The sequence below is a fragment of the Salvelinus alpinus genome, chromosome 4 (assembly GCF_045679555.1).
Source record: "Salvelinus alpinus chromosome 4, SLU_Salpinus.1, whole genome shotgun sequence".
NCBI lineage: Eukaryota > Metazoa > Chordata > Actinopteri > Salmoniformes > Salmonidae > Salvelinus > Salvelinus alpinus.
Genome location: NC_092089.1, coordinates 45,451,976 through 45,524,064, shown reverse-complemented (window position 1 = coordinate 45,524,064; position 72,089 = coordinate 45,451,976). Strand labels below are relative to the sequence as shown.

Genomic DNA, 72,089 nt, shown 5'->3' with positions numbered 1-72,089 from the left:
ACATCTAAGGCATTCGACGCCTTATATCACAAATCCATGCTTTGCAGGATACCTCTATAGCCCATATAGCCTATATCCTGTTTCATTGCATTATCTGCATGTCCGAAGCCTCCCACAGGGGCTCAGAATGACCACTGGCCCCAGTGACCCTCAGCTCTGCTGTCACCCTTCATCATCCCGTGCTCCATCTTGGATGGTGTGGTCACCTAGCAACGGAGGCCAGGGTTCGCGGCTCATGGACCAGAGGCTATTGGGATATTAATCGATACTCCTCGGCCAAACTCGGCTCATCCCCTTCCCCCCCTTATTATGGCCAAATGAGACGAGGCATTTCTCACTTTTCTACACCTCTGTTTGTGAGGATATCCTGTTACAGGACAAAAAATGTCTCTGCTTGCCAGCAGCCTTCAACGAGGATGCTTATCTATGTCTCTGTCCCTTCATCCACCATCCATTTCACCAATGAATGGTGGAAGGGACAAATAAAGCAAATTTGTAAGGATTTTAGTATCTTTGAATTGAGTATGGCTTTCAGTCATATAATGCTGACCGGAGATTGTTTTGGTGCAAGATCCTCTGCTATGTACAGTATGGTCAGCACAATGTTTCTGATGGCATTTAGTGCCTGGACTCCATTTTAGAGCTTTTGGATTTTCAGTTCGATTCATGAAATCGTATTAAACAACTCTCTGAAATGAACACAACGATCATTTCCAATAAAGCAGAATTAATAAATGCTAATAGGATATTGGATTCAGAAATAAAGGTGAAGCTGAGGTTTAGGCATATAGCTAGTGCTATCTAGCAATCCAGATCTGTTTAGCAGGATCCCTGTTTATTATGAAGGTCCCCAACCTTTATAATCAGGCAAGGGTCAGTCACCTTTGATCCCCTCCGACCATACTGGGAGGATGGGCAAAATTCGATCACCTTAAACAGTTTAAGACAGAAGGGCAGAGAAGGGGAGGACGATGAAAGGTTGGGGGGAGGGAGTAGGAGGAGGAGAGGGAGGTGGTGTAACAAACCAGTGCTAATCTGTTCCCTGATCAGAGCCATCAGACTGAATGGGGAGACTAAAGTAGATCTGGTAGTCCATCTGTGCTGATTTACCTCCATTGTCTTCCACACTAAAAGGAGGAGCACCATTTTTTGCCATTCCCGTACAAATGATTTCCCAAGGATTCAGAGATTTCACCCTAAAATCACTGCAGCCGATTTTGAACATTTTGATATGGTTCTGATCATATTTATGTCTTACATGTGGGATACATGTGTGACAGAACAGAAACTATCTTCGCATAGTAATAGTTGTAGTACTGAAAGCACCAAAGCATTTTATTAGACTGCAGAGGCACACACCGAGGCAGCTGTGGCGGTAGCCATCTTTTGGAAATTCTCCACAGATCAGGCAAACAGCTTTCGTAACTTTTGTTGGTCATCCCGATAAGAGGATGCCGCGTACACACAGATGGCTGTCCAGCGCGTGGCTGGAGGTGGGCCGTGAAATGACCCCCCCCCAGCTGGACACTGTGGACAGGTCACTGATCTCCAATCCCTTCCTTTTGAGCCAGCTGCCAGCAGGCCATGCTAATGGTGAACCCCTCCCCCTCAGAGGCCAGGCCACAGGGAGTGTCCAGCTGCACCCCACTCCCCGGCCTTTCACTGGACACCATAGAGCCTGGGGGGGTGGGGGCAGGGGTGGAGGCCCACAGGAGAGGCAGATGAGTGCAACAGCCACAAGGATGAAGCATGGAGGCATGACAAGAGAAGAGAAAATAACATTTTAACCATAAAACTGAGTCGCCGCCTCTGGAAACTGGTGAGACAGTATGTGTTTGTGTGAGAGTGCGGCTCCCATTGTCCCTGTTCAATGTCCAGTTGAGGATAGAATGGTGGATGATACAGAATGGATGGAGGAGCTCTGGAGAAGGCATTGGCTCAGCAACACATTACATTTGGATGTGTCTGATGCTAATGTGATGCTCTTACGGACAGTACTGTTTCCAGTTCGATGACTTGGCATGGGCCCATCCTGCACAGGGGGTGGTAGCTCTACTGAGCTGGAGCCTGGCTGCCTACTGAGAGAAGGCTTTTGGGTTTGGTTGCCTGGAGTAATGTCGATAAATCAATAGGACACACGTCACTGCGGGCCTGAGAAGCCACATGAAACTGCCATTGATCGGCATAAAGTGTAGCGGTGGGGAGGAGGGTTGGGGGGGCTGAACCAAGGTGTTGGGATGGGAGGTACGAGGAGTCGAGAACCCGACCTCCACAATGAAGGCCCGGGTCAAATGTCAGGGCAGTGGCCAGTAGCCCTTGAACAACACTGCAGAGCCACGTGCCCATCAACACCACTATGTCACAGCTTACAAAACAGGAACAGCCTCCATCTCAGCAATACACTGCAATGGTGCACTCTGACACATTACTTGACTGACTGGCCCTGTACAATACAAATATAGCTTATAATGTCACATTGTAGCTGTTTTCACTGAAATAGATCCTGTAATAGTGTTAGGAAATACTTAATCATGTAGGAATTTTCATGTGATTTAATTGTGTTTAATTTTAGTGAATGGAAAGCTTCATCAACTTAAACCAAACTAGATTGAAGGAAAATCTTAAAAAAGGCACTCAATATACAGAACATGGTTTTCCATAACCACTGTTTCCTACGACTCAATGTCCATGACCGCAGCATTGTACACCAGATCCACTGTAGCAAGTCCCCACAACCACTTCCCTTCTCCTCCTGCATTTTCAGCAGTAGTTTCGATTGCCGATCAATACAACAACACATGATCAACACAGGCCAGATCATGATATCCATCCCCCTCACTTAGGGCGGACCAGTGGAGCACCAGGAGCCAATGAGTCCCTTGTTTAAAGTGTGATAAGTTCAATGCACACTGCAGACAGACAAGAGTATGTCTGGTGTCAAGTTCTCTTGACATTCTGTCTGGCTCTGGTGCAGCGTTGTGATCTTCAGTGCTGACCAAGAGGAAAGCGTAGGCAATCCCTCAACCACTCCCTCTCTCTCTCATCCAATTTCTCTTTGCTCTCTGGCCTTGCCCCTACATTTGCTCACGGTGAGCTAATGGCCAGCACATTGATCATGCTTGTTCGACCTCCAAATTGAGGTCAACCACGAAAGAAGCCCTCTCCAATGTCAGGAAACAACTGCTGATTTCAATAGTAATATGTGCATTATTGGCTTTTCTGAAATAATTTAATGTATTTTCTTTTTTTTCTATTGCCACATGAAACGCCTATTGTTAAATATCTGTCCCATGAATATTTTTTTATTTAGGCCTACTCAAAGTTATTACACATTGTATAATGTCTTTAAAAGTGGAATATATATATCCAACATCGTTGCATTCATTTCCCGGGCACTTTCATTATCACCATAGGTACATGAAATAGGCAGGTGTAAATAAATACATGGCAGCCTCTGTCCTTGCTCTACGAGTTTCCATGGAAACGGCTGATAGAGTATCTTATCGATCGCGGTGTCCAGTCTGAATTGTGTAGCCTCCTGAACCGACTTTTTTTCTGCAGTGATGGGCGTGGATCAATATCCCGATATTGTATGCTTTTTCGCCTTCCGTCCTCCATAATAGCAAAAGATAGAACAAATAATTGGAAAATGTCAGAGATACTATTTCTAGAAAAGTCTAATGATCAACTGAAATGCTTAAATTGACATTAAAACGAGCATTTAAATGTATTTTATCCAAAAATGTGACGGATGCTCTTGTATGGCGCGCGCATGTTTTGGGGGCAGAATAATGGTCGCGCAGCCCTCAACATTCTGTCACAGCCACTCCATAATCACCTATTTCCTTTAGTCTCAATATTTACGCATAGCCTACAGTCAGGGTGCATTCACCCAAATTTGTATCCATTTACCCAAATCGTCTCTCTATAGTCGAATGAGTATATTTAACCAACTGCTAAATAAAAGTCTATTCATCTCTTCTAAACGTAATGGCGTGAGAGGAGCCGCAGCGGACCTGGGGGAGCTCGTTTAAATCTCGCCTGAGGGACCCCCCCAGCCAGGGGTCATGGTTGAAGTCATGGAGCATCGGATTTAAAGGTGGGCGCTCCTCAAGGTGTCTCTGTCGCCCCGAGGCACGGTCATCACAATTCCTAGATAGGTGGAAATGGAAGTGCAGAGTGGACAAAGGCTTTTGAACACTTCTGGAAATGTTAGCCAATGAGCTTGGTGATGGTCAACCACCTTCAATAAAAACACCTTGCCCTTACCAATACACTATAGCCTTGTACTGTTTCACAATTAATCTTGTCTCCAAACCAACATTCTTCCAGGAACTATTGATATGGGGGGCAAATTATTATTGTAGTGTCAGTTTCATTCAGTGCGAGGCTACTAATTATTAACAGACAGATATAATATTAGACTTTGAAAAAGAGCGTAAAATAATATGGCCTGTTTTACTTCCAGCATGTCATGTAGGTCAGTGAGAGTGTGTTATGGATGTCCATGTTTACAAAAAAAGGGAACATGGAATGCATAGAAGCAGACCGAAGGGGGTTTGTAAGTGGACTGGTGTCATGCTGCTTATTTTTTGTAGTCCAGCACCAACCTGATATATATACAGTCTCTCCCCACACAGAGATGTCAATATGTTTGGTCTTCACTGGGTGGAATGCACCCTCAGGCTCCCATATGAAATTTGCTGACCATTCCCATGTTGGTTCCTTTCATGCCCCCTCTTAATGCTGTGTATACTATTGTATCAATAATTCAGCCACAATTTAGTTGTAGTTGTGCCATATGTTTCAGGTCAATTGTAATGGTTAGATTGCACTGTATGCCTGATATACTCTATATAGAACTTTTGTGACCAAGCCATATCTTAGAAAAAAGGAGCTAAGTAGAGCCATACAAGGTTCTTCAGTTTGTCCCCATAGGGGAACCCTTTTTGGTCCTAGGTAGAACCCTTGCAGAGGGTTCTACTTATAACCTTCTATGTAGGGTACTTCATAGAACCCTCTATGAATGGTTCCACCTTTCTTAGTACCCTTTAAAATGAAACAGTTTCTGACAATACCTTACATATATCATAAGGCCTTTCATTGAGGGACTAGTTAAACCCTAACACAGTGGTGTTATGAAACTCATGGTTTACAGGCCACATCTGGACTGCAAGTCACATCACTACATTTTTTACACTTGAGTAATTTAGCAGACACTCTTATCCAGAGAGACTCACCGTAGCGAGTGCATACATTTTCATACTTTAAAACAGATTTAATGCTGGTTACCCAAAGGGTATTGAAGCCACAACCCTGTTTTTTCAAGCACCATGCTCTAACAACTGAGCCACACAGGACCATTGTGCTGGCTTGCAAAGTGATGTCTAATTCCTATTGGAATCCAGCCAGTGAGGATATCCAACAACTTGAACATTTAATCACCCGCAACCTGCATTCAGAATGACTGCCAAGGTAGGGAAGATTGATAAAAGAGACTAATTAAACCATCTCAACTGGAACAACCATCTCAGTAATGGGTGCATTCAATTCAATTACTAACAGATTTGATTAGTTTAGAAAAGTGTATCTTATTTATCTTTGTGTAGCATAAGATCAATCAATCAATCAATGTACATGCAAACAGATATGCACACAGATATTGAAACAAACAATTCTAAAAATCAACCTGCTATAGAGCATGCTGGGAACAGAGTAAAAATTACACAATCACTCTCACCTTTGGTTGTTAACACCAACACTCAGGATATTTAAAACGGAAATATATCTTATTCACATAAGTATTCAGACCCTTTACCATGAGACTCGAAATTGAGCTCTGGTGCATCCTGTTTCCATTGATCATCCTTGATATGTTTCTACAACTTGATTGGAGTCCACCTGTGGTAAATTCAATTGATTGGACATGATTTGGAAAGGCACACAACTGTCTATATACGGTCCCACAGTTGACAGTGCATGTCAGAGCAAAAACCAAGCCATGAGGTCGAAGGAATTGTCTGTAGAGCTTCGAAACATGATTGTGTCGAGACACAAATCTGGGCAGGGGTACCAACAAATGTCTGCAGCATTGAAGATCCCCAAGAAATTGAAGATCCCCAAGAACATAGTGGCCTTCATCTTAAATGGAAGAAGTTTGGAATCACAAAGACTCTTCCTAGAGCTGGCCAAACTGAGCAATCGGGGGAAAAGGGCCTTGGTCAGGGAGGTGACCAAGAACCTGATCGTCACTCTGTCAGAGATCTAGAATTCCTATTTGCAGATGTGACAACCATCTCTGCAGCACTCCACCAATCAGGCCTTTACGGTAGAGTGGCCATACTGAAGCCACTCCTCAGTATAAGGTACATGACAGCCCACTTGGAGATTGCCAAAAGGCACCTAAAGACTCTCAGACCATGAGAAACAAGATTCTCTGGTCTGATGAAACCAAGATTGAACACTTTGGCCTGAATGCCAAGCGTCACATCTGGAGGAAACCTGACACCATCCCTACGGTGAAGCATGGCGGTGGCAGCATCATGCTGTGGGGATGTTTTTTAGCGGCAGGGACTGGAAGACTAGTCAGGATCGAGGCAAAGATGAACGGAGCAAAGTACAGAGAGATCCTTGAAGAAAACCTGCTCCAGAGTACCCAGGACCTCAGACTGGGGCAAAAGTTCACCTTCCAACAGGAGACCAACTCTAAGCACACAGCCAAGACAATGCAGGAAGGGCTTCGGGACAAGTCTCTGAGTGTTCTTGAGTGGCCCAGCCAGACTCCCCATCTAGCCTGACAGAGCTTGAGAGAATCTGCATAGAAGAATGGGAGAAAATCCTAAATATAGGTGTGCTAAGCTTGTAGCATCATACCCAAGAAGACTCGAGGCTGTAATCGCTGCCGAAGGTGCTTCAACAAAGTTCTGAGTAAAGGGTCTGAAAACGTATATATAAATGTGACATTTTTTAAAATATATTTTTTTAAATAAATTAGCAAACATTTCTAAAAACCTGTTTTTGCTTTGTCATTATGTGGTATTGTGTGTAGATTGATGAGAATAAAAAAATAACAATTTAATAAATTTTAGAATAGAGCTGAAACATAACAAAATGTGGAAAAATTCAAAGGGTCTGAAAACTTTCCGAAGGCACTGTAGGTACAGTTTAAAACATTCTCATACCTATCCTTTTCATAAACTTTGAAGCGTTAAAGTTTAAACATTGAGATAAACACTAATGCTTAGGCACTATTTAAAATTAAAAATTAAAAAATACAATGAAAACGTATTCAGATTCAAAAGGGTTCTAGGTGGAACCCTTCTTGCCTTCCAAAGAATCCTTCTTCCAAAGGCGGTTCTTAGGATGAGAAAGGTTCTAGGTTGAACCCTTTGCCTTACAAAGAACCATCCAAAAAGGGTTCTTCAGATGAAAAGGGATCTTGGTAGAACCCTATCCCTCTGCAAATAACCCTTTACAAAACCTTTTTTATAAGTGTATAAGCTTCACGCTAAAGTGGCTTGTCAAATTCATCATATTTTAGGCCTTCTGTGCTTTGTGACACGGTTCTGACACCAAGTAGCTGAGCCTGAGGTCCATGCTCCACCAAGGAACAAAAGTAGGAGTGTGTGTCATATGAACACACTTAACTGGGGATGTATCCACTATCCACAGGACTGGTGGGTCCAGACAGGTCTCAGGGGTTCTTCCTATGCCGTCTCCATTGCTGTGTTGGATACTTGCCGTTATCTGGGTGGCTAGCTCAGCCCCGGGTGGTTACTGTTAGCACCACACACTACAACAGAAATGGAAATCACTGTAGTGTTTGTGCGTGCTGGATGGGAGGAGGGAGCAAGAGGAGGAAAGTGTCTGCCCTCACATCCCGCTGAGATGAAAACCCTTCAGCCTGGAGAGGAGGAAACGCTACCAGGGCAGAAGTCAACCTCCCCGGGCCTCGGCATGTGGGAGAGAAGGAGAATCAAGGAGTCAAACTTTTCTCTCCCTCCAGCAGATTGTGTGTGAGAGCTGTCAAAGTGAGAACCTGGTGCTAAACTTCAGCTGGTCAACTTCATTTGTACATGTAAACGGAACTTCCTGAACATATTACAGTTTACTATAGAATACTACAGTACTTACTAAAGAATTCTGTATTAAACTGTAGTATACTGTACAATACTATACTACACACTACTATCCCTCGATCATGTATAGTACTTAGTATAGAATTTGTAGTATACTGTAGAATACTATAGTAAACACTACAGTATTATCCACAAAAAAACACTGTAATAAATACTGCAGAAATGTCAGCAAAAACACTACAGTCCTCAAAAACGTTTTTTTTTAAACTATAGTAAATACTACAGTATTTCATTTGCATATACCCTGCCCATTCCCCTCGCCCATAACCCAATTTTCACCACCCATATATTGTGTTCCCTACAGGTTATAGAAAAGAGCAGAATCTCTGAACTACCCTTTCAGAACCCAGTCCTACCTACTTACAGGTTATGGAATTTTTCTCCAGTAGGTTTCCTCAAGGAGAAAGCCTCCACTTCTATATCAAAGATAATAAAAAGCAAAAATAGTTTTACAGTAATGTCCCCCAAAACACTACAGTAAATACTACAGTATACCGTACGGAAGTCCACAAAAACACTATAGAAAATACTGCTGTATACTACAGTCCGCAAAAGCACTACAGTCGTTACTTAAGCAATCAGGCCTGAGGGTGTGTGGTATATGGCCAATATAGCACGGCTAAGGGCTGTTCTTAAGCACGACGCAACGTGGAGAGCCTGGACACAGCCCTTAACTGTAGTATATTGGCCATATATCACAAACCCCTGAGGTGCCTTATTGCTATTATAAACTGTTTACCAATGTAATTAGAGCAGTCAAAATTACTGTTTTGTCATACCTGTGGTATAAGCTCTGATATACCACAGCTGTCAGCCAATCAGCATTCAGGGCTCGAACCACCCAGTTTATAATATAGTATATACTACTATTTTTTTCACGATAGTGTTTATACTATAGTAAACTGTAAATACTACAGTATACTACAATAAATACAAAAAAAAGTCAGCAAAAACATTCCTACTATAGCATACACTATAGTTTTTTTTCATGTGGGATGTACTGAAGGTCCATTTTTTCTACTGTTATGCATAAAAGAAGACGTAGCCTACACCTTCAAGGGCTTTACTGTGTGCTAGATCTGTGCTGGCCCTGTTGCCGTGGCTCTATAAAACTTGTATAAGGGATGTCGTCCAAGTCATCTGACCATCAGCATGCGTTCTCCTGCCTAGCCTTGGGTACTGTAGGTACGGCAGTCAGTAGTTATTCATCATCCGTAATGTTAACGATTACAGCATGTCGATAGCAAACCCAGGAGTTAAATGAGTTTGTGCACTCAGCTACGCCTGTGCTTGCAGTTCAAGGTCATTCCCTTGATCCTGACAGAGGGATGATTCTCGGCTATGTTAGAAGCACACACATCTCGCCCAAGGTCAAGTGTGCCACTATTTAGAACAAATAGATACATAAAACACTCAATCTTGTGAGTGGGTAAAGAGTGGGCTCAGACCTTGACCAGGGTGAAGTCACCAGCCCATCATATATTTTGTCCGTTGCTTGTATTTCAAGTTGAAGTTGGTCTCATCAGTTAGCCTTTTAGATTTCCAAGTCGGGTTGAATGTAATTAAATGGAAAAGTTTGCATAGATTTTTGTCACGTTTAAGGACATGCTAGAGTGCAATGTGCAGAGAGATCTCAAAGGCTCCAGGTGACATATAGAGAATTTTTCATGCACCTGCTGACCAAATATACATCCGATTTCCTTAAAGCTTTTCAGCAAAACGTACCATGACCAAGACTGCTTTTTCATAAGGCTTAAAGCATTGTGTTTGACCAAGTTGGACAGGCAGTTCACGTGGCGAGAGGATACACTTGATTTGGAGTTAGTTAGCAGCTCATGCCTATCGTAATGGACAATGGTGAGGGCTAGTGTCTCTCCCTCCCTCCCCTTTCTCTCCTGGCGTGTTCCCCCCAGAGACACGAGCCTGGCCGGGCGCTCTGATGACCAAGCGTGACATTTAAACCCCTGCCCTCCGGTGGCTTTGGGGGAGGGTGAGGTCCATCTGAGCACAGAGAAAAGGGGTACAAGGCAGAAGCTCTCCCTTCAATCTGCCCTCCTCCTCCCTCCCACTCCCTCAGAAATCCTCAGTGTCAGAACTCAGCCATTGTAAGTGTCCTGAACTGAAGAAAGGGCCTTTGGTAAACAATTCAGCTGTCTACTCGGATCACAATGGAAGCACATCCCATTGCTTTGAGCATCTGTTTCAAGTAGGTAACACTACTGCTCAACACTGACCATATACACATACTAAATCTCAGAATCTGTTCTCCCTGGAAACACCTGCTCACATGGAATCTTATTGAACTTATTTTATGCAAATCAAATAGGAATAGGCTATCACTCTGCATACAGTGCTTTCTATAGTACTACAAAGCAAATCATTTTAGAGTTTTATTTGTGATTAAAATGTAGTGCAGTTGGAAGTGAATACAGTAGAGAAAGAAAGAAACCTGTTTATTGGTGCAAGTACATGGAAGTATTTGTCAATAGTCACATAGGTCTACAGATACTGCATCCTTTATCATCTAGGCCTGAGTCTCATCACATTCTGCAGCAACCTATCGCCCCCTTGTGGTCGTTTTCAAAACTACCAAATTGCAAATTACGGTATAGTATGTTTTTTATATACTTGTGTAATACATATTATTTATACTAGTTCAGAGGTATTCAGTGTGTTTTCCTCTAATTTAGTTTACGGCTCCCCTATTGTTTATTTTTGCAGACTTTAATCAATATATATCAGGCTTTCCCTCAAATTGTTGTTATTGTTCATAGTCATGCTTAGATACCATGTCATCTATATTCCGAGGAGACTCCCCCAGATTCCTTTTACCTTACAGCAAAGGGTTAACATCAGCCACGATGCTCTGCTGAAGAACCGCTAATCAGCTAGGAAACATTTGCTGCCCTTCTGGCAAGGTCAAAGGGGTCACAGTCCCTGGCTGAATGTCCAGTCCTCTCCCCCGCTTGCCTCTAAACCCTAACCACCTCTGGAGCCCACAGGCCCTGCAGGCATAATCACAGCACCCCCTACATGCAGCCTGAGTGTCTTTCTAATCTAAGGCTCAGGGATGGGCCAGTCCATCCGTCTATCAGTCCGTCTGTCTTTTTGTCTGACAGGGCTTCCCTCCTCATCACACGAACCGCCTCGGCCGGCTCATATTGACTCAGAGACCTGGGCCTTGGCTCCACATAGGGGGAGAGACGGCCTCTGAAACCAGCCTCATGTTTGACCAGCTGATTGATTTGTTAACACTTGCCATTCGATGTGTGTCCCTGAATTTAATTTCAGAATTCATTTCTTGAGACGTGTGTAGTACAGGCATAATGTTTGAGGGATAGCGGGTGGAGGTAAGTAGCATTGCAATTCAGATGTTGTCTGCTGATGTTGGCGTGTCGTTTTTGATTAATTTGTGCACTTTACCTCATTGGAGTAGGCTAGAAGAGCTTCAATCATACTGTATTTTCTCTGATGTATTACACACCTGATATACACTGCAATTCAGCTTTTAGACACTAATGTGTACAAGAGCAAATACACCTTACTAGAAACTACACATGTTAAAAGTGTAGCTGCATTTTAAGTCCCATCAATGTCGTCAAGTAGCCAGTTGCCAATAATTACTAAGCAGTGGAGGCTGGTGAGGGGATAGTAATGGCTGGAATGGAGTGGCTGGAATGAAACACGTTTCCATGGTACTGTAACTACAATATAGTATAACATGACTAGAGAGATACTTTCTTACTGTCTTTTTATGACAGTGGGCTGTCGATATAATAAAAATGGTTGAAAAATGCTTTTCACAGCTCATAAAGATTGTCAATTCGCTGCTGAGTGGGTATTGTCAAAGGCGCAGAGGGCATTGCACTAGATTTTTCAGTCCATTCCACTTTCCACTTGAATGTTATCTCCAGTGCCTATAAAAAACAAGAGACAATGAAATTAGGTTATTCTCCAGTGTCGAAGACATGCCCTGTTTGGATGTAGGAGCTGATTTGATGGACTCTCCCTCTCCCGCCAGCCGGTGTGGTGGAGAGAAGAGAGAGGGCCTGTTTGGATATGCATCACAAAGGCTTCCTACAGTATTGATCTGCAGTGGGTTAAGGTAGTCTATCAGCAAATGTCCCTCTCTCTGGGAAAAACAACAACTGATTAAAAGCACACAGCAGCCAGGCAGGAGGCTGCTGATGGCCGGTTATCTCAGCCCAAAGGTCAGTGTGTACAGATATAATCCACTTTCACTTAACAGCTTAATTTAAGTCACACCTCATGCTAATGCCGCCATTTGGCAGTCCCTTTGTTAAAGGTTGGCTATTATTTAACAAGAAGATGATACAGTATTGTATAGATTTTTTGGCGCTCATGCTAATAGCATCAGGTCTTGCAGACAGGAAGCTGAAGCTCTTTGATCTTGAATTGTAGCAAGAACTTGCGTTTCCTTTTTCCAACCGCGACACTAAAACAGGTGCACCCAGGTTTGTTTCTGATGGAAGCAGTTATATCTGAGGTTCAGCACTAGCTTGTAGAACTATCTGCTCTTAACCATACAGACCGAAATAAGAAACTGAGATAAGGCACTTTAATATATATTTTAATATCAAATAACTTACAACTGGAGGGTACTGTATATTGATACTTTATTTAACAATATAAAATATAAACACAATTTTGCACAGTATAAAGTTCATGGTAATCATAAGACAAAAAAAGAAGGAATTCTCACAATAAAAATGTCATCCTTTGAAATAAATAAAACTGTGAGTTTCGCACTTCACAGACCCTAATATACAATTGTAGAAAATAAATTTTTCCCAGTCTCCATATCACACACTAGCATGTAACTCAACAATGGAAACAAAAGTATAAACATAAACAAGGTGGACTTGAAATAACCATTTCCTTTATCCTTTCCATTGTAACAACAGAATGCAGAGGTACTATTGTGGTGTTGGCGGTGGGCACTACACCTTTTCCTTTAAAACAACTAAAAAGGCCTAGATGCCATCCAAATTAGAACATCGGTTCTTGTTTTGACAGGTATCTTATAGGTAAGGTGGGGAGGTCAGAGGTCAGTAGCGTTCCTTGGGTTCGCTGAACTTACGTTTTTTCGGCACAGAGGCCTGGACATCCTGACTGCAGGGGAACTGGAACTGCGATATCTGCTAATCAGAGAGTAACAGACAGTTTACTAACTAATGCAAGACTCTAAAATTAATAATGATTGCCAAACAATATTCTGTATACATCTAGATGGGATGGACTGAATGAGTCATATTGACTTGTTAAAAAAACATGTAGGTTTTATCTTTAAAAGACAATTTGCACATTATCACTCCTTCCATGAGTAAGACTGGGGGCTGAAATCTATGATGCTCGAGGGGGCGTGTCTCCCACCATTTTGTCTTCGATGGGAGAGGGCTTCTTCTTGTTGACGCTGTGCACCTCAGTCTCAGCCTTTCTCTCCTGCACACACACACACACACACACGCACACAGAACAAAGACAGTAAATCGCAGACTGCAGGGAAGTGCTTATGAAGCTAGTCAGATACACTAGTCCCATAGATATACATCCTCCGTGGTCATTTTTACATGACGTTATACAAAGATGTCTTCCATTTGAACAGAACCAGTAGGAGTTAGATAGGGTTGTGCGTTTTGAGGGGCACTGACCAGGGTGGACCTGGTGACGCGTCCGCTCCTGGTCCTCTTAATGACCACTTCCAGGTCAGATGTCCTCTTTCCCAAAGTGTCCATCTGAGACAGACAGGTCAATCAAACCACAGACCGTTACCTTCACAACTGGAGCACCCCCTATATTACTTTATATTCCTACAGTACTATCCCACCAATGTATTTGTATTGTTCTGTATTTGCAGTTGGTTGATACAAGGCCTATCTTAGTCGTGACTATGCAGAATGTACATTTTGCTGTTATTTTACCTGAGAGTTCTCTGTGCTCTCCTCACACACCTCCATCTTCTCCTGGCAGTTCACCTGGACCTCTTTGAGCATCAAACACGATGAAAACACAATAAAACAAAACATGGATTTCAGACCGCATTTGACTTCTTAAAAGAGAAAAAATGTTCAGCGAAACTTCTTTGTACTAAGTTTTGAGAGAGGAGGTCCTACCGGAATTGTCCAAGTAAATGTCATTGTCCGGATTTTCCATTACTTTTATCATGCGGGTCTGAAAGTAGAAACCCCATTATTAAAAATGTTATATACTGTAGATATATCCCATGGGATAGAGACAGCAACGCCCCCTACTGGGTTAAAACAATAGCGCCCTGCCATAGGCACCCAGTCAAATTAGCCTACATTTATGTCAGCCTCAGTTCTCACCTGCTGACCGCTGATCTTGGTCACTGTCCCCCCCTCCTCCATCTTCAGCTCCCACTTGTCCCTCACGCAGATGGGCTGCTCGTCATCAACCTACAGAGAAAAGGGGACAGCTGTTAATCAACGTGTCACTCACTAGTCTGGTTGACATTACTCTGACTCTTTAGTTATTTCCCCCCTTTCCTTCATTCCTTCATACCTGCTCCAGCCTTTCTCTCTCTGTGGTCATGTCCACCTTCAGGGTGTGGAAGGGAGTGACCACCTCGCCCATGGTCAGGTTGACGGGCTCCTTCTCAAACTGCATGCTATCGCTGTCCCCCTCCATGAAGCCTGGGGGCTGGTAGTCCTGGGGAGTGACTGAGATATATACACACACACACACTCTTTATGTGGTAAAAAAAAAAAAACATATACTTGTTATACCCTATGAAAGTTCAATTTTAATTCCGTACTCCGTCCGGGTTTAGTAGGCTAAGAATGGGCTTCAAATATTGATGTCAAATTCATAAAAACTGGGTAATTTAAGATATATTTATCGTATATATGCCAGTTTTCAACGTATTTGACGCTCAAGAAGCACGAAGCTGAAAAGTTTCATTTGAACTACACACATGAACTACAAATCAAAAGGCAGTGGTTGGCAACGTTCAGTGAAAAACACTCCCAGCCTAATCTAATATAAAACACACCAAACAGCCTGCAACTAACAGGTTGTTACCTTCCTGTAAGTCCTCAGCTCAAGCAGGCATGCTCCAGCATGCTAACAACGCTGCAGGAGATGTAGTTCAAATGAGACTTTTCTAACTTTTGTAATGTCTTACTTATTGAGCGTCAAATATTTTTGATAAAAGGCACCGGGTATGAGCAAATCAATACACAATTATAAACTGTGGGGTTCGAGCCCTGAATGCTGATTGGCTGAAAGCCATAGTATAGCAGACCATATACCATGGGTATGACAACACATTTATTTTTTACTGCTCTAATTAAGTTGGTAACCAGTTTATAATAGCATTAAGGCACCTCTGGGTTGTGCTAGGACACTACCCTTAGCTGTGGTATATTGGCCATATACAGTACCACACCACCTCGGGCCTTATTGCTTAAATATACGCTGAGTATACAAAACACCTGCTCTTTCCATGACATAGACTGACCAGGTGAAAGCTATGATCCCTTATTGATGTCACTTGTTAAATCCACTTCAATCAGTGTAGAAGAAGGGAAGGTGACAGGTTAAAGGATTTTGAAGCCTTGAGACAATTGAGACATGGATTGTGTATGTGTGCGATTCAGAGGGTGAATGGGCAAGACACAAGATTGATGTGCCTTTGAACTGGATATGGTAGTAGATGCCAGGCGCACCGGTTTGAGTGTGTCAAAAACTGAAACGCAGCTGGATTTTACACTCTCAACCGTTTCCCGTGTGTATCAAGAATGGTCCACTACCCAAATGACATCCAGCCAACTTGACACAACTGTGGGAAGCGTTGGAGTCAACATGGGCCAGCATCCCTGTGGAACGCTTTTGACACCTTGTAGAGTCCATGCCCCGACAAACTGAGGCTGTTCTGAGGGCTCCTAATGTTTGGTATACTCAGTGTAATTAAATTAATTTGATCATTCAAAAGACCCGGGACATGACCCCGGAACAGCGTATTGCATCACATCATCCCTTGTCTTTTAGCTTACTCTACATCATTGTGTTGTCTTTACCGTCGTCGTAGTAGGAGAGTTTCATGTTAAGACAGACATTGTCTGGCAGAGGACCCAGGTTCTGCATCAGTGTGTAGAGTTTACGCACCAGGAGGATGCTGGACTTTTTTGTGCTGCTGCAAGCCATCTTTCCCAGATTCTTGCTGTTTTTGCTAAAACAAAAATAAATGTAAACATTTTTAAACAATTAAAAGTTTCTTTCTTCAATGTTTCTCAATTAAATTCTGCCATGTTATCATTATGTTATACACATTAGGGTTGAATATTTTCCCGGAATTTTACAAATGTTCCATCCCGAGAATAAATTACTTTTGTCCCGGGTAAGCCGGTATTTCCCGCCAAGCCTATGTCTGGATTTTATTAGAGCTTTGATCGAAAATTCATGCCTGATGCAACCTAAACCTGATTAAATACATTTTATGAGCCCTACATTAAAGACATTTAATGAGCCCAAGCCCAAATGATTGTACCGTTATCCAATACAGCTACTTCACATTACATAAGACAGAAAAACATAAAAGCACATAGATGTAGCTAGCTATATACTCTCTTGGGTAAATAAATCAAACAAGCTCCAGTAATCTTTTTGAGTGTGAACTGTATTACTGTACTGCATTGTATTATACTGTATTATATGAACTAGAATTACGCAGCTCGTTCAAACCATGATAAAGCAGGGAGAGAACATGCGATCCTGGTGCAGCACATGCGGTCTACAAAGTTACAAGTATAGGCTAGTGAATTTGATTGACATTTTTCATAATATCTCAAAATGTTATTAGCCTACCTCCTCTTTCTCTCTCTAGTGTTGCTTCATTCCTTCCTTGCTTTCAACAGTTAAATGTAATAAGTTTTGTTGTCCTTATCTTTATCATTCTAATGACATGCTTGAATAATATAGTACTAGAATGAGATGCAAAAGGCTTTCACTTCTCTTCATGAGGATTGGATGGTTATGGGTCTGCATAAATAACTGCTATAGCCTACCGCCATCGCACATTCGCTCTTCTTTCAAACTACCCATGAGTTCTATTGGCTGCTGTATTTAACATTCAGCAAACAAGAGCTTGTCCCTCTTCGAATAGTCTATTGGTATAAAAAATGCAAAAAAAATTATGTTCAGCCGCTATTCTAGTCTAGGTTTTCCTGCATGGGATTCCAAGAGCTAAGGAGCATTTTTTACAGAAAGAAGACAGTGGAGTACAGGTGTGTGCGTATTGCACAAGAGACAGAGGCTATAAGTTAGAAGCTTATTTTGCATTACCCATCATCATTTATTACCTAAATATAAGGCTAATACTGCATTGGAAATATTACCTGAAAGAGGTAGGCTAGCACATCTAGAGTGCATTTGGAAAGTATTCAGAGCCCTTGACTTTCTCCCAATTTTTTTTTACATTACAGCCTTATTATAAAATGTATTAAAACATGTTCCTCATTAATCTACACACAATACCCCATAATGACAAAACAATTTGGACAAATTTATGTAAAAAAACAAAAACCTGAAATACCTTATTTACATAAGTATTCAAACCCTTTGCTATGAGACTCGAAATTGATCTCAGGTGCATCCTGTTTCCATTAATCATCCTTGAGATGTTTCTGCAACTTGATTGGAGTCCACCTGTGGTAAATTAAATTGATTGGACATGATTTGGTAAGGCACACACCTGTCTATATAAGGTCCCACAGTTGACAGCGCCTGTCAGAGTAAAAACCAAGCCATGAGGTCGAAGGAATTGTCCGCAGAGTTCCGAGACAGGATTGTGTTGAGGCACAGATTTGGGGAAGGGTACCAAAACATTTCTACTGCATTAAAGGTCCCCAAGAACACAGTGGCCTCCATCATTCTTACATGGAAGAAGTTTGGAACCACCAAGACTCTTGCTAGAGCTGGCTGCTCAACCAAACTGAGCAATCGAGGGAGAAGTTCCTTGGTCAGGGAGGCGACCAAGAACCCGATGGTCACACTAACAGAGATCCAGAGTTCCTCTGTGGAGATGGGAGAACCTTTCAGAAAGACAACCATCTCTGCAGCACTCCACCAATCAGGCCTTTATGGTAGAGTGGCCAGACTGTAACGCTCGTCGGAAGAAGTGGACCAAGGTGCTGCGTGGTACGTGTTCATGATTCTTTATTTACTCAGAACACCAAACAAAACAACAAAATAATAAGGAACGTCACGTTCTGTAGGCTTCAGAGCTAACAAAAAACAACAACCCACAAAACTAAGGTGGCAAAACAGGCTGCCTAAGTATGATTCTCAATCAGAGACAACGATAGACAGCTGTCCCTGATTGAGAACCATACCCGGCCAAAACATAGAAATAAAGAACATAGAGTTTCCCATCCGAGTCACACCCTGACCAACCAAACATAGAGAATAAAAAGATCTCTACGGTCAGGGCGTGACACAGACGGAAGCCACTCCTCAGTAAAAGGCACATGACAGCCCGCTTGAAGTGTGCCAAAAGGCACCTAAAGACACTCAGACCATGAGAAACAAGATTCTCTGGTCTGATGAAACCAAGATTGAACTCTTTGGCCTGAATGCCAACCGTAATATCTGCAGGAAACCTGGCACCATCTCTACGGGGAAGCATGGTGGTGGCAGCATCATGCTGTGGTGATGTTTTTCTACAGCAGGGACTGGGAGACTAGTCAGGTTCGAGAGAAATATGAACGGAACAAAGTACAGAGAGATCCTTGAAGAAAACCTGCTCCAGAGCGCTCAGGACCTCAGACTGAGGCGTATGTTCATCTTCCAAAAGGACAACGATCCTAAACACACAGCCAAGACCATGCAGCATTGGCTTCAGGACAAGTCTCTGAATGTCCTTGAGTGGCCCAGCCAAAGCCTGGACTTGAACCTGATTGAACATCTCTGGAGACCTGAAAATAGCTGTGCAGCAACGCTCCCCATCCAACTTAACAGAGCTTGACAAGATCTGCATAGAAGAATGGGAGAAACTCCCCAATACAGGTGTGCAAAGCTTGTAGTGTCATACCCAAGAAGACTCGAGACTGTAATCGCTGCCAAAGGTGCTTTAACAAAGTACTGAGTAAAGGGTCTGAATACTTATGTAAATGTAATATTGAAGTTTTTTTAAATGTTATATATACATTCGCAAAAAAACTATTAAAACCTGTTTTTGCATTGTCATTATGGGGTATTGTGTGTAGATTGATGAGGGGGAAAAACGATTGAATCAATTTTAGAATAAGGCTGTAACTAACAAAATGTGAAAAAGTCAAGGGCTCTGAATACTTTTCGAATGCACTGTACATATAGGCCTATATACAGTTGAAGTTTACATACACCTTAGCCAAATACATTTAAACTCCGTTTTTCACAATTCCTGACATTTAATCCTAGTAAGAATTCCCTGTTTTAGGTCAGTTAGGATCACCACTTTATTTTAAGAATGTGAAATGTCAGAATAATAGTAGAGAGAATGATTTATTTCATCTTTTATTTCTTTCATCACATTCCCAGTGGGTCAGAAGTTTACATACACTCAATTAGTATTTGGTAGCATTGCCTTTAACTTGTTTAACTTGGGTCAAACATTTCGGGTAGCTTTCCTACAATAAATTGGGTGAATTTTGGCCCATTCCTCCTGACAAAGCTGGTGCAACTGAGTCAGGTTTGTAGGCCTCCTTGCTCGCACACGCTTTTTCAGTTCTGCCCACAGATTGTCTATGGGATTGAGATCAGGGCTTTGTGATGGCCACTCCAATACCTTGACTTTGTTGTCCTTAAGCCATTTTGCCACAACTTCGGGAAGCATGCTTTGGGGTCATTGTCCATTTGGAAGACCCATTTGCGACCAAGCTTTAACTTCCTGACCGATGTCTTGAGATGTTGCTTCAATATATCCACATAATTTTCCTCATCGTGATGCCATCTATTTTGTGAAGTGCACCAGTCCCTCCTGCAGCAAAGCACCCCCACAACATGATGCTGCCACCCCCGTGCTTCAAGGTTGGGATGGTGTTCTTCGGCTTGCAAGCATCCCCCTTTTCCCTCCAAACATAACAATGGTCATTATGGCCAAACAGTTCTATTTTTGTTTCATTAGACCAGAGGACATTTCTCCAAAAAGTACGATCTTTGTCCCCATGTGCAGTTGCAAACTGTAGTATGGCTTTTTTTATGGCGGTTTTGAAGCAGTGGCTTCTTCCTTGCTGAGCGGCATTTCAGGTTATGTCAATATTGGACTCGTTTTACTGTGGATATAGATACTTTTGTACCTGTTTCCTCCAGCATCTTCACATGGTCTTCTGCTGTTGTTCTGGAATTAATTTGCACTTTTTGCAAAGTACTTTAATCTCTAGGAGACAGAACGTGTCTCCTTCCTGAGCGGTATGACGGCTGCGTGGTCCCATGGTGTTTATACTTGCGTACTGTTGTTTGTACAGATGAACGTGGTACCATCAGGTGTTTGGAAATTGCTCCCAAGGATTAACCAGACTTGTGGAGGTGTACATTTTTTTTCTGAGGTCTTGGCTGATTTATTTTGATTTTCTCATGATGTCAAGCAAAGAGGCACTGAGTTTGAAGGTAGGCCTTGAAATACATCCACAGGTACACATCCAATTGACTCAAATTATGTTAATTAGCCTATCAGAAGCTTCTAAAGCCATGACATCATTTTCTGGAATTTTCCAAGCTGTTTAAAGGCACAGTCAACTTAGTGTATGTAAACTTCTGACCCACTGGAATTGTGATACAGTGAATTATAAGCGAAATAATCTGTCTGTAAACAATTGTTGGAACAATGACTTGTGTCATGCACAAAGTAGATGTCCCAACCGACTTTCCAAAACTATAGTTTGTTAACAAGAAATTTGTGGAGTGGTTGAAAAACTAGTTTTAATGACTCCAACCTAAGTGTATGTAAACTTCCGACTTCAACTGTATATCAATCTTGAACACGATTATCTATTTTGGATGCAATTTGAATGGAATTGATGGAAGGAAAGACTGTGAGAGAGCATTCACTTATGCACCGATTTAAAGAAACGATAAAGGAGTGTTTTAACCACTGCAATTAAAGAAATATATCATCTTTACAATAAAAAAATAAGGTGATCCCGAAAGCCAGATGGAGGTGTGCAAATTAGATGCGCATTCGGTCTTTATATTACTGTAGCATAGGCTATGCTGCAGCAAATGTAGGTCAACCTATCACAATAAAAAAAGTTACAAAGTTACCAAGGGAGTGTCTACATACTGAGATGGGCTGTCGGTTCCCACCCTGAGCGTTGATGATTCATTATGCAGTGACCAGAGGGAAGGCCTTACTGAATCCAGATTTAGACATTGCATATAATTGAACAGTTCCATTTCAAGTCATGCTGTTCATATAAATCATTTATTATAATTTACCGGTTTCTCACAGTTATTTATCCTGGGAAAAGGGAGTGGTTTTGGGCAGTAAATCTCAGTAACCGGGTTCCCGCCATTCAACCCTAATACATATTCACAAAGCTATACCTTTCAAAGTCAATTTTGGGTCCCTTTTCAGTGTATTGGACTTTGAACTGGTAGCATTCAGTAACCTTCTGCAAATTGTAAAGAAAGACCAGTGTCACAATGAGAAACGACTTGATTCAATAGGTTACACATACTGTAGAGTTTGTTCTAGTCCAGAGAATCAAAGCATTACTATGATCGATGCCTATGGGGTTAAAAAGTAGTCTATTACCTTTGGATTCTCTGGGTCTGTGTATATCTATAGAAAGTGGAAGGAGACTACAAACTTTAGCAACGAAAAATGTAAATGCTTTATACAGTGAGGGAAAAAAGTATTTGATCCCCTGCTGATTTTGTACGTTTGCCCACTGACAAAGAAATGATCAGTCTATAATTTTAATGGTAGGTTTATTTGAACAGTGAGAGACAGAATATCAACAAAAAAATCCAGAAAAACGCATGTCAAAAATGTTATGAATTGATTTGCATTTTAATGAGGGAAATAAGTATTTGACCCCTCTGCAAAACATGACTTAGTACTTGGTGGCAAAACCCTTGTTGGCAATCACAGAGGTCAGACGTTTCTTGTAGTTGGCCACCAGGTTTGCACACATCTCAGGAGGGATTTTGTCCCACTCCTCTTTGCAGATCTTCTTCAAGTCATTAAGGTTTCGAGGCTGACGTTTGGCAACTCGAACCTTCAGCTCCCTCCACAGATTTTCTATGGGATTAAGGTCTGGAGACTGGCTAGGCCACTCCAGGACCTTAATGTGCTTCTTCTTGAGCCACTCCTTTGTTGCCTTGGCTGTGTGTTTTGGGTCATTGTCATGCTGGAATACCCATCCACGACCCATTTTCAATACCCTGGCTGAGGGAAGGAGGTTTTCACCCAAGATTTGACGGTACATGGCCCCGTCCATCGTCCCTTTGATGCGGTGAAGTTGTCCTGTCCCTTTAGCAGAAAAACACCCCCAAAGCATAATGTTTCCACCTCCATGTTTGACGGTGGGGATGGTTTCTTGGGGTCATAGGCAGCATTCCTCCTCCTCCAAACACGGCAAGTTGGGTTGATGCCAAAGAACTCCATTTTGGTCTCATCTGACCACAACACGTTCACCCAGTTGTCCTCTGAATCATTCAGATGTTCATTGGCAAACTTCAGACGGGCATGTATATGTGCTTTCTTGAGCAGGGGGACCTTGCGGGCGCTGCAGGATTTCAGTCCTTCACGGCATAGTGTGTTACCAATTGTTTTCTTGATGACTATGGTCCCAGCTGCCTTGAGATCATTGACAAGATCCTCCTGTGTAGTTCTGGGCTGATTCCTCACCGTTCTCATGATCATTGCAACTCCACGAGGTGAGATCTTGCATGGAGCCCCAGGCTGAGGGAGATTGACAGTTCTTTTGTGTTTCTTCCATTGGCGAATAATCACAGAAACTGTTGTCACCTTCTCACCAAGCTGCTTGGCGATGGTCTTGTAGCCCATTCCAGCCTTGTGTAGGTCTACAATCTTGTCCCTGACATCCTTGGAGAGCTCTTTGGTCTTGGCCATGGTGGAGAGTTTGGAATCTGATTGATTGATTGCTTCTGTGGACAGGTATCTTTTATACAGGTAAGAAACTGAGATTAGGAGCACTCCCTTTAAGAGTGTGCTCCTAATCTCCGTTCGTTACCTGTATGAAAGACACCTGGGAGCCAGAAATCTTTTTGATTGAGAAGGGGTCAAATACTTATTTCCCTCATTAAAATGCAAATCAATTTATAACATTTTTGACATGCATTTTTCTGGATATTTTTGTTGTTATTCTGTCTCTCACTGTTCAAATAAACCTACCATTAAAATTATAGACTGATAATTTCTTTGTCAGTGGGCAAACGTACAAAATCAGCAGGGGATCAAATACTTTTTTCCCTCACTGTATGCTGAAGAAAATATTCGATAAGATATACTCACAGACATAACGACCGTCCGCAACTGTTGGAATACAAGACATTCATTATTTGTAATTAATTAACATTAATAACATGCAGATAATGAATAAACAACTAAATGCTAGCATCTCACTTACGTATTTTCTCTGAAGGGCATCAAAGCATCCCTGCATCCTGGGAGGTGTATAAAAGAGTCTTAATTAATCAACACTGCATTAATAATCTAACTAGGATAAAGGGAAAGGATTTGGCCACAGAGTACTGTACTGTACTGTAATTTCCCACTGAGGCTTGGTGGTGTATACTAACCACTGTACAATCTGACTGGCACCAGGGCAGGTGCGCTCCTCCCTGAGGATCATAACTTTCTGCTCTGTGGCATAGAAACAGAAGTGTAAGGCTACTTCTTGAAGATCTCGGCTAGGGCATCATCATTTAAATAACAATTGAGTTCATTTAAAAAGAAGATAAATTGTGTTTTGACCTTCAACATATTTTCTCCCATAAGCTTTTTCTGGGAAAAGACCCCTGAGATAAGTGATGCTAGAGACTGCAATGGCCAGCAGTTTCTTCACAACAATCAAGGACTGCTGCTCTGTTGAAACTACATTTGGCAGCAACTGGGTACCCTATAAAATATAACAAAGACAGGCAGTTACACCAAGGCAATTTGAAGATGTCTGAATAAATAGATGCATGTAGATATTCATAGAACATGCTATTAGAACATGCCATTTGCTAGCTATAAAACAGCAATTCAATAGGACCAAGGTCTGGCTATGGATTGCCAGAGGTTTTACCTGAGCAGCCCGCAAACGTTGTTCACAGGCCATGGTAGTAATAGTTGATAACAAGTTGTCAAATCTACAAAATTAAGATTAATCAGAAGCCAGGTAGCTAGCTATCAAGGTAAAGATATGTTGAAATATGTAACTAGCTAGCTAAGTACTAGTTTACACAGATACAGAAATATGTTATACTAATCTGGCTAGCTACGTTAGCTAACTAGCTATCTACATTACATTTGTTAGCTAACATAGCTAGAAGTACACACACCTACTGATCATGACACTGACTTTACTCTACAACCCATTGTGAATAGTATTAAATTGTATAACTCACATAGCTAGCAATTACTACCTAGATAGAGCGCAGTCACTCAATCTGTTTTTTTGTTAAAAAATAACAAACAAAAAAAATCTAGCTAGCTAGCCAGATCGAATTTACTAAGAAACTGTTGGGTGGTGGGCCAAACTCGCGCCAGACACACACATTTACCCGCCAAACCTGACAGCTAAAGTAGCCAATCAGAGGGAAGCTTAGATAACGTACATTTTCTTGCCCCCACATCATGCATTGAGTGATTAGTGATATCAAAGGTAGTGATATGTCCTGGCCGAGGTAAACATCAGTTTTAAATTAAGTTGATTATGTTGTGGCTCTGTTGTTAGTGTAGTTTGATGCAACGCTGCGCACAGATTGAATATCCGCACTCTATTGGACACAGCTCTGTCAATCAGCATCTCTCTATCATAGTAGCATTTCATTGGCTCTCCCGGTATCTAATACCACGTGTTTCCTTATACCATTGGTTACTGTATATGTATGTCACAAATGGCAATCCCACACGACGGCGTCACAAAATATGTAGCCTTTTTTGTTGTCGAAGAGCCTTGTTCACAAGAGGCAGGTTAGATTTGTGGAAGCTAGAGGAGCTCCCCTGGATACATTCTAACCTGCGTTTTCAAGCAAATCGGACTTCCAGTCCATTATAGCTGCGTAATGTCGTCCGAAAATCTATCAGATACTCAGATGGAATATGAGGATGAAAAACAGGTGGGTTTAATATCATGACACTATCTTGAGTTGGCCAGCTAACTATAACGCTAGCTCGTTGTAACGCGTTACAAGTAAAGTGTTTGATTTGATAGCTAGCTAGTTAGCTTTCGTTATAGCATCAAACCTGTAAACGTCTCGTTTACCAACAATGACAGTGTGTATAAATGTTTTGGAAAGGTATTGAGTAAGATTTACGTGTCTCCCGATAATCAATAATAACGTATGTACTGTATTATTGAGTTATTTATTCCGTTTTCCCTTGTGCCATTGTGGCTCGCTGGTCCATAGGTTATAAAATATGCCTGGGCCGTATTGGTCTATCCTGACACTGCAGTAGTTGAGGTTGAGTCTTCCGGCTTTTCGAGACAAATACAAACAATACTACTATAGCCTATCCTTTGAAATCTGTGTTTCAATGGAAACCAGGGTCAATCATCACAGTTACTTATATGCTAGCGGATCAGTCACACAAAGCTTTAATGATGTATAAGCTAGATCTATTGATTCATACTCGTTTTCAGTCCCCTATACTTTGTGAATGTTATTTGCAGTGTTGCACTGATATTAGGCTTAGCTATATATACAGTTGAAGTCGGAAGTTTACATACACTTAGGTTGGAGTCATTAAAACTCATTTTTCAACCACTCCCCAGATGTTTTTTTAACAAACTATAGTTTTTGCAAGTCGGTTAGGACATCTACTTTGTGCATGACACAAGTAATTTTTCCAACAATTGTTTACAGACATATGTTTACACTTATAATTTACTGTATCACAATTCCAGTGGGTCAGAAGTTTACATACACTAAGTTGACTGTGCCTTTAAACAGCTTGGAAAATTCCAGAAAATGATGTCATGGCTTTTAGAAGCTTCTGATAGGCTAATTTACATAATTTGAGTCAATTGGCGGTGTACCTGGGGATGTATTTCAAGGCCTACCTTCAAACTCAGTGCCTCTTTGCTTGACATAACGGGAAAATCAAAAGAAATCAGCTAAGACCTCAGAAAAAACATTGTAGACCTCCACAAGTCTGGTTCATCTTTGGGAGCAATTTCCAAACGCCTGAAGGTACCATGTTCATCTGTACAAACAACAGTACGGGAGTATAAACACCATGGGACCACGCAGCTGTCATACCACTCAGGAACGAGATGCGTTCTGTCTCCTAGAGATGAATGTACTTTGGTGCGAGAAGTGCAAATCAATCCCAGAACAACAGCAAAGGACCTTGTGAAGATGCTGGAGGAAACCGGTACAAAAGTATCTATATCCACAGTAAAATGAGTCCTATATCAACATAACTTGAAAGGCCGCTCAGCAAGGAAGAAGCCACTGCTCCAAAACTGCCATAAAAAAGCCAGACTACAGTTTGCAACTGCACATGGGGACAAAGATTGTACTTTTTGGAGAAATGTCCTCTGGTCTGATGAAACAATAATATAACTGTTTGGCCATAATGACCATTGTTATGTTTGGAGGAAAAAGGGGGAGGCTTGCAAGCCGAAGAACACCATCTCAACCGTGAAGCACAGGGATGGCAACATCATGTTGTGGGGGTGCTTTGCTGCAGGAGGGACTGGTGCACTTCACAAAATAGATGGCATCATGAGGAAGAAAAATTATGTGGATATATTGAAGCAACATCTCAAGACATCAGTCAGGAAGTTAAAGCTTGGTCACAAATGGGCCTTCCAAATGGACAATGACCCCAAAGAATACTTCCAAAGTTGTGGCAAAATGGCTGTAGGACAACAAAGTCAAGGTATTGGAGTGGCCATCACAAAGCCCTGATCTCAATCCCATAGACAATCTGTGGGCAGAACTGAAAAAGCATGTGCAAGCAAGGAGGCCTACAAACCTGACTCAGTTACACCAGCTCTGTCAGGAGGAATGGGCCAAAATTTACCCAATTTATTGTGGGAAGCTCGTGTAAGGCTATCTGAAACGTTTGACTCATGTTAAACAATTTAAAGGCAATGCTACCAAATACTAATTGAGTGTATGTAAACTTCTGACCCACTGGGAATGTGATGAAAGAAAAAAAGCTGAAATAAATCATTCTCTCTATTATTATTATTATTATTCTGACATTTCACATTCTTAAAATAAAGTAGTGATCCTAACTAACCTAAGACAGGGAATTTCTACTTGGATTAAATGTCAGGAATTGTGAAAACTGATTTGAAATGTATTTAGCTCAGGTGTATGTAAACTTCCGACTTCAACTGATGAAAAGTCACTTGTACAGGCAGCATCCTGAGTGGATGCTGGTGAAGGTCAGAGGTCTGTTGACAAATCCACTGTTCATATCATCAATATTCATTGACTATTAGGTATAGGGAAGGTACTGATGCTATACTTTGTCTTATCAATGATAATGGGTGCTTTTAATGCAATGGTATTTTGATACAATGACTAGAAGCGAAACTGGTCATGTGAGAAAATAACATTTCATGGTAGCTAGCTACTATGGGTCTAGCAGTTTGGAACCGTTTGAGGGAGTGAAAAGTATCCAGTCCACTCTTGCATTTTCCCTCTTCGGGGCTGAATATAGCAACTTTTACATTTTTGTAATGGATCCAAGTGAATCAGCTAGGGAATCTGTTCATCTGCTTCTCTACCCTGAGTCACCTATTATCACTGCTCCAGCAAGCTTTGTGTTTACTGTCCTCTGCATGGAATGGCAGATATTCTCCTGTACTTCGATTGCAGGGTTTTGTGGGTTTCTCAATGTTTTCTTAGCTTTATTTAGCCAGATAAGTTATGTCTAAACAGTGATGCTGAGACTCAGATTTTTCCAATTAAAATTTATGCCAAACTAAAAACCAATGATTGCATAGTAAAAAAATAAACATGCATCCACAAGGACTACTTTTAACAGTTTCCACACAAAAATATTTACAAAACACATTTACTTGAAGAACAGTGCAGATACAAAAATAATGATGGTTTGTGCTGTCATTCTGTTACCAAACTTTGCATCTGCACTGTTCTGTAAGTAAAAAAAATCAAATAAAAATTGCAACATTTTCTGTGGAAATTGTTATAAGTAGTCCTTGTGCATAGAGTTGTATGGTTTGTTTAACTTTGTAATCATTGGGTTTTGTTTTGACATTTTAAAGTGAAAAATCAGTCTCAGCTTCACTCTGTTACTGTGGAATTGCCCCGATAGAGAATACATGTTTTGCTGACTTCTGCCCAGAGTCTCTGGACTGTGGGCAATAACAAGGTGTGTCCTGTTAGCCTACTTTCCACTGACATCTGTCCATGGACTCCACACTGGCAGTAAAGGGTAAACCAGTTCGTCCAGTGCAGGAGTTGCCTCCAGTAAAACCATAGGCTTACACCTTACAAAAAGCTTTAGCATGAAGGTGTCATGTGAACACTAGAACCACTCTGCAAGCTCTGTGTACCTAGACTTTGGTCAGCAATTACTCAAGGCCTGTTTCTGTATAATATTTTTCTCAATAACCATAAATAACCATGGCTTGTACATATTTGCAGACAAACTGTTTCCCCCTCATAAAGCCATCTGTTTTTATGGCACCAATAACATGTCAGGGATGGGAAAACGGGTAACAAGGCTGTTTTATCCACATTAGCTGAGGAAAAGTGTGTGAGATCCTGGGAAATAATGGATGTGAAGCTGCTTTTTAGTCACTTAATTCTTACTCAATCATAACACTCGTTTTCTGAGTGAGTTGTTTATCGCAGGCAACCATGAGGGCGTGAGAGAGAGTGTTGCAGGAGAGCGTGCAGAGTGTGACTCATACTATGAAGACGCTTCAACTCCCTCAAGTCATTTTCATGGCGTTAGGCCACTTCACAGCTGAATATGAGTAGGGTTAGGCTATATGATTCAGATGCAATCCTTTCTGAAGTGCACAGTGCCAGCCCAGTAATCTGTTTGTTTTGTCATCATCAGACCATCTTATAACCTTCTTATTAGTTTCAAGTTTTAATGTCACAAGTACAGTGAAATGTCCTTCTTGCAACCTCTAAACCCAACAATGCAGTAATCAATAACAATGTAATACTAAAAACAACATAAGGTAGAACATAAACACACAAGAAATAGAAATAAGAATAACACGAGAAAGTAAGTAAGCATTCTATATACAGGGTCAGTCAGTTCCAGTACCATATTTACAATGTGCAGGGATACTTGAGTAATAGAGGTAGATAATTGTAGGGGTAAGGTGACTAGGCATCAGGACAGTTAAATGGAGAATGTATATTTTAAAAGCCTATGCTTGTTCTTCTCTGCGCATCATGGCTGACATTATGATGAAGGATATATAGGTGTAGGCTACATAGGCCCATTTAGATGTTTCCCCTCTAGCTAAATTCCTTGCACATAGCAAGTAGCACCCATATGGCAGCACATCGAAATGTTTTCTTTGTCTGGACAGGACTCTCAGGAAAAGAATGCCAACCTTGTGAAGGGTGAAGAGGTCAAGCTGAAGGCCAAGTACCCCGGCCTGGGCCAAAAGCCTGGAGGCTCCGACTTCCTCATGAAGAGGCTACAGAAAGGGGTAGGTGGAACCCTTCTCCTGGAGAGCCACAGATAATATATGCTTTTGATTCAGCATGTTAGTGAGGCTGGAACAAATGCCTACACACCCTTGTTGACCACTTGACTAGGAAATCGCATAGGCTTCGAATACTCCTCTTTAAGACATTTCAATACGTTCTGCATTTGAGGATCTCAGATTGCCTTGGTATGTCTGTGGCAGTAGCGATGTTTGAATGAACTTGTCCAGATATTTGTTATTTTTAACATTTTAGAAAGTTCACAAAGAAAAGAGATTTAACTTTCCGTTTAACTATCTTGTGTCAATAAATACAGCTGGACGTAATGACCTCGCACCTACAAAATTATACACTGCTCAAAAAAATAAAGGGAACACTAAAATAACACATCCTAGATCTGAATGAATGAGGTATTCTTATTAAATACTTTTTTCTTTACATAGTTGAATGTGCTGACAACAAAATCACACAAAAATGATCAATGTAAATCAAATGTATCAACCCATGGAGGTCTGGATTTGGAGTCACACTCAAAATTAAAGTGGAAAACCACACTACAGGCTAGTCCAACTTTGATGTAATGTCCTTAAAACAAGTCAAAATGAGGCTCAGTAGTGTGTGTGGCCTCCACGTACCTGTATGACCTCCCTACAACGCCTGGGCATGCTCCTGATGAGGTGGCAGATGGTCTCCTGAGGGATCTCCTCCCAGACCTGGACTAAAGCATCCGCAACTCCTGGACAGTCTGTGGTGCAACGTGGCGTTGGTGGATGGAGCGAGACATGATGTCCCAGATGTGCTCAATTGGATTCAGGTCTGGGGAATGGGCGGGCCAGTCCATAGCATCAATGCCTTCCTCTTGCAGGAACTGCTGACACACTCCAGCCACATGAGGTTGTCTTGCACATTGTCTTGCATTAGGAGGAACCCAGGGCCAACCGCACCAGCATATGGTCTCACAAGGGGTCTGAGGATCTCATCTCGGTACCTAATGGCAGTCAGGCTACCTCTGGCGAGCACATGGAGGGCTGTGCGGCCCCCCCCCCAAAGAAATGCCACCCCACACCATGACTGACCCACCGCCAAACCGGTCATGCTGGAGGATGTTGCAGGGAGCAGAACGTTCTCCACGGCGTCTCCAGACTCTGTCACGTCTGTCACATGTGCTCATGTGCTCAGTGTGAACCTGCTTTCATCTGTGAAGAGCACAGGGCGCCAGTGGCGAATTTGCCAATCTTGGTGTTCTCTGGCAAATGCCAAACGTCCTGCACAGTGTTGGGCTGTAAGCACAACCCCCACCTGTGGACGTCGGGCCCTCATACCACCCTCATGGAGTCTGTTTCTGACCGTTTGAGCAGACACATGTACATTTGTGGCCTGCTGGAGGTCATTTTGCAGGGCTCTGGCAGTGCTCCACCTGCTCCTCCTTGCACAAAGGCGGAGGTAGCGGTCCTGCTGCTGGGTTGTTGCCCTCCTACGGCCTCCTCCACGTCTCCTGATGTACTGGCCTGTCTCCTGGTAGCGCCTCCATGCTCTGGACACTACGCTGACAGACACAGCAAACCTTCTTGCCACAGCTCGCATTGATGTGCCATCCTGGATGAGCTGCACTACCTGAGCCACTTGTGTGGGTTGTAGACTCCGTCTCATGCTACCACTAGAGTGAAAGCACCGTCAGCATTCAAAAGTGACCAAAACATCAGCCAGGAAGCATAGGAACTGAGAAGTGGTCTGTGGTCACCACCTGCAGAACCACTCCTTTATTGGGGGTGTCTTGCTAATTGCCTATAATTTCCACCTTTTGTCTATTCCATTTGCACAACAGCATGTGAAATTTATTGTCAATCAGTGTTGCTTCCTAAGTGGACAGTTTGATTTCACAGAAGTGTGATTGACTTGGAGTTACATTGTGTTGTTTAAGTGTTCCCTTTATTTTTTTGAGCAGTGTATATTTTTTTTGAGCAAAAACCTAGTGTCGAATGACAATAGTGGTTGAAGTGTTTCCATTACCCATTTAGGCAAATTGCGCATTAATTGGCGACAGCCTCTGCCCTCCCACACATCGGTTTCATGTCTCGGGTATAGCCAGTGAAAGCCAGCATGTATAGAATGCAATAATTGACTAATATTTCCATATTCTAATAATTCTCATGTGCCAATGTATCGCCATGGTGAAACTTGCACTCCTGTAGAGCTGAAATAACTGGATATTGAAACTTGCATCCAGCCAACCAGAAAAGCAAGGCGAAGCAATTTAGGCATTCTTGAAAGTCAGGACAATCCTTGTCCTGCAAAGAAACATTATTTTATAGTTGAAAATATTGATTAAGCAGTAGGCATTTAGAATTCAAATGTGTAGTGGAGCTTTATAGTTACTTGTGACATACTTTTTCTTGCCACTGTATGTGAACCGTTTGGAATTACCTGGATATCTACATTAATTGGTCATCAAATTTGATCTGATCTTCAGCTAAGTCACAACAATAGGCAAACAGTGTGCTTAAACTAATAACACACAAATTATTGTATTTTTCTTGTATATATTGAATATATAATTTAAACATTCACAGTGTAGGTTGGAAAAAGTATGTGACCCCCCTCCCTATGCTAATGACTTCTCCAAAAGCTAATTAGAGTCAGTAGTCAACTAATCAATGAGACGAGATTGGAGATGTTGGTTAGAGCCGCCTTGCCCTATAAACACTCACAAAATTTGAGTTTGCTATTCACAAGAAGCATTGCCTGATGTGAACCATGCCTTGAATAAAAGAGATCTCAGTAGACCTAAGATGAAGAATTGTTGACTTGCATAAAGCTGGAAAGGGTTACAAAAGTTTCTCTAAAAGCCTTGATGTCCACGGTAAGACAAATTGTCTATAAATGGAGAAAGTTCAGCACTGTTGCTACTCTCCCTAGGAGTGGCCGTCCTGCAAAGATGACTGCACGAGCACAGCGCAGAATGCTCAATGAGGTTAAGAATAATCCTAGTGTCAGCTAAAGACTTACAGAAATCTCTGAAACATGCTAACATCTCTGTTGACGAGTCTATGATACACGAAACAAGAATGGTGTTCATGGGAGGGCACCACGGAAGAAGACACTGCTGTCCAAAAAAAACATCGCTGCACATCTGAAGTCTGCAAAAGTGGATGTTCCACAGCGCTACTGGCAAAATATTCAGTGGACAGATGAAACTACAGTTGAGTTGTTTGGAAGGAACACAACACTGTGTGGAGAAAAAAAGGCACAGCACACCAACATCCAAACCTCATCCCAACTGTAAAGTATGGTGGAGGGAGCATCATGGTTTGGGGCTGCTTTGCTGCCTCAGGGCCAAGACAGCTTGCTATCATGGACAGAAAAATGAATTTCCAAGTTTATCAAGACATTTTGCAGGAGAATGTTAGGCTATTTGTCTGCAAATTGAAGCTCAACAGAAGTTGGGTGACGCAACAGGACAACGACCCAAAAAACAGAAGTAAATTAACAACAGAATGGCTTCAACAGAAAAAAATAGGCCTTCTGGAGTGGCCCAGTCAGAGTCCTGACCTCAACCCGATTGAAATGCTGTGGCATGACCTCAAGAGAGCAGTTCACACCAGACATCCCAAGAATATTGATGAACTGAAACAGTTTTGTAAAGAGGGATGGTCCAAAATTCCTCCTGACTGTTGCAGGTCTGATCCGCTACTACAGAAAACGTTTGGTTGAGGTTATTGCTGCCAAAGAAGGGTCAACCAGTTATTAAATCCAAGGGTTCACATACTTTTCCCACCCTGCACTGTGAATGTTTACACAGGGTGTTCAATAAAGACATGAAAATGTATAATTGTTTGTGTGTTATTAGTTTAAGCAGACTGTGTTTGTCTATTGGTGTGATCTAGGTGAAGATCGGATCAAATTTTATGACCAACTTATGCAGAAATCCAGGTATTTCCAAAGGGTTCACCTACTTTTTCTTGCCACTGTAACTACATTTATTCCAAAAACATTGTTTCCATTTGTTGCAATAAAGAAAGTTAGACAAAAGAAAATCCACCCCTGTCGAACGGATAAAAATTGAAGATCTTTAGAACGTTTCTACTATTTCTGCCGTTTCCATGATACGTCGCAATAATTGTTTTTGTGACATTGCTTTTGTTGAATAAACCAGCTTCAATGAAAATCTGCCTTTTATTAATTTTAACGAGCAGAACTACTCAAGACAACCTGAATTGAATTCCTTCTTTTTTGCCCCCCCCCCCCCCCTAGCAAAAATACTTTGACTCAGGTGACTACAACATGGCCAAGGCCAAGATGAAGAACAAACAGCTGCCTGTGGCGGGCCCCGACAAGAACCTCGTCACAGGGGACCACATTCCCACGCCACAGGACCTGCCCCAGAGGAGGTCCTCCTTGGTGACCAGCAAACTAGCAGGCTAGCCTAGCCTCCACCCATCCACCAGGCCCCCAGCTAACGTTCCTCACCTGTCCCCCAACAATGTTCCCCCCCCCTAGTCATCTCCAGGCTCCACTTGGCTTTAACATATCGGGGAGAGCTGTGAAAGTCAGTACATATTGCTTGTATGGTGGGGAGGGGAGGTGAGCTGGGACCTTTTCTACCATCACTCCACACAGCTCTGCCCTCTGCGCACTCTGCTCTACCGCCTCCCTTATGTCTTGGTTTGGTGTTCAGAGGTACATAAAGTAGATGTGCCATCGGGGAGGCTGAGTTTAATGCACTTTGTATTATGTACAGTACGTTTTTGCATCCCGAACGACACCAAAATATGTTGTTGACGAGGGAGTTGGGAACCATGATCGCTCCACATTTTTCGATGTTGTGTTCTCGTCAAAGCTGGGTGTAGATGTTTGCGTATTTTGCTTGCACACCAAATCTGGGAGGGAAGGGAACCATGGTGAAGTATCCAAAAGGAAGGGAGTGGTAATCAGAGGGAAATGTGGAAACTGATTTGTGGTTTCCTTTATCTCATGTTCTGTCAAACAAAAATCCAAGGTCGTCCACGCTGACCTGAACGAACAGATATGAAACTGCACATTTTCTGCTCATGTCGCTTTAATTCTTGACTCCCTGTTGCTCTTCTTTTTTAAATATGCTGCATGATTGTAACATGTAACGAAATGTGCAAATCTAGAGGGGTTAGACGACTGATAGGAAGTAGCACGCAACCAAATGGAGCCCTGGAATGTCCATGGTCACTCTCCACACCTTCCCTCCCTCTCAATGTCCTGACAATCCACACACTCTGTCTGTAGGCTGCCCATGGCAAAAGCAATGGCAAAGCAAACTGAATACCCATGTATAATTTTTAAGGCTGGGAAAAGAAGCAACTGTTTAATATTCAAGTTAAATCTCAGTTCTGTGGCTATTACATCACATCAAAAAGCCTAAATGATTTGTAGGGGATCAATTCGGTGTATATTTCTGTATTGTGTTGAGAAATTTGACATTTGTTATGATTTGTGTCTTCATAAAGGGTTGTTTGTTCATTGTCACGTATTAGCCATTTACTACAATCTGGCTCTTTTCACTGTTAATGGCAGCTCCTGTTGAGAAACTCTTCCAGTAATAGAAGATTATTGCCTAGTTCCCAATTACATTACTTGCTAAACCTCTCCTCGGTCTCTCCTTCAAATTCAACATAGTAGGAGCCTCCCAGTGTACTGCTAAAGCATATAGCCTTACGTATTGACATTCTAAATATAAAAATCTGTGACGTCAGTAATGGGGTAAACAGTCGGCCACCGGATAAACTGGCCCTGACTGGCCCCTGGCTCACACAGACCTAACTGGGACACAGCGTGTTTTAGAGATATGCTTACTTGACGAATGGCAAAGGGAAGGGATTTTATGACAGGAGAGGGGGGCAAAGTGTGAGTGTGGACTTAGTTGACCCTGCTCACACGTGTTGGTATGGTACAACTTGCCAAATAATTATGGTCAGAGGTGTGTTAGATAAATCATACAAAAGTAAAATGCTTGTACTCTGGTTTAAAGGTCAGAGGTTGTAGGCTATGTTATCACCTGAATTAGTTGTCCTATCTCAATGTATCACACAATACACACTTGATCACTCCTTTCTTGGCACCTTTTGAATATTCCCTGTGTCTAATTGCAGGGAAGAAGATCATTGGCATTGAGTGTGCTTGTCTGGGTTAGTATGAATGTGCTACTGTTCTCTGTCCCAACAGGTGTAAATAGGCTTTTGGGGGTTGAGGATATTTTTTTGTTTGTTGTTGATTTCACTACTTGTAGTTCTCTGATTCAATGTTTCCTTTCTCCTGTCATTGAATACACTACTTAAGCTTCATATATATATATATATATATTTTTTACTACAGAGACATTAATCTGTATAATATGAATGTGTGTAAATGCTGCTGATTCAGTCGATGACAAATCTTTTAAACTGAGATATTACCCTAATAAAGAACGCCTGTCCTAGGATTCAAACAATCGGACCCATTCCTATCGTGAATATCTGCTAATGGGAGACTCACTAACCACTCCAGGGTTTGGGGTCTAATTACATTTCAATTAGGATACGAATTGAAATTCTACCCATGATCAATGCAATCCATTTTGGGAACTAGCCAGCTGGAGTTGAAATTTAATTGACACCAACTTGTTACTTGAATCTGAACAGAAAGACCGTGCAGAATCCTAAATATTTGTAGCATGGCTTATTAAAGTGTCAAATAATATAATTGGATATGCTGAAATTAAGGTTGTTGAAACAACAGCAATCAAGAATTCCTCTCCTAAGTTTTTGTGCACTGTCTGGCTTTGTATGGAGCAATGTATTGAGGGATATACAGTTGAAGTCAGAAGTTTACATACACCTTAGCCAAATACATTTAAACTCAGTTTTTCACAATTCCTGACATTTTAATCCTAGTAAAAATTCCCTGTCGTAGGTCAATTAGGATCACCACTATTTTAAGAATGTGAAATGTCAGAATAATAGTAGAAAGATCTTTCTTTCATCACATTCCCAGTGGGTCAGAAGTTTACACACTCAATTAGTATTTGGTAGCATTGCCTTTAAATTGTTTAACTTGGGTCAAACGTTTCAGGTAGCCTTCCTCAAGCATCCCACAATAAGTTGGGTGAATTTTGTCCCATTCCTCCTGACAGAGCTGGTGTAACTGAGTCAGTTTTGTAGGCCTCCTTGCCCGCACACGCTTTTTCAGTTCTGCCCACAACTTTTCTAGAGGATTGAGGTCAGGGCTTTGTGATGGCCATTCCAATACCTTGACTTTGTTGTCCCTAAGCCATTTTGCCACAACTTTGTAAGCATGCTTTGGGTCATTGTCCTTTTGGAAGACCCATTTGCGACCAAGCTTTAACTTCCTGACTGATGTCTTGAGATGTTGCTTCAATATATCCACAATTTTTCTTCCTCATGAAGCCATCTATTTTGTGAAGTGCACCAGTCCCTCCTGCAGCAAAGCACCCCCACAACATGATGCTGCCACCCCCGTGCTTCATGGTTGGGATAGTGTTCTTCGGCTTGCAAGCCTCCCCCTTTTTCCTCCAAACATAACGATGGTCATTATGGCCAAACAGTTATATTTTTGTTTCGTCAGACCAGAGCACATTTCTCCAAAAAGTACGATCTTTGTCCCCATGTGCAGTTGCAAACTTTAGTCTGGCTTTTTTTATGGCAGTTTTGGAGCAGTGGCTTCTTCCTTGCTGAGCGGCCTTTCAAATTATGTCTCTATAGGACTCATTTTACTGTGGATATAGATACTTTTGTACCTGTTTCCTCCAGCATCTTCACAAGGTCCTTTGATGCTCTTCTGGGATTGATTTGCACTTTTCGCACCAAAGTACGTTCATCTCTAGGAGACAGAATGCATCTCCTTCCTGAGTGGTATGATGGCTGCGTGTTCCCATGGTGTTTATACTTGCGTACTATTGTTTGTACAGATGAACGTGGTACCTTCAGGCGTTTGGAAATTGCTCCCAAGGATGAACTAGACTTTTTGAGGTCTACAATAGTTTTTTCTGAGATCTTGGCTGATTTCTTTTGATTTTCCCATGATGTCAAGCAAAGAGGCACTGAGTTTGAAGGTAGACCCTGAAATACATCCACAGGAACACCTCAAATTGACTCAAATTATGTAAATTAGCCTATCAGAAGCTTCTAAAGCCATGACATAATTTTCAGGAATTTTCCACGCTGTTTAAAGGCACAGTCAACTTAGTGTATGTAAACTTCTGACCCACTGGAATTGTGATACAGTGAATTAATCTGTCTGTAAACAATTGTTGGGAAAATGACTTATGTCATGCACAAAGTAGATGTCCTAACCGACTTGCCAAAACTATAGCTTGTTAACAAGAAATTTGTGGAGTGGTTGAAAAACAAGTTTTAATGAGTCCAACCTAAGTGTTTGTAAACTTCCGACTTCAACTGTAGGAGGGTATGTTAAAATACCATGTCTCCTGTTCAACCATGATAAGTATGTGCCAGAATGTAAACAAATGAAAATGACTGTGTGCTCTAAAATACCTTGTGCTGCTTACCTAACCTGTTTTTGTTTAGCATACAGTAAAGATGTTTTAATGTTATCTTACTCACTGCATAATTACAACAAAAGTTTATCCTGGCCCAAGATAACTGCAGGGATATCTGGAGCACCCTTGCTCCCAAAAACTGGGGGTTTACATCAGGATATGCTGATTGTGGAGCTGGAGACAAAACAAAATATTGATTTTAAGAAATTTGAAAGTACATGAGTACTAATGTTTCAGTTGTGTGGAAGTAATGGCGTGAATTTGTCAGTATTTGAAATAAACTTTTACATGAATATCAATTGCTTTTTGCTCTTTTCAATGTTCTTCTCACATTATTGATTTGATCACCAGTCCTGTTGACGTTTACAACAGAAACCAATAACCAACACATTGTCTCTAGCTACGCAGGGCAGGTTACCTCCACTTTATATGTTGATAAATTACATACAAAGTATATGATCACAATCCGTCATTGGCCACCAGGGGACAGCAGAACTCCGCATTCACTATTTATCAATGGTCTCTGAAGGGATATAGCAAAGTGTACACACTGTCCCCAGCCAATCAAAACGTAAAATGTATTTATCTGTACCGTTCAATGCAGAGAAGATGCATTTTTATATCCTCTCTTCGTGGATGTATTTATCTGAATGTTATTGGAAAAACATCCCAGATATATTTGTAAAGCTAATTCAAGGAAGAAGGGGCCCAATGGGATAGGCAGTCGAAGTCCCTCCCACTTTTGGCTTTTCCAAACGTTACACGACTAAAGGTTGGTCATTTCCGCACCAGACTCACTGTTGTAGTTAGCAGTCAACGATGGGTGATATTTGAGCAACAAAGTAGCTAACCGCTAGCTTTTCGTAAAATAACAGATCGAAGTGTATATTTTATTTTTCAAACGCTTGTTTCTTTATCTAAACGTTAAGCCAAGATGAGTCTGTCGAATTCGATTACACGAGCCACTACGATGTTGCATATTCAAAATGGAGGATCTTCGTACCTAGCTGATGATGCTAGCCCTTTGTACTATTTCGACGGGGCCGTATGTGCTTTGGCGTCACCGAAGTCTAAAGTGGACTTGGGAAATGGGACTGGCGATACTCCACCACGACCCACGACGTTAGGGGTGAATGTCGTGAAAAGCAACGTCCTCGATAATCATTTGTCAGACCGAAGCAACAATGACGACTCTTTGCCCTGCACTCCTCAGACGGCGTCAGAATGTGGGCCTGAACTATCGAATTGTCCATCGGGCGATGAAGTATTGGAACATGATACCAGACAACTCATTGATAATTTTTTGGCGGAATACACTGGACTGTCTCAGCCTCGATGGAAGCAAAGCAAGCCTCTTACGACGATGAAGCGAGTGGTGGAGGACGTAATAGCAAAGCATCGATACGCTTACAATGGTACGTAGATTTACAGTAATGATCTCTATAGGTCCTTATGGTACTGTATATCCTAATTTTCTGTTTAAAGGTAGTACTGAGCTCATAATGCGTTAACTTGGTTAATAACATAGCAATATTATCAGTAATATGTTTAGTTCGTTTTACTCAGACCTAGATTATTATTATTTTTTTTATAGGTATGATCGCCAAACTTGACTTAGATGAGCGATGCGATGACGTGAGCGTCATCAATTCTGTGGCCAAGACCATGTTCAGTGATGGGATCACAAACTGGGGTCGCGTCGTCAGCCTGGTGGCATTTGGCGCAGTGGTGAGCCAGCACCTGAAGGAGAGGGACAGGGGACACTGCGTTGAGTTGGTGGGCCAAGAGATTGCCACATACCTCCTCTCTGACCAAAGGGACTGGCTGGTCAAAAACAATGCTTGGGTGAGTCATCTATGTGGTCCATGAGTCATTTGAAAATGTGAGCTAATCTGAGGACAGTTAAACCTTATTTAGTTTACTTGTTCAATAGCTAATCATGAACCTAACTTTGCCTTTCGTCTCTTTCTCAGGATGGATTTGTAGAGTTCTTTCATGTACAAGATCCTGAGTCCTCAGTAAGGAACACCCTCCTAGCCTTTGCTGGAGTTGCTGGGATTGGGGCAACACTCGCCATGTTGATCAGGTGAATTGAACTATAAAAGACTTACCTGTTACTTTTTTTTCCAATGAAGAAAATGGACTATTTCCGCAAGTTCTCTGAAATCCTTCATATCACCATGGTTGGAATGACTACCCAGTGATGTCCTGCTTAGTCAAAGAAGAGGGTCGGTCTGTTGGATTATAGTGACGGACTGAATTGGGACGGCGCTTTGGTGTCAAGCTCAAGTTTGCTTTTTTCCCGCATCAATATTTTGGTGCCTTTTTTTGTTTGAGGCCATTTGAGGGTATTTGGTAGTTGTCGGAAACAGTCTCCAAATATATTAATCTGACTACTTAATCTAATGGACCTGTTAAATGGCGCTTTTATTTAATGTAAAAAGTACAGACATTTTATTTTTGTAATAAATGTATAGTTGAATTTAGACTCGTACAAAGTTAATTCATCTGCAAATTTTCACCTCTCTTTTTAAGTAATCAAGATGGAAAAGCACTAGCTAATAGCTATAATTCACAATGGCAAAGTTCCGCCTCTGACCATAAAGTTGGCTCAAATGACTTGTTTCTATTCCTTGTGATATTAGTCATACATGTACATACAGGGATTGGTGTAAGAAAGGCAGAACCTGCATTGAACTGACCACTGAGGGCCTTAGAATTCAACTAAGAAGGTATACCCAGGTTATGGGCATTGAAAATGGAAAGTGCTTACAGCAGAAAGGCTTTATTTTACATGCAATTAATTGCCTTAGGGGCTTTATGACATGCATGTATGTCATAAATCCCCTATTACACCTACACCACATTCATAAGTCCATATTCCTGTTCCTTGGGGTAGATTTGCCAGTCTTGCCTGGCAATGCATTTGCGTGGATGCAATGTGACTTCCTGGTTAAGGAAATCTTGTGGCTGTTGCACTAGGCTTTACTGGGAGGGGGAAGGGGGGACCTGTTTGAAAGTCAATTGAAAATTCCATTCTCAAGACTATGCTGATTTGTATTTGAAGTGTTTCATTTCCAAATTATATCCATGTAAATGAAATGTGCTCGCAGGTATATGTTTTAAATATGAGCATAAAGATTGCACATGGTATCTGGCATTGGTTCAATAGAGGCAAGATCATCTGGACAGTGAATGTGTACAGCAGTTCCACCCAACAAACTAGCACTAACCCTCCTGATGCATCTTGCTAGGCAAATTCCTGTAATCTCCTGAAGTTAAATGATTTAAAGGATAAAATCATGCAACTTTATTCACTTTTGTGACTGCAATGAATAAAGGATGTGACTTTATTCACTTTGTGGCTGCAATTGTCTCAAAGCAGAAGTTTGACTGTTAACCTGCTGTGAACTTTGAGACTCTACTTCTCGGAAGGGAGGGAGATTTTGTGAAAAGTCTGCACTGTGCTAGTTTCTGGTGCTGAAAAGTAAACCCATACACAAATGAATTCCTGTGTTGTTCATAGTCATCTACATACACACAGTCAAATGTGTTTATTCACACCATATCCCCCGAACATGCACTGTGAGGTTATTTCCTAGAAATTAAACTTCTGTGGTAACCACGCCTATATGTGTGTCATAGGCAGACCAGCACGGTATCACTTCAGCTGCAGCCTCAGTTGTCAGAAACATAATTATTAAACTAAGTCCACCAGAACCACTTGGGTGCCTCAACCTCTGAGTTGCCAATAAAATCAGTTAACAGCAGTCCAAAGATCTTTTACAATGTTGCATAATGTCAGTGACCACCTTTTTAGCTATTTAGTTTGAGATTTTTCCACATAATGCATCTGACAGCTCTGACTGCGCCACAATCATAGCGGTGCAACAGTTGAAGCAAATATTAACCACATCCTTTGTTGCTCACACTATTTTACCAACTTGAGTTTCTTCTGCATATTTAATCAGGTCTTGATACCAAGGCAGTATTTTATCTCCGGGTACCACAAGATGTAATGCATCCAGTCTCAATTAATTTAATGATATGCCATTGAAATCCTCTTGCATATAGGCCGTAAAATGACTGAGCGATAGCCCGGAAATTACCCCTGTTCTTTCTTTGCATATGTCCGTCACTGATAGTGTATACATGTAGAACGGTCAGAACCAGACTGGTTCTTGTAGCTGAGGCTTTCACCTAAAGCTGAAGGAGGGGAACTGGAGCAGATGGGGGGGGGGGGCTCACGGCGGAAGGAAGCATTGCACATTGCTGGCCTATCTTATCAGGCATGCTTTTAGACAGCTATGGAAATCAGCCACAGAGCAGGTATTGTTTGACCTCTGCTGTGCCCGAGGGAAGTTGGAGATATCACAGAGGGTAGTGACGCAAGTTGAGGGGAAATGAGAGTTCACTTTTGTGTTTGCACTCCGTCTCATAAGAACAGTTCTCCAAATGTAAAATGTGTAATTTATGAGGTTGTCAATGAGGAAAATAACATGACTACACTAGAAGACTCACTAGTCTCACCTAGGCTAATTTTGGATCAAATTCACATTACCTGTGTCAGCATGCCGTACTTCGGATAAAGAGGATTTTCTTTGGTAATGAAAGGTGGTATGGAAACAACAATATGCTAGAGCAGGTATTCCCAAACTGGGGTATGTATGCTCAATGCTGTCCAGGGTACGCCAAATAGAAATGTGATTCACATGAACAAAAAACAAGTGTATGTGTGTGTGTATATATATACACACAACTGTTCAAAAGTTTGGGGTCACTTAAATGTAATTGTTTTTGAAAGAAAAGCACTTTTTTGTCCATTAAAATAACATCAAATTGATCAGAAATACGGTGTAGACATTGTTCATTTTGTAAATGACTATTGTAGCTGGAAATGGCAGATTTTTAATGGAATATCTACATATGTGTACAGATGCCCATTATCAGCAACCATCACTCCTGTGTTCCAATGGCACGTTGTGTTAGCTAACCAAAGTTTATCATTTTAAAAGGCTAATTAATCATTAGGAAACACTTTTGCAATTACGTTAGCACAGCTGAAATCTGTTGTGCTGTTTTAAAGAAGCAATAAAACTGGTCTTTAGACTAGTTGAGTATCTGGAGCATTAGTGGGTTCGATTACAGGCTCAAAATGGCCAGAAACAAATAACTTTCTTCTGAAACTCGTCAGTCTATTCTTGTTCTGATAAATGAAGGCTATTCCATGTAAGAAACTGAAGATCTGGTACAACGCTGTGTACTACTCCCTTCACAGAACAGCACAAACTGGCTCTAACAAGAATAGAAAGAGGAGTGGGAAGCCCCGGTGCACAACTGAGCAAGAGTACAAGTACATTAGTGTTTAGTTTAAGATAGACACCTCACAAGTCCTCAACTGGCAGCGTCATTAAATAGTACCCGTAAAACACCAGTCTCAACGTCAACAGCTAGCATGGACACTGCCAGTTGTGAATCTGATGCAACCAAAGCGCTTCTGCCCCCTTACCCGGGAAAGCACCAAACCTGTTGAGACGTTGGACCATTGTAGAGGCGCAAATATGATGAGAACTTAATTGATTTGGGGTTCACTTATATTGGGAGTAGTGCCTTTCCTCAGCCACAGTGTGTTAGTACTTTTGCTCATATCTCACAACTCGATGAAACCTTCACTCTTGCGCAGACATTTAGAAACAACATGCCAATTTGGAAAATAGGCCACAAATTTTTTGAGCTAGAATTAAGACTACTTATGAGTAGGAAGATGTGTAGAAAAGCAACAGATACCATTAATAAGAAGGGGCTAGAAGCATCCTATATGGTGAACTACCAAGTGGCTTGGACAGGCAAGCCCCATACTATTACGGAGGACTTAATTCTTCCTGCTGCCGTGGATATGGCTGGGGGGGAAAGCCAACAAAAACTATACAGACAATGCCTTCATCTAACAACGCTGTTTCATGACGCATCAGTGACCTGGCAAGAAATATTTTGAAACAATTACTGCTTCGCATACAACCAGTGAATTCTATGCGTTACAGCTGGATGAGTCAACAGACGTGGCAGGCCTGGCACAGCTCCTGCTATATGTCTGTTATGTTTATGGGGGGTCAATTAAGGAAGACATCCTCTTCTGGATAACAGGGGAGGATATTTTGAAAGTACTGTACAGCTTTGTGACATCAAATGGACGTGTTGGTATCTGTACTGATGGCGCAAAAGCCATGACAGGGAGACATAGTGGAGTGGTAACGTGCGTGCAAGCAGCTGCTCCCGACGCTACTTGAGTACACTGCAGCATCCACCGAGAGGTTCTTGCTGCCAAGGGAATGCCTGACAGCTTGAAATATGTTTTGGACACTACAGTGAAAATGGTTAACTTTGTTACTTTGTTAAAGCAAGGACCCTGAACTCTCGTGTATTTTCTGCACTATGCAATGATATGGGCAGCGGCCATGTAACGCTTTTACAACATACAGAAGTGCGCTGGTTATCAAGGGGAAAAGTATTGACACTCATTCTCACACTCATTCTTATGTTTAATAAATGTATTGTGTAGTGTGTGTGTGTGTGTGTGTGGCAGGCTAACAATGATGGCAAAACAACATTTGAGAGTGCGCTGACCCTGGTGCTAGAGGGGGTACGCAGCTGGAGGTTGAATGTTTGGGGGTATGGGACTAGAGACCGTTTGGGAACCACTGTGCTAGAGTAAACATACTATGTACTTTAATCTAATTTAGTGTGAACAGTGTTGTTGTGGGGGAGGGCTGCAGCTATATCATGCCTCAATTAAGGGAATCCTTTCAAAGGGTTATGTTGCGCTTAGTCATTAATGATCACTCTGTGTGTGTGTGGTAGTTCTGTTTGTTCAGATCTCCTCTGTCGTCTCTGGTTACAGCACAAACACACATCCATAGAGGTCTTATGAGGAATCATAGTAGGCCCTCCATGGTGACTGGTACTCACGTCAGACCTTGCCTAATCCTCCTGATAATGACGTTGGCAGCCACCATGTTTACCGTCACCAAAGGGCTAGTTCATGTGGGCCTTGCCAAGCACTTGCTACTCAGGCCTGGGCAACTCCAGTCCTCGGGGCTTGATTTGGTCACACTTTTGACCCAGCTCCAGGTAACACCTGACTCTAATAATCAACTAGTCATGATTTTTAGTTAAAAATGCAATTAGTTTAAATCAGTTGTGTTTGCTAGTAGGGCTGGGCGATATGGCCAAAATCTCATATCCCGATTTATAGGTCATTTCATATCCCGATAACGATACATATCACGTTATAGCACATTTTCTGTAAATTCAATGAATAAATAGTTTATATAAAATGACCACATGTAAAGGCCTATTTATTATTACATTTTGAATTATACTCAACAAATAAAAACGTACTTACTCATATTTGATTATTTGATTTAGAACCTGTGCAAATGTTCAATTAAGCATGTAACAAAATATAAAATATGAATGTATCAAATCTAAAAAGGTAAATAGGAAACACTTCAACTATAGTTGCAAACAAAATAAATATAGGCCTAAAATAATATATATAATATACAGTTGAAGTTATTAAAACTCGTTTTTCAACCACTCAAAAATGTATTGTTAACAAACTATAGTTTTGGCAAGTCGGTTAGGACATCTACTTTGTGCATGACACAAGTAATTTTTCCAACAATTGTTTACAGACAGATTATTTCACTTATAGTTCAATGTATCACTATTCCAGTGGGTCAGAAGTTTACATACACTAAGTTGACTGTGCCTTTAAACAGCTTGGAAAATTCCAGAAAATGATGTCATGGCTTTAGAAGCTTCTGATAGGCTAATTGACATCATAGAAAATTTGTGGGCAGAACTGAAAAAGCGTGTGCGAGCAAGGAGGCCTACAAACCTGACTCAGTTACACCAGCTCTATCAGGAGGAATGGGCCAAAATTTACCCAACTTATTGTAAGAAGCTTGCGGAAGGCTACCCGAAACATTTGAACCAAGTTAAACAATTTTAAGGCTATGCTACCAAATACTAACTGAGTTTAAATGTATTTGGCTAAGGTGTATGTAAACTACTGACTTCAACTGTATATAATACACACACACACTAACGATCAAACGTTTTAGAACACCTACTCATTCAAGGGTTTTTCTTTATTTTTACTATTTTCTACATTGTAGAATAATTGTGAAGACATCAACTATGAAATAACACATATGGAATCATGTAGTAACCAAGTGTTAAATGTAGTAACCAAGTGTTAAGTGTTAAACAAATCAAAATATATTTGAGATTCTTCAAAGTAGCCACCCTTTGCCTTGATGACAGCTTTGCACACGCTTGGCATTCTATCAACCAGCTTCATAATGTAGTCACCTGGAATGCAGGTGTGCCGTCTTAAAAGTTAATTTGTGGAATTTCTTTCCTTCTTAATGCATTTGAGCCAATCAGTTGTGTTGTGACAAGGAAGGGGGGTATACAGAAGATAGCCCTATTTGGTAAAAGACCAAGTCGATATTATGGCAAGAACAGCTCAAATATGCAAAGAGAAATGACAGTCCAGCATTACATTAAGACATGAAGGTCAGTCAATCTGGAGAATTTCAAGAACTTTGAAAGTTTCTGCAAGTGCAGCCGCAAAAACCATCAAGCGCTATGATGAAACTGGCTCTCATGAGGACCGTCATAGGAATGGAAGACCCAGAGTTAACTCTGCTGCAGAGGATAAGTTCAGTCGAGTAACCAGCCTCAGAAATTGCAGCCCAAATAAATGCTTCACAGAGTTCAAGTAACAGACACATCTCGACATCAACTGTTCAGAGGAGACTGTGTGAATGAGGTCTTCGTGGTCGAATTACTGCAACGAAACCACTACTAAAGGACAGCAATAAGAAGAAGAGACTTGCTTGGGCCAAGAAACACGAGCAATGGGCATTAGACAAGTGGAAAATTGTCCTTTGATCTGTCCACCGTCTTTGTGAGACGTGGTGTGGGTGAACAGATGGTCTCGGCATGTGTATTTCCCACATAAAGCTTGGAGGAGAAGTTGTTATAGTGTGGGGGTGCTTTGCTGGTGACACTGTCTGTGATTAATTTAAAATTCGAGGCACACTTAACCAGCCTTCTGCAGCAATACACCATCCCATCTGGTTTGTGCTTAGTTCCACTATCATTTGTTTTTCAGCAGGACAATGACCCAACACCTCCAGGCTGTGTAAGGGTTATTTTATCAAGAAAGAGAGTGATGGAGTGCTGCATCCGATGACCTGACCTCCACAATCCCCCGACCTCAACCAAATTGAGATGGTTTGGTATGAGTCGGACCGCAGAGTGAAGGAAAAGCAGCCAAGAAGTGCTCCGCATATGTGGGAACTCCTTCAAGACTGTTGGAAAAGCATTCCAGGTGAAGCTGGTTGAGATAATGCCAAGCGTGTGCAAAGCTGTAATCAAGGCAAAGGGTGGCTACTTTGAAGATGCTCAAATGTGTATATATATATGTGTGTACCATTCAAAAGTTTGGGGTCACTTAGAAATGTCCTTGTTTTTGAAGCAATTTTTTTTGTCCATTAAAATATCAGGTTGATCAGAAATACAGTGTAGACATTGTTGATGTTTTAAATGACTATTGTAGCTGAAAACAGCAGATTTTTTAAATGGAACATCTACAAAGGCATACAGAGGCCCATTATCAGCAACCATCACTCCTGTGTTCCAATGGCACGTTGTGTTAGCTAATCCAAGTTTATTATTTTAAAAGGCTAATTGATCATTAGAAAACCCTTTTGCAAATATTTTAGCACAGCTGAAAACTGCTGATTTTAAAGAAGCAATAAAACGTGCCTTCTTTAGTCTAGTTGAGTATCTGTAGCATCAGCATTTGTGGGTTCGATTACAGGCTCAAAATGGCCAGAAACAAAGAACTTTCTTCTGAAACTCGTCAGTTTATTCTTGTTCTGAGAAATGAAGGCTATTCCATGTGAGAAATTGCCAAAAAACTGAAGATCTCGTACAACGCTGTGTACTACTTCCTTCACAGAACAGTGCAAACTGGCTCCAACCAGAATAGAAAGAGGAGTGGAAGGCCCCGGTGCACAACTGAGCAAGAGGACAAGTACATTAGTGTCTAGTTAAAGATACAGACACCTCACAAGTCCTCAACTGGCAGCTTCATTAAATAGTACCCACAAAACACCGGTCTCAGCGTCAACAGTGAAGAGGCAACTCCGGGTTGCTGGCCTTCTAGGCAGAGTTGCAAAGAAAAAGCCATATCTCTTACACACCGATAAAAATTAAGATGGGCAATAGAACACAGACTCTGGACAGAGGAAAATTGGAAAAAAAGTGTTATGAACAGATGAGTTTGAGGTGTTCGGATCACAAAGAACAACATTCGTGAGATGCAGAGAAATGAAAAGATGCTGGAGGAGTGCTTGATGCCATCTGTCAAGCATGGTGGATGCAATGTGATTGCCTGGGGATGCTTTGGTGGTGGTGGTAAAGCGGGAGATTTGTACAGGGTAAAAGGGATCTTGAAGATGGAAGGTTATCAATCCATTTTGCAACGCCATGCCATACTCTGGACGGCACTTAATTGGAGCCAATTTCCTCCTACAACAGGACAATGACCCAAAGCACAGCTCCAAACTATGCAAGAACTATTTAGGGAAGAAGCAGTCAGCTGGTATTCTGTCTATAATGGAGTGGCCAGCACAGTCACCGGATCTCAACCCTATTGAGCTGTTGTGGGAGCAGCTTGACCATATGGTACGTAAGAAGTGCTCATCAAGCCAATCCAACTCGTGGGAGGTGCTTTAGGAAGCATGGGGTGAAATCTGTTCAGATTACCTCAACAAATTGACAACTATAATTCCAAAGGTCTGCAAGGCTGTAATTGCTGCAAATGGAGGATTCTTTGACGAAAGCAAAGTTTGAAGGACACAATTTATTATTTCAATTAAAAATCATTATTTATAACCTTGTCAACGTCTTGACTATATTTCCTATTCATTTTGCAACTCATTTCATGTATGTTTTCATGGAAAACAAGGACATTTCTAAGTGACTCCAAACCGTTATGTATGTATGTATGTGGAAGTGTATTTTGGCTATGGTGTCTCAAAATGGACAAACAGTATTGCCTCGTTTCTCTTTTCTAGCAAAGGTTGTTTAAGGGCGTATGCGAACACACTTGTTCAGTTCACCTGCCAAGATCGGCTGATGTGTGCGGAAGTCTTAGGGCAGTTGAAATCAGTGAGGGGCATAATTTTGGGGGTTTCTTGCATTTGGAATTCTATTGAATTCTACTTATCACGCTATGCCACAATAAACATAAAGTCCAAATGCCGAGACTCCGAGACCATCGAGTCCTTTTGAAGTGACAGGTTGGCGTGAAATCTGTAGCCCCCGCTGCGTTGTATCAGCACAATGGACAATGGCCTATACACTAAAGCGAGGCCGTTTTGGTAGTGAATATTTATATAATAATTCACCTATTACAAACAGCCTACGTGAATGCAGCAGTACACACAGCTGTCTTACCAAAATATTATAAACTAAATGCTGAGAGTAGTAGCCTAGTTATTCATGCATGCAAACATGCAAAAAAAAAATCTAAGAGTGTAGACTTACCTGGGCTGGCTTCTCTTCCAAGATCGTCAGGAACAGTCAGAGTTGGATGGGGCTGTGGAGCCATTATCCTGGCGGAGCTTGTGGAATGGTGGGTAGGCTCTGCACCTGGCGCTCGGTAGCATCATTGCTGCTGGGCTTGGTGGCAGCTTCAGTGGTTTGATGCTGCTGCGGGTCCTTGCTCTCCTTTTCTCTTTGGCGAAGCCAATTTATAATATCCATTGTGGCAGTGGCAAATTATCTGGTTAGAGCTAGCTAAATAGGCTAAGGCAAATAATACTGACGCTTTTCACAGCTAGCTTAGAAGCTAACTAAACTGTGGTGGTGGGGCGTGAGGCAGGGGTGAGTGAAGCAGCTTCAATGGTAAATTTGACCCTGCCCTTATATATCAAAATCTAATATTACAGACGGAGGCGCATCACGTTATTCACTTAGCCTACCAGAGATGAGAAGCATTTTCCACGCTTTTTATGGAAACCCAAAGGAGTCAAACCTAACGACCCCAGTGGCTTTCCATGGCCCCCCTATACACGCTGCGGTGCGATGTGTCCATTGTGCTGACACATTGCAGCAGAGATACAAATTTTGTGCCAACCTGTCAATCAATCATTTGACCTTTTTTGTTATTTTTATATAGGGACATAAAACTAAAACTGAGGGGGGGCACAAGTTTCAACTGAGGGGACTGAGCCTCCTTTCCCCCCTTGTGGAGCCAGGCCGAGTTCCACTGTAACTTGTAACAGATTGGCTTCATGTCACACATACTTCAGTGTTCAGGCCATCCACCCTACGCAGTCCTGGCCTGCCTGATGCGACTCAAGTGGTAGACAGCTAGGGAGAGCTGTGACACACTGATCTGGATAAAACTCCTAAAGTTGTTTTGGAAGGGGGCGGCGCTCGGGGGGGCTGTGAGTTGATGGCCATGTTGGTGTTTGAGTGAGAAAGACACAGACTTTCCAGACTCTTAAGTCAGGAGGACTTTGCAGACTAACACAGTCCGCCCCCTCAAACACTGTTGGGATCTAGCCTTAACGTTAACTAACTGGCATGCAATTCAAGCGTGAGACCGAGACGTTATCTGGAAACAACCATCTAGCTACCTATTGGCCAGTAATGGCAGCATTTGAGAAGAAGCTGCTCATAGTGGGAGATGGAGCTTGTGGAAAGACCAGTCTGCTCATCGTCTTCAGTGTAGACCAGTTCTCCGATATCTACGCGCCCACTGTCTTCGTGCAATATGTACTTGTATATGAGTGAATTTGCTAAATGAACACTTCCCTTGTACTGCAATGTAACTGAAGTGCTCAGTCAGGTGACATGTTGTGTCATACCTGTTAATTTAGTGCACACACTGTGACCTATAGTCTTTATGATTATTTTGAATGTTTGATCATACAGGCATAACGTTTTTTGAAATAAATGTGAGTCATATAAAACCCTATGTGCATCTTCATATGCACGCACAAGGACCAGCCTGGAAAACTCTTGTTAACACAAGTGTTAATTAACAGGTATCTTTTGGTATTTGTGTAATAACTGTGTTAAAATTTTGTTATCTCTGTTCTTGCTTTGTCTAGGGTGTTTCTTAATCATGCCTCATCTCTGCCTGGTCACACCCATGAAACTAGCCAACTACCAACACAGAATCAAATACCTGTAGCTCAGGAGTGGACTACTAGCATATATGTGATGTTCCTCTCTTCACCAGATGGTTGCAAGAGAAGCATTCTATAAATGTGCCTTTTGAGGGCATGTTTACCTACAGTATGCTAAAGCAGACTTTATACCGGAGGAAAGAAAAATAGGTAGTGCACTAGATAAGGTGTCCCAGATTTTACCTTTGTTCTCTATCGCCATTTCCTGCCTGTGCATAAAGTCAACACTGCACAGCAGAGGTTTGTCACCTGTAAAGTTGTACAGGTTTAGAGCATGTTGTAAACAGGTTTGTTTCTATGCCATCAACTACTTTGTATTGTACATGTTTTAAAAAGTTTGTAGTCTTCTCTTTCTGGAATGTGGAAGTTTTACCCTCCCCATTCAGGCCTAGCTTCAACATCAAGGAATGTCTCAGACTATAACCACAACAGGCTTTTTTTTCTCAAATCAGGTCACTATCTTTAATTCACTAAAGCTTCTCTCACAAAAAAACGTTTTTTTTTCTCAACAACAAGATTGGGATTTAGGCTATTTGCAAGTTTATGTAACTTCTACAAGTGGGCTGGCTTTAACTGCAGTTTTCAATAAAGCAAAGTTGGGGATTGGCTGAAAGTTTCTCCACTTCCCCTTAGCAACAGCCAACTGAGTCCTGCCCCTGAAACTTAAAAAGCAACAGTTTCCCAGAAGTCAGCTGACACAGAAGTTTATCTGTGAGAGCAGAGAGAATGGAGTCTAATCTTCTACGCAGTCCATTTTACTTCTGAATCAAATGGTTCACTGGTACTTTGGATTAATATGACATGAGATGTAGTGCAGGGCCAAAGTATAGCCTTGGGAATTCTAGAGTTTGCCCAGTTCCCGTAGTGCTGTAATACATGCCACCTCAGTGTGAACTCTGAACCCAATCCCACACACTCAGAGTTGCATGGCCATGGGGCTGAGCTCACATCTCATCCACTTGGTACACTGTGTCATGTCCTCAAATGTAAAGCACATTCATTGTCTGTGTCAGTTGAACTGTTAATCTTGCATTGGACTGTCTTGCCTTTTTGTAGGAATAATTTGCTGTTCCACTTTTGGACTACCTTGCCTTCAACTGAATAACTTGTTCCACATTTACCAACATTAAGGCCAAATTAATTTTACACTGAACAAAAATATAAATGCAACATGCAACAATTTCAAAGATTTTGCTGAGTTACAGTTCGTATAAGGAAATCAGTAAATTGAAATAAATGCATTAAGCACTAATCTTTTGATTTCACATGACTGAGAATACAGACATGTATCTGTTGGTCACAGATACCTTAAAAGAAAGGTAGGGGCGTGCATCAGAAAACCAGTCAGTATCTGGTGTGACCACCATTTGCTTCATGCCGCCTGACACATCACCTTCGCATAGAGTTGATCAGGCTGTTGATTGTGGCCTGTGGAATGTTTATCCACTCCTCTTCAATGGCTGTGCGAAGTTTCTGGATATTGGCGGGAACTGGAACACGCTGTCGTACACGTCGATCCAGAGCATCATAAACATGCTCAATGGCTGACATGTCTGGTGAGTATGCAGGCCATGGGACATTTTCAGCTTCCAGGAATTGTGTACAGATCCTTGCGACATGGGGCCATGCATTATAATGCTGAAACATAAGGTGATGGCGGTGGATGAATGGCACGACAATGGGCCTCGGGATCTCGTCAAGTATCTCTGTGCATAAATTGCCATCAAAAAATGCAACTGTGTTCGTTTGTTTGTTCGTTTGTACGTAGCTTATGCCTGCCCAAACCATAACCCCACCACCACCATGGGGAACTCTGTTCACAACGTTGACATCAGCAAACCGCTTGCCCACACAATGACATACATGCTGTCTACAATCTGCTATTTAATGCTATTTAATCATCTTATATGCCACACCTGTCAGGTGAATGCATTATCTTGGCAAAGGAGAAATGCTCACTAACAGGGATATTAACAAATTGTGCACAAAATTTGAGAGAAATAAGATTTTTGTGCGTATGGAACATTTCTGGGATCTTGTATTTCAGCTCATGAAACATGGGACCAACACTTTACATGTTGCGTTTATATTTTTGTTCAGTATAAGTTAATTTTTTCAAACTTATTGACACGAGATACATTTTAACTGTCCCTTTTCTCAGTACATTGTAGTCTCAGGGAGGGCAGTAACCTCAGATATGAGGGCAGAGTGGACCGTTCCAGATAGGGCCTGTTTTCCCACCCTCTGTGAGAGGACAACAGTGCAGTCCAGAGACAAATATTCCCTACAGTAGGGGTGTAACATGTTCCCAAGAATTCCAACTCATAACATACCGGAAGGAAGCAGTGGGTGGTGCATGTTATGTTACTAAGAATACCAATCCAGCCAGAACACAGCGTTCTTTGTGGATTCTAACTTGGAGACCAGGCAACACCCATCTTTGAGGACAATTCCACCCCTTGCAGTGGTTATAGGCTACTCTAGTGTTTTGACATCCACCATTGTGTTTAATGTCAATGGTTTACTTTTACCTTTAATAATTAGTTTCACGTTGCATGCATGCATAGGTGGTCATTCCATTTACTGTGTAACTATTTTGAGAGTCACAAATGCATTATTTCAACTGCCACAGTGTAATGTGTGTCTATACACAGTCAAATCAAACTTTATTTGCCACATGCACCAAATACAAGATGTGTGGACTTTACCGTGAAATGTTACTAACAAGCCCTTAACCAACAGTGCAGTTCAAGAAGCAAATATTTACCAAGAATGCTAAAATAAAAAGTAATAATAAAAAGTAACACAATAAGAAGAAGAATAATGAGGCTATATACAGGGGCACCGGTACCGAGTCCGTGTGCAGGGGTACAGGCTAGTTGAGGTAATTTGTACATGTACAGTGGGGAGAACAAGTATTTGATACACTGCTGATTTTGCAGGTTTTCCTACTTACAAAGCATGTAGAGGTCTGTAATTTTTATCATAGGTACACTTCAACTGTGAGAGACAGAATCAAAAAGAAAAATTCTGAAAATCACATTGTATGATTTTTAAGTAATTAATTTGCATTTTATTGCATGACATAAGTATTTGAACACCTACCAACCAGTAAGAATTCCGGCTCTCACAGACCTGTTAGTTTTTCTTTAAGAAGCCCTGCTGTTCTCCACTCATTACCTGTATTAACTGCACCTGTTTGAACTCGTTACCTGTATAAAAGACACCTGTCCACACACTCAATCAAACAGACTCCAACCTCTCCACAATGGCCAAGACCAGAGAGCTGTGTAAGGACATCAGGGATAAAATTGTAGACCTGCACAAGGCTGGGATGGGCTACAGGACAATAGGCAAGCAGCTTGGTAAGAAGGCAACAACTGTTGGCGCAATTATTAGAAAATGGAAGAAGTTCAAGATGATGGTCAATCACCCTCGGTCTGGGGCTCCATGCAAGATCTCACCTCATGGGGCATCAATGATCATGAGGAAGGTAAGGGATCAGCCCAGAACTACACAGCAGGACCTGGTCAATGACCTGAAGAGAGCTGGGACCACAGTCTCAAAGAAAACCATTAGTAACACACTACGCCGTCATGGATTAAAATCCTGCAGCGCACGCAAGGTCCCCCTGCTCAAGCCAGCGCATGTCCAGGCCCGTCTGAAGTTTGCCAATGACCATCTGGATGACCCAGAGGAGGAATGGGAGAAGGTCATGTGGTCTGATGAGACAAAAATAGAGCTTTTTGGTCTAAACTCCACTCGCCGTGTTTGGAGGAAGAAGAAGGATGAGTACAACCCCAAGAACACCATCCCAACCGTGAAGCATGGAGGTGGAAACATCATTCTTTGGGGATGCTTTTCTGCAAAGGGGACAGGACGACTGCACCGTATTGATGGGAGGATGGATGGGGCCATGTATCGCGAGATCTTGGCCAACAACCTCCTTCCCTCAGTAAGAGCATTGAAGATGGGTCGTGGCTGGGTCTTCCAGCATGACAACCACCCGAAACACACAGCCAGGGCAACTAAGGAGTGGCTCCGTAAGAAGCATCTCAAGGTCCTGGAGTGGCCTAGCCAGTCTCCAGACCTGAACCCAATAGAAAATCTTTGGAGGGAGCTGAAAGTCCGTATTGCCCAGCGACAGCCCCGAAACCTGAAGGATCTGGAGAAGGTCTGTATGGAGGAGTGGGCCAACATCCCTGCTGCAGTGTGTGCAAACCTGGTCAAGAACTACAGGAAACGTATGATCTCTGTAATTGCAAACAAAGGTTTCTGTACCAAATATTAAGTTCTGCTTTTCTGATGTATCAAATACTTATGTCATGCAATAAAATGCAAATTAATTACTTAAAAATCATACAATGTGATTTTCTGGATTTTTGTTTTAGATTCCGTCTCTCACAGTTGAAGTGTACCTATGATAAAAATTACAGACCTCTAAATGCTTTGTAAGTAGGAAAACCTGCCAAATCGGCAGTGTATCAAATACTTGTTCTCCCCACTGTAGGTGGGGGCGAAGTGACTGTACATAGGTAACAAACAAACGGCGAGTAGCAGCAGTGTACAGGGGGTTGGGGGGGATCAATGTAAATTGTCCGGTGGTGATTTTTATGTATTGTTCAGCAGTCTAATGGCTTGGGGGTAGAAGCTGTTGAGGAGCCTTTTGGTCCTAGACTTGGCGCTCCGGTACCGCTTGCTGTGCGGTAGCAGAGAAAACAGTCTAAAACTTGAGTGACTGGAGTCTCTGACAATTTTCTGGGCTTTCCTTTGACACCGCCTATTATATATGTCCTGGATGGCAGGAAGCTTGGCCCCAGTGATGTACCGGGCCGTTCACACTACCCTCTGTAGTGCCTTACGGTCAGATGCTGAGCAGTTGCCATACCAGACGGTGATGCAACCGGTCAAGATGCTCTCGATGGTGCAGCTGTAGAACCTTTTGAGGATCTGGGGACCCATGCCAAGTCTTTTCAGTCTCCTGAGGAGGAAACGGTTTTGTCGCGCCCTCTTCACGACTGTCTTGGTATGTTTGGACCATGATAGTTCGTTGGTGATGTGGACACCAAGGAACTTGAAACTCTCAACCCGCTCCACTACAGCCCCGTCGATGTTAATGGGGGCCTGTTCGGCCCACCTTTTCCTGTAGTTCACGATCAGCTCTTTTGTCTTGCTCACATAGAGGGAGAGGTTGTTGTCCTGGCACCACACTGCCAGTTCTCTGACCTCCTCCCTATAAACCGTCTCATCGTTGTCGGTGATCAAGCCTACCACTGTTGTATTGTCAGCAAACTTAATGAACCATGCAGTCGTGTGTGAACAGGGAATACAGGAGGGGACTAAGTACACACCCCTGAGGGGCCCCAGTGTTAAGGATCAGCGTGGCAGATGTGTTGTTGCCTACTCTTACCACCTGGGGGCGGCCCGTCAGGAAGTCCAGGATCCACTTGCAGAGGGAGGTGTTTAGTCCCAGAGTCCTTTGCTTAGTAATGAGCTTTGTGGGCATTATGGTGTTGAACGCTGAGCTGTAGTCAATGAACAGCATTCTCACATAGGTGTTCCTTTTGTCCAGGTGAGAAAGGGCAGTGTGGAATGCAATTGAGATTGTGTCATCTGTGGATCTGTTGAGGCGGTATGCGAATTGGAGTGTGTCTAGGGTGTCCGGGAGGATGCTGTTGATGCTGTTGACCTGCCTTTCAAAGCACTTCATGGCTACCGACGTGAGTGCCATGGGCCGGTAATCATTTAGGCAGGTTACCTTTGCTTCCTTGGGCACAGGGACTATGGTGTTCTGCTTGAAACATGTAGGTATTACAGACTTTTCAACCTCAGGGAAGACACTTGACAGTTGGTCCGCGAATGCTTTGAGTACACGTCCTGGTAATCCGTCTGGCCCCGCGGGGTGAATGTTGACCTGTTTAAAGGTTTTGTTCACAACGGCTACCGAGAGCGGTATCACACAGTCATCCAGAACAGCTGGTGCTCTCGTGCATGCTTCACTGTTGCTTGCCTCGAAGCGTTCATAAAAGGCATTTAGCTGATTTCGTCTGGTAGGCTCGCGGCACTGGGCAGCTCGCCTCTGGTTTTCCCTTTGTAGTCCGTAATAGTTTTCAAGCCCTGCCACGTCCGACGAGCATCAGAGCCAGTGTAGTAGGATTCAATCTTTATCCTGTATTGACGCTTTGCTATGTGTACTTGTTAAAGACCAGAGAATTACCATGAAACTAGGTGAAAATGCAGTTTTTAAACTAGACACCGTTTGACTTCACAGAAACTCATATGAACCCATTGCACTGTAACAGTTTGTGCCTTTGTAATGGTGTCTTGGTGTCATGTTTGCATAGAGTTTATATGGCAAACATTTAAATAGACTTGTAGACCCCTTCCATGGCTTTTAGCTTCTTGAGGTCAAGCTGCAACAGGCCAAGAGCTGTTTGCCCTCGACGCTCTCAGGTGTGATGTTGTTTATATGGTGAGTCCATTAAGTGGGTGGGGGTCAAAGGGTTTTGTGTCTCTCCTCACCTGTGTTTCAAAACAGTGATAAAAACCACCCAAAGCATCACCAGGGATTGATTGGGATCAAATGGTCAGGTTTGATATTATTTGCCCCTAGCTAACATTCCTAGCTTCATTCTATCTATGGAGCATGTATGACACCAACTCATCCAATTGAATAGGGCACATTGTGATAAATAACACAGACGGAATTGCCCACATGGTCAAGGGAAAAAAGTTGTGTGACGGTATAGAGTGGTGTAAAGTACTTAAGTAAAAAATACTTTAAAGTACTACTTAAATAATTTTTTTGGGGGGGTTATCTGTACTTTACTACTTGTATTTTGAACAAATTTTACTTTTACTTCACTACATTCCAAAACCAAATTCTGTACTTTTTACTCCATACATTTCCCCTGACACCCAAAAGTACTCGTTACATTTTGAATGCTTATCAGGAAAGAAAAATGGTCCAGTTCACATACTTATAGTTGAAGTCGGAAGTTTACATACACCTAGGTTGGAGTCATTAAAACTTGTTTTTCAACCACTCCACAAATTTCTTGTTAACAAACTATAGTTTTAGCAAGTCGGTTAGGACATCTACTTTGTGCATGACACAAAGCATTTCTCCAACAATTGTTTACAGACAGATTATATCACTAATAATTCACTGTATCACAATTCCAGTGGGTCAGAAGTTTACATACACTAAGTTGACTGTGCCTTTAAACAGCTTGGAAAATTTCAGAAAATGATGTCATGGCTTTAGAAGCTTCTGATAGGCTAATTGACATCATTTGAGTCAATTGGAGGTGTACCTGTGGATGTATTTCAAGGCCAACCTTCAAACTCAGTGCCTCTTTGCTTGACATCATGAGAAAATCAAGAGAAATCAGCCTAGACCTCAGAAACAACTATTGTAGACCTCAAAAAGTTCTGGTTCAACCAGAATTCATCCAATTCTGGTTCATCCTTGGGAGCAATTTCCAAATGCCTGAAAGTACCACGTTCATCTGTACAAACAACAGTACGCAAGTATAAACACCATGGGACCACGCAGCAGTCATAATGCTCCGGAAGGAGACGCATTCTGTCTCCTAGAGACTAATGTACTTTGGTGCGAAAAGTGCAAATCAATCCCAGAATAACAGCAAAGGACCTTGTGAAGATGCTGGAGGAAACAGGTACAAAAGTATCTATATCCACAGTAAAACGAGTCCTATATTGACATAACCTGAAAGGCCGCTCAGCAAGGAAGAAGCCACTGCTCTAAAACCGCCATAAAAAAGCCAGACTACAGCTTGCAACTGCACATGGGGACAAAGATTGTACTTTTGGGAAAAAATGTCCTCTGGTCTGATGAAACAAAAATATAACTGTTTGGCCATAATGACCATCGTTATGTCTGGAGGGAAATGGGGGAGGCTTGCAAGCCAGAGAACACCATCCCAACTGTGAAGCACGGGGGTGGCAGCATCATGTTGTGGGGGTGCTTTGCTGCAGGAGGGAATGGTGCACTTCACAAAATAGATGGCATCATGAGGAGGAAAATTATGTGGATATATTGAAGCAACATCTCAAGACATAGGTCAGGAAGTTAAAGCTTGGTCGCAAATGGGTCTTCCAAATGGACAATGACCCCAAGCATACGTCCAAGTTGTGGCAAAATGGCTTAGGGACAACAAAGTTAAGGTATTGGAGTGGCCATCACAAAGCCCTGACCTCAATCCTATAGAACATTTGTGATCCGAACTGAAAAAGCGTGTGCGAGCAAGGAGGCCTACAAACCTGACTCAGTTACACCAGCTCTGTCAGGAGGAATGGGCCAACATTCACCCAACTTATTGTGGGAAGCTTGTGGAAGGCTATCCGAAACATTTGACCCGTTTAACAATTTAAAGGCAACGCTACCAAATACTAATTGAGTGTATGTAAACTTCTGACCCACTGGGAATGTCATGAAAGAAATTAAAGCTGAAATACATAATTCTTTCTACTATTATTCTGATATTTCACATTTAAAAAAAAAAAGTGGTGATCGTAACTGACCTAAGACAAGGAATTTTTACTAGGATTAAATGTCAGGAATTGTGAAAAACTGAGTTTAAATGTATTTGGCTAAGGTGTATGTAAACTTGAACTGTATCAAGAGAACATCCCTGTTCAACTTACTGCCTCTGATCTGGCGGACTCACTAAACACAAATGCTTTGTTTGTAAATTATGGCTGAGTGTTGGAGTGTGCCCCTAGCTATCTGTAAATTTAAAAAAAATACATAAGGAATTTATTTTTATTTGTAATACTTAAGTATTTTAGCAATCACATGTACTTTTGATACTTAAGTATATTTAAAACCAAATACTTTTAGACTTTTACTCAAGTAATATTTTACTGGGTGACTTTTACTTTTACTTGAGTCCTTTTATATTAAGGTATATTTTGCTTTTACTCAAATATGACAGTTTGGTACTTTTTCCACCATTACTCAAATATGACAATTTGGTACTTTTTCCACCATTAACGGTACATACCGCATGTTCCATTCAGCAGGAACAAGGTCATATGTCTTTATGTGTCACAGGATGTGACTCAGTCTGAATGACCAAGTGTTGGGACATCTCTTCTTTAGCATAGGGATCAAGGATTATGATGAGCTATGGGCATGTCCCCCAAAAGTAGAAGTGGTTTCACAAGAACCAGTATAATTATTACTCTTTATTTGGAATCATTAGAGCTGCTGAGCATACACTATTATAGCGTGTTTTCAATGTGTAATATCGTGAGGTATTTATACAAGTGAAGACAGAAATGGCAATGGCCTTAATTGTGACTACAAATCAAACATCAATGGTCTTGGTTTAATCTCAAAACATCAAAACATGACTAACACATCTCTCAACATCTATGATCTATTGGGAATCCAAATGTCAGCCTTATTCGTGATATATTTCAGCACTGTAGTCTATATTCAGCAAGTTTAACATGCATTCAAATGTTATGTGGTTTATCAGTGTGTCCTCATAGGCCTTACCCTTATAAAGACAGTAATTAGAGGGTCCCTTTCTTCTTGTTAGCTTGTGTTTTGTCTCTATAGACCTACATATGAATTTGGGTCAACACTTAAGCCTTTTATCCTCCCCCTGTAGATGACTGGGGGATTACAACACAGTCAAAATAAGTGCTTTGCTGATAAGTGACAGAAAAAGCCAGACCAGCTCAAGCCTGTTTCCTTGACCGAGACAGTGATGTTGTCAACAGCTATTTCCAAGAGTGCTGTTTAACAAATGATCCCTATACTTTGGCCTGCTGGTTTTTATGTTGTTGTTCATCTTACATCAGCTACAGGTTTAAAACAGGACAGTTTTTTTTTCACATGATGAAAAACATGAAAAATCATAATCTTCTAAAAGGCTAATACTGATGTTTGTTGGCTGAACAGTTTAACCATGAAACACTTCATAGTTTTGACATCATCATGTCACCATTAGGGCTGTGGTGATCATGACATTTTTGTCAGCTGGGGATTGTCAAGCAAATAACTGCCGGGCTCACGGTAATTAACTATTAATTAACCTAAACACATTTAGCATCTCTTGGCTTCATCGCATAGCCTACAAGCCACTGATGCAGACCTTTTGGAACATCTGCATTTAAAAATTCTAATAAATCCATGTAATATAGCCTACACGTCACAATAAGTCCATTATTTATTTTAGACATGTCTAAAGAAACATGTTATGAAGAAAAATGTAGTCTATTTCAGAAGAACAGAATAGCGTACTCTGAGTTGTCCTTATGTTAGGCCCTGATATGGCTGTGGGCTATACTAGTTCATTTAGCAGGCAAGATTTGCTTAGAATTACATGGCATTCTTTTTTATTATTTTATAGTATGAAGAATACAATTGAAGAGAGCTGAATAAAATTGAAAGCATATTTTCCCCAAACGATTTCTAAGGAAGTGCACAGATGCGGCTATTCTGGGTTGAGCGGTTAACAAAGAAACAGGTCCTCCTATATGCTTTATTTCAAGTTATTTATACAACTTTAGTTGTATAAATACAACTTTAGTTGTATAACTTTAGTTGTATAACGTTGGGCTATATGTTTAGATTTTAATACAGTATAATAACGATGATATAATACATTCACCAATGCATTGGTTATTGTTCAAAGTCGAACCTCCACCGTGTATCTGTGTGCCATAGTACTAGTTGGTTATATATCGTGACAATGAGGTATGAATATTGATGAAAGGTTTTTCAGTTTGGCGCATAGGGCTACATGTTTTATGACCATGTTAACCTTTGACAGATCTTGTGTTTTTTTCAGCCAATGAGAATGTTGATTGTCGACTATAAACTACAGTCAAGGTTATACTCAAGGGTACTGGAGGACATTTTGATTAACTGAATGCTGGTGATTCACCACCACCAGTTATTTCTTTACCCTATAGCCTTATATTAACCATCTGTTGGTAGTTTTGGTCAATGGAAAGCAGTAGGCCTGTACTTGTCTCATGTGCTTTTTTTAAATGTATTGCTTCCTCATTTAGTTTTATCATAAGCTATGTTATAAACATCATAAATACGTGGTTGGAAGAATGTCATATAGACATCCAACCTCAACAGCACATTGTTGGTAACACTTTATTTGATCATAGTTTACGCTGGTATTTATCTTGTATTTACCTGGTATTTACTAAGAAATGTGTCGTATCAACTGGTACTTTTAGCAAAAGATTGAAACACTATTGGTTTTTAACTGCTACTAAATGGTGCCTATGATGTTTGTTTTAATGAATATCATATGAGTGGTTAATGGGTTATTATTGTTTACTTGCCATGTTGCCATGTAATTCCTATACTGTAAATAGCTGTTCATTTTCATACCATTAAATAAAGTGGTAACCTTTATTTTCTTACTAGATAGTGTAGGTGTTAGTGTAAATCTAAATGAATGCTCAAAAGTTAAATATTTGTCTGCAAAGATGTATATACATTACAGTCTTAAGAGGGATACTATCCCAGAAATAAATAACTGTAAATAAAATATATTGTTATGACATCATAAACCAAAAGTATTTGCATTGCATTCAACTTAAGAAATTAAATTGATTGGGAAATGACCATATTGGAACGCTGCCTGAACTATTTTATTTCACCTTTATTTAACCAGGGAGGCCAGTTGAGAACAAGTTCTCGTGTACAACTGCGACCTGGCCAAGATAAAGCAAAGCAGTTTGACATATACAACAACACAGAGTTACACATAGAATAAACAAACATACAGTCAATAACACAGTAGAAAAAATAACAAAAAAAGTATATATACAGTGTGTGCAAATGAGGTAAGATAAGGGAGGTAAGGCAATCAAATAGGCCATAGTGGCGAGGTAGTTACAATATAGCAATTAAACACTGGAGTGATAGATGTGCAGAAGATGAATGTGCAAGTAGAGATACTGGGGTGCAAAGGAACAAAATAAATAAATGCAGTATGGGGATGAGGTAGTTGGATGGGCTATTTACAGATGGGCTATGTACAGGTGCAATGATCTGTGAGCTGCTCTGACAGCTGGTGCTTGAAGTTAGTTAGGGAGATAAGAGATGAGAGGAATACTGCTGTTATCAGGATCATATTCCGTGGGAAATTACTGTGTAGGCAGGATTTGATCTATGTTAATTATGGTAACTGACTTTGTTGCTTTGGTGTTTGCTTGCTCACCTGCATTAACCTCTTACTTTTCACAGCTAAGTGTACTACTAAACATAAGATAACCTATATTGGTCGCCCTTTCTGTGGATTGAGGTAAATCCAATAGCAGCACAGAAACTTTGTGTTGAATATGTTTGACAAAAGCATGATAGCTTCACTTCTTCACTGCTTTCAATATTGATTATAATGGTTTCAGTTTGCAATGCAGAATGGTTTGTTTTGACCATCTAGATGCTGAGGTGGTATCAGGTGAAGGTGACTGCAAAATAGGTCAATGTTGATTACTGTCCCACCCTAATCCCTAAGGTGTGTGTGTTTAGTAGTTTGTTTATTTGTGGCTCTCCTAGTTTACATGGAGGTAGTTTTCCCATCAGTAACACTGAAAGCTTTGCTTCCTGGAGGGCTCCCACCCATGGGAGTGGACATAGATTGGGGGAAAACAACAACCCCAAAGACCACACATGAAAGACAGTCAATAAAGAAACAGCAGTTTCATTGACCCCCACTTACCTCAGAACAGAGGAATTGAACACCACTGTCTACTGTTGTCATCCTGCTGCTCAACCCATCTATTTTAAAGATGTATTATTCATGTAAATAAGGTATCAAAACCCGGAAGTATTTCACAATTTAATGCCCATATACAGTACCCGTTTGATAGTTAAAGCTCTATTTATGACATGAGTGTGTGCCCATTCAAGCCAATCCCACACCCGCTCACTTTTTCTGTGGGTAACTAATCCTATATGATTCCTGAATTGAGTTGAGTGTATCAAATAAACATCCTTGAGCAGAATCTGCATATTTTCGACCTTTGACTCATTGTTTTGAAGCAAATTTGTTTTGGTCTGAGCCATGCAAATGCATGTACACGTGCACATGTTATCAGCACACATTAATGGCATCAGTGTTTAAAGTTTAGCCTTCAGCACAATGGCTAATAGCTCACTCTTTTAACCAGGCACTACTAATAACAGCTAGGGGCTGCCCCTGCAAAGGTGAGGTACTGATAAAGACAAACCATTTCTCTTTGGCTTGCTTGGTACTGTGCTTGTTGTTGGTGCCATAGTGTGGAAAGCTACAAGCTACTCTTAAAAATCAAATGTTGACAGCTTGGCTTGTCTTGGTTTTCTCTATCTCGAATGGATCCAAATCATATTGTTTAGTTGATGTTTACACTTTGGTGAAATTACATCATGTCAAAATACTCTACATGACCAAAAGTATGTGAACACCTGCTCATCGAACATCTCTTTCCAAAATCATGGGGTTTAATATGGAGTTGGTCCCCCTTTGCTGCTATAAGAGCCTCCACTCTTCTGGGAAGGCTTTCCACTAGATGTTGGAACATTGCTGCAGGGACTTGCTTCCATTCAACCAAAAGAGCACTAGTAAGGTCGTGCACTGAAGTTGGCCAATTAGGCCTGGCTCACAGTCAGCGTTTCAATGCATCCCAAAGGTGTTCGATGGGATTGAGGTCAGGGCTCTGCACAGACCAGTCAAGTTCTTCCACGTCGATCTCAACAAACCATTTCTGTATGGATCTCGATTTGTGCACAAGGGCATTTTCATACTGGAACAGGAAAGGGCTTTCCCCAAACTGTTTCCACAAAGTTGGAAGGCCAGAATCGTCTAGATGTAGCGTTAAGATTTCCCTTCACTGGAACTAAGGGGCCTAGCCAAACCATGAAAAACAGCCCCAGACCATTATTCCTCCTCCACCAAACTTTACAGTTGGCACTATGAATTGTGTGGCCTACCACTTCGCAGCTGAGCCGTTGCTGCTCCTATACGTTTCCTCTTCACAATAACAGCACTTACAGTTGACCAGGGCAGCTCTAGCAAGGGATAAATTTGACAAACTGACTTAATGGGAAGGTGGCATCCTATGATGGTGCCACATTGAAAGTCACTGAGCTTTTCAGTAAGGCCTTCTACTGCAAATGTTTGTCTATGGAGATTGCATGGCTGCGTGCTTGGCTGAAATAGCCAAATCCACTAATTTGAAGAGGTGTCCACATACTTTTGTATATATAATGTATGATGAGAACGTGTCATCACTTGCTTGTAGATTTTTCAGAATGAAAATAATATGTTTTCCGCATGTTAACCTTAGGTTGTTTGACAGGGACACTGTTTCACTCTGTTTCTCTCTCTCTTTTTTCAACACACAAATTCAGCAGATTAGCAGGTCCTTGAAAACGAAACCAAACAACCCAGGACAAGCAATTTACAACAATGTGGGAACAAAGTAAATACTTGAGGGGAAGAGAAACACATTACATTGCAGAGAGGATAGGCTGACAGATACAAGAAATACTCAATGCAAAACCACAATATAACAGTTCTAACATATAAAAGTCAACTAGGATGAAAGTTGTAGATAAGGGAACTGTTTTCTAGCCAATGATCGTTCAGCAACATACTATCCCTATATCCAATTTCCTTGACCTTGACTCTAGATTTCAAGGAGGGGGAGGGGGTGTAGATAGCCCTTCTTGAATGAGCTGCCAGGAGAAAATGTCAAAGAATCCCATGAATGAGAACAGAACGGAGTGTTTTTTGCAGAATCCCAAAAGTACATAGTGAAATGGAGCAATTTCTTTTGGTATGTTTACAATTTGTTCAAGAAGGGGGATCTTTCCTCTGTTAATTGATTGAAGTTGTACTTTGCACCAGTATTTTCCCACTTTCATTTGATAAAGGAAAAACACCCTCCTTATGATCTGGACTGGTCTGGTATTTACCTCTGAACTGAAACCCGCCTTCAGGTGTTAACACACCTCCAGGGTTTTTGATCAACTTCTGGCTCTCCCACTCAGTGCTATCTTTATTAAAGGCCATTGTGTTGGAGTCTGTCGACTGAGAATTTACGTCTACGTTCACAGAAAATGACAGGTTGGCTCGGCTCACCGCATTCTTTCGCCTCCCACGCACATTCTCTTAAGGAAGCGGCTCTCAAGTTTCAAACACACTCAGGCTTATAGACACAATACGCTACACACACACACACTATTCAGTGTTTTACCTTACTGAGTCTCCGTGGCACTAAAGGCCAGTCTCTATGATTCCCCCTGAACATTCCAGTGGGGTTATTATGGTTTGGATGAGTAAGCATAGCTATCTATAAAAAGGAAATGACCACACAACAGCACACCATAAAAGTTATATTGAAGTCTCATGAGCATCAGACTGCCACAGTGGCACTTCACTGAAACTAAAATTCCTGAATCATCTACTGTGTTCCTGCTAAGGCTGGCCAACTCTTTGGATCTCTTTTTCTGTCACAGTAGCTGTATAAAAATATATAATTTTAATTTGGTTATTCTAGCTAACATGCCTGCCTGGTAGTACTTTTAAACCTATTTCAGCTCACACCAACAAACTTCAACAAATACACTTCCCATTGTGTGTTCCTGGATTCATATTTACTTCCTGATTTTTTTCACCTTTCCCCTCCATTGTCACAGTCACCTGTCTTGTCCTTGCCGTGACAAGCCAGTGACATTTGATACTGACAGTAAATATAATATTCTTTACAGAAATTGAAGTGTCAGTCAATATTCTCTCCTCTCCACAGCCTCCACTATTCTTCCCATAGGCTTTCTGTCCTTCTCCCCACTCCTTGCACATGATGTTTGCTTCCTCCTAAAGCAAATTTACCCTGGTTAGTTTACCAGCAGGCAGGCATACAAGAGCAGGCTTGTCTGTGGTGAAGCCATATACCAGGAAATGAGTTTTAGCGCACACAGCTCCTCTCTCATCTGATGTGTTGTTGTTTTCTGGTTATGGCTCTTGATAAACCATGTTCGATCACATAGTCTTCCCACTGAATAAGATGGACAGTATGTGTAAGCAATAAGGCCAGAGGAGGTGTGGTATATGGCCAATATACGATGGCTAAGGGCTGATGCTTATGCACAACGCAACACGGAGTGCCTGGATACAGCCTTTAGCCGTGGTATATTGGCCAAATATTACAAACCCAGAGGTGCCTTATTACTATTATAAACTAGTTACCAGCATAATTAAAACAGTACAAATAAATGTTCTGTCATACCAGTGGAATACGGTCTGATTATACCACAGCTTTCAGCCAATCAGCATTCAGGACTCGAACAATCCGGAATATATTAAAAAATAGTTTATTCTCTCTGACACACATAGAGATAGACACTGTTTTTGTGACTGTTTGTTTAGTGAGTAATACTTGGAATGGTAAGTATTTACTGTAACTGTGTGGTAATGAAGTATCTGTCCAGGCTGCCAGCAAAAGCCAATGGAACAGTGTACTGGAGGAAAACAAGCTCTTTCTTTGTGTATTTGTTACAAAGTTTGGATTAGGGATTAGATTTGCAGGACAAATTCAATTAAAGTGGATGTTTGGAGGCTAATTCAGTTATGAATCCGAGTTGAGGTTAATTTCAGTTCCTTGGAGTTGTACGATGATCTACACTTGGGCTATGCTTACTACTTTGAATGTCTATATGTCACAGCCTTACATTTAAACATTAGTAATCAAACGAACAGCTGGCAATGCCGTTGCAATTAGCATCCTCTTTCAAGATCCAACATGCTCAATTCGTTGTTGTAATCACCCATTCTGTTTTTCCAGTTGGTTCTGTTTTGGGTATGGGTGGCAGGTGGAGGAGGGTTATTCCTATTCCTAACCAGCAAGGTAGGAGGAGCAGGATTAGTGCAATGTGAGGTATAGCCCTGCCTGAGCTCATAGTTAGCTAACTACAACTGGTCCTAAAATACAGTGTTCCCACGCCTTTCTCAGAAAATGTGCTGTTTTTGCTTTGTTGGCACCTTAGGGAAAAACACTGTCAGCTGACACTGAGAGAGAGTAGTCCTGAATCCTGTGAAGACCAGATTTGACTGGCTTATGCAGGTCCTGGTAGCAACACCACACCATACTTACAAGGGTTTGTTTCAGGAAGTCAGTGCCATATATGGCCAGGAGGAAGTGACTCCATCCTAATCACTTTAAATCAAATTTTATTGGTCATACACATATTTAGCAGATGTTATTGCGGGTGTAGTGGAATGCTTGTGTTCCTTGCTCCAACAGTGCAGTTATATCTAACAATACACAACAATACACACTAATCTAAAAAGTAAAAGAATGGAATTAAGAAATATAGAAATATTAGGACGAGCAATGTCAGAGTCCAGAGTATAAATACAGTATATACAGTACCAGTCAAAAGTTTGGACACACCTACTCATTCAAGGGTTTTTCCTTATTTTTACTATTTTATACATTGTAGAATAATAGTGAAGATATCAAAACTATGAAATAACACATATGGAATCATGTAGTAACCAAAAAAGTGTTAAACAAATCAAAATAGATGTTATATTTTAGACTCTTCAAAGCCACCCTTTGCAGCTTTGCACGCTCTTGGCATTCTCTCAACCAGCTTCACCATTCTCTCAACCAGCCTTTCCAACAGTCTTAAAGGAGTTCCCACATATACTGAGCATTTGCTGGCTGCTTTTCCTTCACTCTGCAGTCCGACTCATCCCAAACCATCTCAATTGGGTTGAGTTTGGGTGATTGTGGAGGACAGGTCATCTGATGCAGCACTCCATCACTTTCCTCCTTGGTCAAATAGCCCTTACACAGCCTGGATGTGTGTTGGGTCATTGTCCTGTTGAAAACAAATGATAGTCCCACAAAACACAAACCAGATGGGATGGCGTATCGCTGCAGAATGCTGTGGTAGCCATGCTGGTTAAGTGTGCCTTGAATTCTAAATAAATCACAGACAGTGTCACCAGCAAAGCACCCCCACACCATCACACCTCCTCCATGCTTCACGGTGGGAACCACACATGCGGAGATCATCCGTTCACCTATTCTGCATCTCACAAAGACACGGCGGTTGGAACCAAAAATGTGGACTCATCAGACCAAAGGACAGATTTCCACCGGTCTAATGTCCATTGCTTGTGTTTCTTGACCCAAGCAGTCTGTTCTTCTTATTTGTGTCCTTAAGTAGTGGTTTCTTTGCAGCAATTCGACCATGAAGGCCTGATTCACGCAGTCTCCTCTGATCAGTTGATGTTGAGATGTGTCTGTTACTTGAACTCTGTGAAGCATTTATTTGGGCCACAATTTCTGAGCCTGGTAACTCTAATAAACGTATCCTCTGCAGCAGACGTAACTCTGGGACTTCCATTCCTGTGGCGGTCCTCATGAGAGCCAGTTTCATCATAGCGCTTGATGGTTTTCTTGAAATGTTCATTATTGATTGACCTTCATGTCTATTTGAGCTGTTCTTGCCATAATATGGACTTGGTTTTTTACCAAATAGGGCTATCTTCTGTCTACCAACCCTATCATGTCACAACACAACTGATTGGCTCAAAAATTCCACAAATTAACTTTTAACAAGGCACACCTGTTAATGGAAATGCATTCCAGGTGACTACCTCATGAGGCTGGTTGAGAGAATGCCAAGAGTGTGCAAAGCTGTCATCAAGACAAAGGGTTGCTTCTTTGAATAATCTATTTTGATTTGTTTAACACCTTTTTGGTTACTACAAGATTCCATATGTGTTATTTCATCGTTTTGATGTCTTCACTATTATTCTGCAATATAGAAAATAGTAACACTAAAGAAAAACCCTGGAATGAGTAGGTTTGTCCAAACTTTTGACTGGTACTGTATATATGTGATAGGATGCATAAACGATATAGACAGCCTATGGATAGAATGTATTTTTTTTATTTTTTATGTAGTATATCTAAGAATAGTATATGTACAGCAATAGTTAAATAGGATAGGCCCTGACTAGAATACAGTATATACATATCAAGTGGGTAAAACAGTATGTAAAGATGATTTAAAGTGACCGGTGTTCCATGACTATGTACATAGGGCCAGCAGCCTCTGGTGCATGGTAGAGTAGCCAGGTGGTAGCTGTCTAGTGACAGTGACTAAAGTTCAGGGCAGGGTCCTGGACGGGGGCCAGCTTGTTCTACCAGTTAAGACAGCTGGAAATCTGAAAAAAGTCCCTCAACGGAATTGAAAGAGACATTTCCGAAAGGGGTAGAATGCGGTAAGGCAGACCGCTATTAGTGTATGAGAGTGTACAGTTAGTTAGCGAGAGGTTTCAGATCAACCATCATGTCACAGAAAGCTATGAGGTGGAGCAGGAAAAGTTAGTGACCAATATACCTATTTAGTAGTTGTGCTTTTACAAGAGGAAAGTACCCATGCGTGCCCAGAAAGTACCCATTTTGCCCAGTACCCAGAATATTTAAGAAATAAGACCCGAGGGGGTGTGGAATATGGCCAATATACCACGGCTAAGGGCTGTTCATAGGCACAACGCAATACGGAGTGCTAGGACACAGTATTACACGGCTAAGGGCTGTGTCCTAGCACTCCGTATTGCGTTGTGCGTATGAACAGGCCTTAGCCGTGGTATATTGGCCATATACCACACCCCCTCTGGCCTTATTTCTTAAATATTCTCACAAATGTAGGTACATTTGCTTTCTTTTTTAAAGAAATGATCAAATAAATCCAATCATGGCATGGGGTTGTTCAATGACAAAAATCTATCACTTGAGCTGGACGGTGTTTCCTCTGACACATTGGTGCGGCTGGCTTCCTGGTTAAGCGAGCAGTGTGTCAAGAAGCAGTGTGGCTTGGCAGGGTCTTGTTTCGGAGGACGCATGGCTCTCAACTTTTGCCTCTCCTGAGTCTGTAGGGGAGTTGCAGCGATGGGACAAGACTGTAACTACCAAATGGATATCATGAGATTGGGGAGAAAAAGGGGTGAAAGTACAAAATATAAAAAATCACATGATGGTTTCATGTCAGAGAGACATGAACTGTTTTGCTAAATGCTATATATCCGCCTCACTATCAGAGAAATAAGTAGTACTGCTAGGTTTTACACGGTCAAATGTAACAAATAACTATGTTTTTAATAAAGACATTTACAAATGATACATTTGTGACAGCAACATCTATTTTTATACTTCAATACAGTAATATGATATCTGTATGTAAAACATTTACATTTGACATGTTAGTCATTTAGCAGATGCTCTTATCTT

The 72,089-nt window shown here is 41.5% G+C and overlaps 3 protein-coding genes across 5 annotated transcripts; 2 read left to right on the top strand and 1 right to left on the bottom strand.

Moving 5' to 3' along the window:
• Nucleotides 1–12,758: 12,758 nt before the first annotated feature.
• Nucleotides 12,759–25,059, bottom strand: LOC139573701 (HORMA domain-containing protein 1-like). Of its 3 annotated transcripts, none has more exons than XM_071397462.1 (16): nucleotides 24,738–25,059; nucleotides 24,416–24,479; nucleotides 24,100–24,244; nucleotides 23,925–23,988; nucleotides 23,753–23,789; nucleotides 23,638–23,658; nucleotides 21,913–21,939; nucleotides 21,702–21,769; nucleotides 16,199–16,350; nucleotides 14,682–14,839; nucleotides 14,486–14,575; nucleotides 14,273–14,330; nucleotides 14,081–14,142; nucleotides 13,811–13,894; nucleotides 13,533–13,601; nucleotides 12,759–13,300 (listed from the first exon to the last, which is right to left on the bottom strand). In XM_071397462.1, exons 2-16 carry the CDS (start codon nucleotides 24,446–24,448, stop codon nucleotides 13,208–13,210), a joined length of 1,161 nt encoding a protein of 386 aa, XP_071253563.1. In that variant the 5' UTR covers nucleotides 24,449–24,479; nucleotides 24,738–25,059; the 3' UTR covers nucleotides 12,759–13,207. The 3 variants fall into 3 exon arrangements, with proteins under 3 accessions (XP_071253563.1, XP_071253565.1, XP_071253564.1); XM_071397464.1 differs by having other exon boundaries at nucleotides 12,759–13,297; nucleotides 24,738–25,058; XM_071397463.1 differs by having other exon boundaries at nucleotides 24,416–25,059.
• A 200-nt stretch (nucleotides 25,060–25,259) lies between these two features.
• On the top strand, nucleotides 25,260–38,813 carry ensab (endosulfine alpha b). Its single transcript, XM_071397461.1, has 3 exons — nucleotides 25,260–25,451; nucleotides 29,870–29,992; nucleotides 34,242–38,813. The coding sequence occupies exons 1-3, from the start codon at nucleotides 25,398–25,400 to the stop codon at nucleotides 34,410–34,412; spliced, it is 348 nt and encodes a 115-aa protein (XP_071253562.1). The 5' UTR covers nucleotides 25,260–25,397; the 3' UTR covers nucleotides 34,413–38,813.
• A 409-nt stretch (nucleotides 38,814–39,222) lies between these two features.
• On the top strand, nucleotides 39,223–42,022 carry mcl1b (MCL1 apoptosis regulator, BCL2 family member b). The gene is made up of 3 exons (XM_071397460.1): nucleotides 39,223–39,929; nucleotides 40,109–40,359; nucleotides 40,488–42,022. The coding sequence occupies exons 1-3, from the start codon at nucleotides 39,449–39,451 to the stop codon at nucleotides 40,602–40,604; spliced, it is 849 nt and encodes a 282-aa protein (XP_071253561.1). The 5' UTR covers nucleotides 39,223–39,448; the 3' UTR covers nucleotides 40,605–42,022.
• Nucleotides 42,023–72,089: the final 30,067 nt, after the last annotated feature.

What these genes read in the sequence shown, in the direction of transcription:
- LOC139573701 (XM_071397463.1), bottom strand. Translation starts at nt 24,448, where the DNA reads ATGGCCTGTGAACAACGTTTGCGGGCTGCTCAG. An exon ending in AGAGAGAAAGGCTGGAGCAG is followed by an intron (nt 14,576 to 14,681) that starts GTATGAAGGAAT and finishes TTTTCTCTGTAG; the next exon opens with GTTGATGACGAGCAGCCCAT. An exon ending in CTCCCATCGAAGACAAAATG is followed by an intron (nt 13,301 to 13,532) that starts GTGGGAGACACG and finishes CTCTCTGATTAG; the next exon opens with CAGATATCGCAGTTCCAGTT.
- ensab (XM_071397461.1), top strand. Translation starts at nt 25,398, where the DNA reads ATGTCGTCCGAAAATCTATCAGATACTCAGATGGAATATGAGGATGAA. An exon ending in AATATGAGGATGAAAAACAG is followed by an intron (nt 25,452 to 29,869) that starts GTGGGTTTAATA and finishes TTGTCTGGACAG; the next exon opens with GACTCTCAGGAAAAGAATGC. An exon ending in TGAAGAGGCTACAGAAAGGG is followed by an intron (nt 29,993 to 34,241) that starts GTAGGTGGAACC and finishes CCCCCCCCCTAG; the next exon opens with CAAAAATACTTTGACTCAGG.
- mcl1b (XM_071397460.1), top strand. Translation starts at nt 39,449, where the DNA reads ATGAGTCTGTCGAATTCGATTACACGAGCCACTACGATGTTGCATATT. An exon ending in GCATCGATACGCTTACAATG is followed by an intron (nt 39,930 to 40,108) that starts GTACGTAGATTT and finishes TTTTTTTTATAG; the next exon opens with GTATGATCGCCAAACTTGAC. An exon ending in TGGTCAAAAACAATGCTTGG is followed by an intron (nt 40,360 to 40,487) that starts GTGAGTCATCTA and finishes TCTCTTTCTCAG; the next exon opens with GATGGATTTGTAGAGTTCTT.